A 72089-nucleotide genomic window follows, 5' to 3' on the forward strand; every position below is an offset into this window, starting at 1 on the left:
TTTAAAGAAAATCTAGTATATTCGAGTATATTTTTAATTAAAATTGTCCTTCATATATTTTAGGTATAAATAATCTAAAAATGAGTATAATTCCTATTAAATTCAACATTTTAAACTAGAATAGAGTATATTTTCTATTAAATTGAGTACGACTTTTTCCCTATTTAATATAATTCCTCCTAAATTCAGTATCATTTGAAAAAAAAAATCTATTATATTTTTCATCCAATTGAGTATCATTTAAAGAAAAATCTAATATATTTTACATCTAATTGAGTACCATTTAAAGAAAATCTAGTATATTTTTCATCCAATTGAGATGAAAAAGAATCATACTCAATTTGATAGAAAACATATTAGATTCTAGTTTAATGTATTGAATTTAAGAGAATTTATATTCATTTTTAGACTTTTTATACTTAAAATATCAGGGGTAATTATGTGAGTATATTAGATTAGGGAGTGAAAAGAAAGATTTTTTCTATTAGGGAGGGTATACAAAATTATATTTATCAATGAAGACTGCATGTAAATTTTCCCATGATATAACCATATTAACGGTCCAATTGAGAGAAAGTTTAGTAAAAACTTAAATTAATATATAAGTACATGGACAGAAGTTCAGAAGTGAGAAAATTGTCTGTCAAATTTTGACCTCGCAATCACAGTTATTATTAAATATACTTACTAATTAAACTGACCCTGATAAAGATTTGATGTATAACTACTTTGTTATCTCATGGAAGCCCATCCAAATCTGCTGCTTATTATTTTACTATGTGACATTAAATTATAATATCCTAAAAATAATATCCTACTCTGACTAAATACAATGCAAACAAATGACTGTAGCCAAATATGCTTGGCTTTATACTATGAAGGGTAAATATGATTTATTAGACATATTAGTCATTGTAGACACACATTATATGTATAATGTAATGTAGAAATATGAGTAAATTAGTATCTTAAACTTATAATTGGACTTGATATTAGTGCGTTAGGCTGATACAATAGTGTAACGGATGGGTAATGCTCGAGAACCTCAATAATAAGATATTATAACATACTCTCATCTATTAAAAATTAATTTAATTTTTATATTAAATATTAAACTAATAAGAACATATACTACACTTGATTTTAACCAAAGGATCGAGAAAGATATTCTTTTTAAGGTTACTGGTCCAATATATTTATACAAACTTTTTCGTCTATAAATACCAATTCTAATATTCAAGATTAAAGAAAATCATGATATTACAAATTTTTAATATAAAAATTATTAGAGAAAATTACTAATAAGTTTTAAATTTATTTTCAATGTGAATAAAATATTAAATAATTTAATTTTAAGTTTACTAAAAATAATTATTAAAGGATTTAGATTTTTAATTAAATAGTAAAATTTTATTATTTTAAAAATAAGTTAAATATTACCTCTAACCGGGATGTTCTTAGTTCCCATAGTTTGGGTTAGAGATTCAGGCATGATCCTGAGGATGCGTTTGGTTCAAGTTATAGTATATAACCTTAGTTATGTGATTACCAAGTAATCACATAACCAAGGTTATAGAGAATAAAACATAACCATTGGTTGTTTGGTTCAATTTAGATAATCTAGTAAAATCTCGTTTGTTTGGAGGTTTCAGTACATAATCTAATGTGATATATTACTATATTACCCCTTGATTTAATAATGATAATATTATATTATTAATAGTGATATATATATATATATATATATATATATATATATATATATATATATATATATATATATATATATATTCCTTTTGATGCGCTGTCATAATAAGTGGGCCCATTTTTAAAATATAAAAACTATCAGAATTTTAAATATCTCTTACTTTAAAATATTTATATATATATATTCCTTTTGATGTGCTGTCATAATAAGTGGGCCCATTTTTAAAATATAAAAACTATCAGAATTTTAAATATCTCTTACTTTAAAAAATAACAAAAAAATGCACCTTATTATAAAATACATTATTTTTTTAATCAATTTGATAAAAATATTATATATAAAAAATTACTTAATAACTGGGTCAAATGTTATTTAAATTTGATCAATATCATGTTAAAAAATTAAAATTGTGAAATTGTTATTGCAGCAATAGTTTTAAAATAATTTAATTCATTTTAATTTAATTAATAAATAAATACTGAATTGTTTTTTATTTTTTTTAAATAAAAGGTATTTTTAAAATAATTTTAATAATTGAAAATATCTTTTGATTTTAATTATAATTGCTTTACTCTATTTGGTTAAAGAAGAATAGAAAGAAAATAATTTACACCCAAGTAGCTGAGCTGTATTTAGAACTATTACAAATTCATGATGATACCAAAATGTGCAATGACGGCAAATATGACAACAGTACAATTCACTCTCTGCCTAAACTTTGATAGACGATTCTATTTAAATAGGGAACTGGAAATGCTTCCAGAATTGACATTACAAGTGTAACTTCAAAAGGCCACAAAATTAGCCAATCATCGAAACATCTATCTCAAATATCTGATTTCCTAGTTGTGCAATAACGTCTACAAGATACTGAAACAGTTTGAAAAACATGTTTCATCCAATGTTTCGCTTTCTTAATCTGCTCGCGATGCTGTCAATGACAGGATTTACATCTTCAAGCGATTTGTTTGCCTTCTTAACTGCAACATTCTTTGCACTGTGCTCATCTGAGCTAATTACCCCAGCTTCAATAGAAAAGTATTCCTGACATCAGTACAATTCTTTCATCAGTTACTTAAAGGAAATAAATAAACACATAGGCTTCAGAAAAGATGACAAATGCAATAATTTTCATCTGAATTGACTGGAGGATCAGCATGATGCTTGTGATTGCAAGAATTCATCATTATCATTATTTTTACATTGGAATATGAGAGTTTAGCTCCTTCCATACAAAAACAATAAGCAAATAATGTAGAAAATCGGAAGGCACAAAGCTATTGAAATACTAAAAACATAGCTATAACTAAGTCACTTGAGGTTTAGTAAAATGCCACATGACTTGTATATTTTAGTAAAATGCTCAATCTAGTGGAGAAGGTGATGGGTTCCATTGAAGCAACAATAGCAGAATCCTAATTTGTAAAATATGCATAGAAGTAAGAGCATATACAAACTTATATATGAAGTATGAGATCACCAACAACCATCAGCTTCTCCTTGAAGGCTTACTTCATGTCATCATTAAGTAGATTACGAAGAACCAGAACTAACTGCTGAGTATGCATTGTAACAATCCAATTGGGATTCTTGCTTGTTTCCAGAATATTTTCACCGTATCTAGAAAGGGCAGTGCAGCTTAGAACTGATTAGCATATGATATAAATGAGTAACTGTTAGGAACTATGGAGGTTAATAAAGAACCATAAAATTATTGGTTCAAAGTAACAAGTTAAATCATTCGAATGTCATAGCACCTACTGCAATAAATACCATATTTGCAGGATACAAACTTTAAAATGATGCCCAAGAAGATTATTCATACAAGATAAAAGAATGAATTGGATAACAGAAATAAATGTTTTGCAAGAAGACCAGATTATAATGTATAAGCACAATCTTATTGATTTCTCCTCCTATCTTTTTGTAGAAAAAATTACCTCGTAAACAAACAATTTCCACAGAATTTCCCCCGGAGGTACAAATAAATCCAAACAAGAACAAGAACCTAATTCATCCAAGTTCAATCCAAACAAAAAGATACATCCAAGTTCAATCCAAACAAAAAGATACATTCAAGTTCAATCCAAAGTATATCAAAACATAAGTACCAAGAACCTAATTCAAATATTTAATTCATTTTGGATGGATCTCATTGAGCTGCTTTATCACATAATTTCTCCTAAATAAATGCCTTTGGCAATGCAAAGAAATTGTCAATCTTGTGTTCATCCTTGAGAATATGCTCTCCGACATCCATAATTTCTTGCTCAGAGAATTTAGAAAGTTCTATTAGCTCATCATATATCTTCATTTTCCTATCACCACTGTCAGTTTGTTTCTTGAAGTATGTGGAAATTCCCTTCATCTCCTCATTATCCTTAGTAACAGCAATAACATACTTGTGAATCTCTCCCACCAAGTCATCTAAATCATCATCAGCCTTTCCTTTTCTCTTTTTAGTGGTTGGCTTCTTGTTTGATGGACAAATTGATGAATCCAGAGTCTCAGATTTCCTTATTGCTTGGTTGGCATCATTAGATTCTTCACCTTTGTAACATTCAGCAAATATTTCTGCATTAGACGTGTCGACCTCTTCATCGCATAAATTTATCTCTTCTACTGCATCAGCAGGGGTTTTTGCATTAGCTCCTGTGGCATGATCTTTCCCCCACACAAACATCAAGTCATCAAGGTGGGGAAACTCTTTGTTCCTTAACCCAATAGCAGCTGGATGACTCGAAATTAAAAACATATCATTAGCAAAAAAAAAAAAAACCCATAGTTATCAAAGAAATGGAAATACACAAAGTAGAAAAAGTTACCTTAACCCAATCATCAAAGACATCTTTTGTTGTAGTAATACACTTCTCAACATCATTCCACCCAAATCCACTATATGATTCAACATCTCGATGATAGCATAAAACTGTCTCTTTAGTAGCTTGTATCTTGACTCAATATGAGGAGTAGCCTTCAAACTACTTGATGACAACTTAGCAGCCATGAGTTTCTCCAAATGCACCAAGTACCCAGTTCGAAAACCATTCTTGCTCTTCCAAGCTGAATCTTTACTCAACTCAACAAGGCAATCAACCAATGCAGCATCCTCTTATTTTGTCCATAAGCGTTTGGTACTTTGAGTTTTTCTTTTGAACTTCGATGGCATTGAACTTTCTACGTTTTCAACTACATTTAGCATCTTTTGACTCTTTCCTTCCATTGAAAACTGAAATTAAACCATTCAAATAATAAATTGTTCTTGCACAAATCATAATCAAATTGTTCAAATGAATAATACATAAAATGCATAAACAATCATATTGTTCAAATGATTCAAATGGATAATAAACCCAAATACAACATAATTAAAAAGTTCAGTACATGGAAATGAAACCTAAATTTCAAGAAAGAATATTAAATTTAATTAATTGATGACTGCCAGCTCGTGAACATATCATCTGCAAGCTTGTCTCTTCATTTAGTCCAAGCAGAACTGGTCTCACAATGCCTAATCAGATCATCATCATCATCATCATCATCATCACCACCACCACCACCACCACCACCACCACCACTTTAATTTGAATCAAGGACATCAAGCTCAGTCTCTATCAGATCAATTGTCATTTCATATCTTATGAAATTATGGAGAATACAACAAGCAGAAATAATTCTACATTGAGTCTTAACAAAATAAAATGACTTATCTCTCAATATAGTCCATCTAGCTTTCAAAATGCCAAAACACCTCTCAATGCAATTTCTTGCTTGGGAATGCTTCATGTTAAAGTATTCTTTGGCTGTCGCTGGTTGGCAACCTTGCCTCCATTCAGTTAAGTGGTACATTTGACCTCTATATGGTGCCAAGAACCCTTCCCCATTTGTGTATCCAACATCACACAAATAATAACAACCTATATATATATTACGAGTGAACAAGTATATATATATATAAAAATTGGATATATAAACCAAATATTTGTTAAATATATTACAAGTGACTATTATTTTACAATAATTACAACTTAATTACCTTGAGGAATCTTCAGGCCATTCCTCCTACTATAGCATCCCTTAAGACTCTACCATCTGCCGCAGATTCTTCCCAACCCGGTAGGACATAGCTAAATTGCATGTTCGGTGTGCATACATCCAAAACATTAGTTGCAATTTCACCTTTTCTGGTTTGATCGATACCTAGGTTTATCATTTGCTGGCACATTGACATTAATATAAGTCCCATCTAATGCTCCCAAATAACCCTACACTCAAAGAAGTATTATAAAATCAATTTAATTTTATTATGTACATTAAATTGATTAATAAAAAAAATGTATAGAAATCATATACTTGTACCTTGAACCATTTTCACCTGTCATCAGTGCAATTTTCTGGGATTGGTTCTGGCTTCTTAAGTAAAATGTTGTGTAACCGCAGAATAGAGTTCAAAACTAAATGAAATTGCATACTAATTGTCTCGCCGGATCTAGCTGTTTGCCGTTTTAGGACCCTATTCTTCACATTATGTGCAATAATGTGAAGAAAAGATATTACAAGTTCATTAATTGACATATTTTTATTTCCTTTCAATTTTCCACGCGTCGTTAGCAAATAACAAAGTTTGCTTAAAGACCTTCTATCCATCCTACAGTTATCAATACATTGTCGATCACTATCAAAAGCCATCTCATTTATGTTTATAGACCTAATATTATATCTAGACAATGCATGATAAGCATATGATATGCTCCTCCTCAATCTAGCACTCCTCCTCTTAATAGCTAAGACCATTGCCAACGATAAGAGCATAAATAACTTGCTTTCCATCACCTTCATGTGCATAATAAGTACAGAAATCATTTTCATCTCCTGTCGTACTGCTAACTGAGCCATATCAACCTATCATGTAATTAGGACAATGAACTAAATAATAAATTAGCATGGTAGAAAATTTCAAATTGTAAACAGCAAGTTACAACAAAAACTAAATAGTTGAAAGAGAGTTTGTAGGTTCAACTTACAAGTTGCAAGAACCAAACAAAAACTAAACAAGAACTAAACAGCACAAAACAAGTACTAAACATCAACTAAACAAGAAATTTTAGTTGTTGTTTAAAAATCAGAGAAGTCTCAAGATAGTCTGCAGCTGACAAGTGGGGGTTACATATAACCAGAATAGACTTCAAACAACATCAGTAGGATAATTGATGCTAACTGGAATGAACATATGAAAACTTATGTTGAAGCAGGGTGCAAACAATGAACTTGATTGCCTAAAGGAAGATGCAATTGCTGTCACAGAAGCAGCAACCAAGAGTGCTACGGCTTTGGATGACTCTTTTTGTGAAGAAATGTGCTTACTACAATACCTAACCAAGACCTAACCGACAAGACCTAACTGACAAGATCTAAACAAGAGCTAAATAAAAACTAAACATCAACTAAATATCAAGAACAAACCAAAAACTAAACAGAACCTAAAACAAAAGGGTAACCCATAGATGACAAACTATGGGACGACAAATTGACCAAATCAAAGTTGATCAGTTCTAGCAATGTATAAGATCAGTTCAAATTGACCAAATCACGATGCAACAATTGCTAACAGTGTATAAGATCATACCTTTTCCAAGAAGCCGAGTCGGGATCGTCGCAGAGAAACGCCGCTAGAAGGCCTGAGCTTCGTGTGCGCGAGGGGGAGGATCGTCGCGGAGAACCGGTGCTAGGTCGTTGCGAGAGGGAAAAGCTCGTGCATGTTCGCGAGAGGAGGAGCGACGAAAGGCTAGGGTTTTGGTGCTGTTCACGAGAGGAGGAGCGGCGAAAGGCTAGGGTTTTGGTGTTGTTCGCGAGAGGAGCGACGAAAGGCTAGGGTTTCCATGCGTGTTTGCGAGAGGGAGGGGCGGCGGGTTTCTGTGCATGTTCGCGAGAGGAGAATCGGGAGGGTTTGATTATACTCGAGGGTAGATTGAAATTTGATAAATCTATAAGGTTATTTTTGTCACAAAGGGTAAATAGTGAAGGGTAATATTGTCTTAAATTTTTGGTTAATCAGGGAATCAAGGAAAACCCCAGGTTTATGGGGTTTTCTGATTCCGGACTATATGCCCAAATTGCTGATGTGTCAGGATTCTATCATAACTTAGGAATCATCAACTACCAAAATCAAATAAGGTTTTGGTTGATAACGTTGGATGGATAATCAAGATTATCAAAGATAACCCCGAACCAAATGCACCCTGAGATATATCATACCCATTGCAATGATTACTAAAGTCACCACCTTTCAAATCTTATGCTAATTTTCTGCCACTTATATTTATGATTATTTTCAAATGCTTAATTTAGTTTACTTCTTTATATTTCGTATCTTCATTTCCTCCCTTTATAACTATTATTCGTTTTAAACTATTATATTATTTTTTAATAAAAAATATATTTAAGAAAAATTGGAAATAAGTAATGCACATTTATTGTATGCATGTAAATGTTTTTCGCCTTCATTCTATTTATGTCTACTATTTATGTCATACAATTTAATTTCATATTTGCAGTAAGTATTCAATTTGTTTAAATACGAATTTGGAAAATGAAAATGGACCGTGGAGATATTTTTTTGTCAATATTTGATTTTTTCCTTCCTCTGGTCAAATGCGCGGCCGTTGCTCTTTCTCCCCACAATAAGCCGCCCACCCACAACGCACGCCCCTCTTATTTGACTCTTCCAAATCCTCCCTCCGTCCCTCGTCATTCCCGATCCGATGGATCACGATTCGTCCGCCCTACGACGCACCGCAGTTATCGCCGGCCACTTCTCCGCCCCCTTCTCCTCCTCTTCCGTTCTCGAGCCCTCTGCTTGTCTCCACTACACCCCTCCCGAGCTCTCGGAGAAACCGCCGGCCTTCAGCACCTCCGCGCTCCGCCTTCTCCTCGATGGCCACGACCTCGCTTCACGGGACTGGCTTTTCCAGATCATGGAGAAGAGCCCTCTCTTCTGCCCCCGGCCTCGCGGCGGCAGGACCTTCGTCGCGCCGGATTACAACCAGAGCAAAGAGCAGCAGCGCCTCGTCACCATGCGGCGGATCGAGTACTTGCTTCGCCGCGGCGTCTTCGACGGGTGGCTCACAGGGAGCGACCCGGAGACGGAGATGAGGAAGTTTGCCTTCCTCGAGTGCATTGGAATCTACGATCACTCACTCACCATCAAATTAGGGGTCCATTTCTTCCTCTGGTTAGCCTCTTCCTTTTTCTCTTCTTTCTTTCCTATTATTATTCATCATGTCCGACCGATGAATCACTGGTGAGCTGGCTAGATGGCCAACTTAATTGCCAATAGCTGAGTGACAAGGAGGATGTGATCTAAAACCTGCACAGGAGAAAAAAGACAACCCAAAAAAAAAGTTAGGGTGACGGCCAGGGAGTTCTCCAGCATAGACATTCCAATGCTCAAGTTAGAGGAGGAAGATGAAGATTAGAGTTTCGATATGTAGAGCCATGTATGCATATTCATACCTGGGAAGTTGTGAAGGATAGTCTTATAAAGAAACCATATATCTTTTTCTCTTTTTCTTTTTACACGTGTTTCTTATTTAATTCCCTAAATAATATAAGATTTAGTCCAGTCAATTAGATTAACATGTTCTCTCCTTTCGTTTTGATTTTTATGCTAGTTATTCCTTAAACAGTAAAAGAATTAGTCACGCGATCGTCTTTTTCCTAAAATAACAAGATCAATAGACTTTCTTCCCGTTTTGATTTTTCATCCCATATTACTGAGAAAACAAGAAGTTCGAGAGGCTAGTGAGCCTCGAGAGAGTTGGGAGCTAAGAGTCCGAAAAGTTCATGAGCCGTGAGTTCCTAGTGGGTCGGGAGCCAAGGTCCCGGGAGGGTCAAGAGCCAGGAGTTACGAGTGGGTCGGGAGCTAGGGATCCCGAGAGGGTCAGGAGACGGGAGTCCCGAGTAGGTCGGGAGCCAAGGATCTCGAGAAGGTAAGGAGTCGGGAGTCTCGAGTGGGTCGGGAGCCAGGGGTCCCGAGAAGGTCAAGAACCAGGGGTCTCGAGTGGGTCGGGAGCTAGAGATTCCAAGAAGGTAAGGAGCTGGGAGTCCCGAGTGTGTCAGGAGTCAAGGTCCCGAGAGGGTCGGGAGGTAGGGCTCCCGAGAGGGTCGGGAGCCAGGAGTCCCGAGTGGGTTGGGAGTCAGGAATCCCCAGTGAGCCGGGAGCCAGGAATCCTGAGAGGGTAAGGAGCCGGGTCCCGAATGGGTCGGGAGCCAGGTTCCCGAGAGGGTCAGGAGCTATGAGTCTCAAGTGGATTGGGAGCCAAGGATCCCAAGAAGGTCCGGAGCTAGGAGTCCTGAGTGGATCAGGAGCCAAAGATCCTGAGACAGCCAAGAGCCAGGAGTCCCGAGTGCCCAAGAGTAAGGAGTTAGGCCCTGGGCATGCGTTTGGAACCACTTTGACAGCTTCCTTATCCTTCCATCTATGTGGCGCCCTATTGATCCTTACTCGGATCACAAGTTTCCCCTTCAAGTCGGTTCAGCCGATAACCAAGATAACCGAACACATGGTCATCAAATTCATATGGCAGAATATCCTATGTCGGTTCGGCATCCCTCGTGGGCTCGTCTCGGATAACGGGAGGCAGTTCGCCGGACGGATACTCAAGGAGTGGTGCGAGGGCTATGACATTGTGCAGGCTTTCACCTCAGTGGCCTACCCTCAGACCAACGGCCAAGCGGAAGCCACCAACTGGGAGATCCTTCGAGGGTTACGGGCTCAGCTCGACCACGCTGGAGGAAGCTAGGTCAATGAGCTCCCGAGCGTCTTGTAGGCTCATCGTATCACACTAAGAGAAGCGATCGGTGTCACACCATTCCACCTGGTGTACGGCGGTGAGGCGGTGGTTCCAGTAGAAGTCAGAGTAGAGTCCGATCGGGTGCAACTCTACGACGATAGAAACGCCGAGCAGAGGCTCATGGAGCTCGACCCGGTGGATAAAGCGCGGGACAAGGTCGTTGTCCGGCTGATGGCGTACAGACAACGTGTGAAGCAGAACTACAATCGAAGGGTGATCCTAAGGTCATTTCAGGTCAGCGATCTGGTTTAGAAAAGAGTGAAGTCGGTCGGCGACGTCACCAAATTGGAGGCTCTATGGGAGGACCTTTTAAAATCATTCAGAAGTTTCGCTCGGGAGCCTACTGCCTACAGGGTGAGGATGGGAGAAAGCTCGAGCGACCTTGGAGTGTGAACCATCTCCAGCAAGATAGGGTTGGGTGAGAGGTGTGTGGTTAAATCCAAATAATATTATATCAGAGTATACCCTGTAAACGCAGGTGAGCGATGAATAAAATTCACAAGTATCCAAGACTCTTGTGTCATTTGGCCAAGTTAAAAGTCGAACGACGACTATAAACCCTAATCTTCATCAACAGTCGAGTGGCGACTATAAACCTTAGTCCTCACCAGCAATTTAGCGGTGACTATAAACTCTTGTCTTCGTCAACAGTCGAACGACGACTATAAACCCAGTCTACGTCAACAGTCGAGCGGCGACTATAAATCCTTGTCTTTGTCAACAGTCGAGTGATGACTATAAACCCTAGTTTACGTCAACAGTCGAGCGGCGACTATAAACCCTAGTCTACTTCAACATTCGAGCGGAAACTTTAGACCCTAGTCTACATTAGCCGAGCGGCAACTATAAATCCGAGTCTATGACGAATATCGGCCGAGCGGTAGCTCTAAAACTAAGTCTACGACAAATAAATCCAATAACGAGTATATAAGCTGAGAATAAGCCTGACAAGGAAACATGTTGCTCCTAGAAGCAACAGTTCTCCACTAAAATGAGGTCGTTCGACAAGACTAGAGTGATTACTCCGACAATATAGCGGCCAGTACATCAACGATCGAGAGGGCAGGGAACCATACTTAGAAACTTTTCTAAAAACGATAAATGGTTCATGGTCCTACTCAAGCTGAGCGGCAATGCATTCATTAAAAAGTGCAAAACACAACAAATGGAAGAAACGTCGAACGACGATGCATGAGGGAACACTGTAGAAAGCAACTAAACAAAGATTCGTCGAACGAGCGATCATGTATTAACACTTTGAAAATGTTATATAAGGTAGCAAGAGACGGTACAAAAGGAGGCAAGCTTCGTAGTGGGCGGGGATCACTCAAGGTAATCCATTTCATCATTGGGCAGCGACTCAGTTAACTTATCTCGATTGATGACCTTATTGGTCACCGAGGTTGGGATATAGCCGCCACCCTTCAGCTAGTCGAGCATCCCATTAATGGCGAGGTTAAAGAGGCGGAGTGCCCGGTAGTTGAGCTGGTCATTGAAGGGGTCCGATCGGAGGTAATCCTGCTTCAGAATCTCAAACCGGCTAGACTCTATGCCTTGATAAACTTTCAAGGTCGTTCGGGAGGCCTCCTGCGCGACCTTCATAGAAGCCAGCTCGGCATCCTTAGCGGTCAGCTGCTCTTACGCCACTGCTTGCTCAGCCGATAGGGTATCCCGCTCGACATTCAGAGCTGCCTCCGCCTCCTTCAGGTTTTGAGCCAGGATCCGAGTCTTTTTGTTCTTGATCTCCAAGTCCTCAATGACTCAAAGCTTCCTGGCGTTGGCCAAATTGACCTTCGCCTCAAAGGAGCTGGCCAGGCTTGCTAGTTGCGAAGCCTACTCGGCGCTCTTGCTCCTCTCTGCTTGCAACAGCTCGGAGCTCTTACTCAGTTCAGCCTTCAATTGGACCGTCTCAGCAGTCAGCTGCTCAATGCGTGCCTGAGCGGCCTCTGATCGACCGCTCGAAGTGCACAACTGTTGGACTTCATGCTCCAGAAAGACCAGCTTTTGGCATATGACCATACTCTCGACCCAATACTACAGCAACAATAATGTTGTAAGTATCGAACAAATGAAAGCAAGTAAATATAAAGGTAACATACGTACCCCAGTGGCCATTTGGGTATGGTTGTTCGCGAGCTCCTCTAGTGAGATGACCACCGCACGGACTCGGGCATCAACCCATACTTGTGCTAGCGGCACTTGAATTTGAAGCTGGTGCTAGGGGTGCGGGATGCGATGTCGCCCGAACTGCGCCATTCATCGGTAGGCAGGTGGATGATGACCGTTATTTGTCTATGGTTGCTTGGGCCAGAGGGCTCCGAAGTCGCCTTGCCCGTGGACTTGGGCGTCGGGGATGGTCGGATGGTGGACACTTGTGCGGCCGGCGAGGATGGAGGTGGCATGTAGGCGATCGGTGGCGCACATATGTCCCCCGGCGGCAGCTCGGATAGCGACGACGTCCGGTCGAATGATAGGGAAGTATGAAGCACTGCGGCTCCTTGCTCGAGAAGAGCGGACGTTGATGTCTCACCCCGCTCGAAAGTAGGGTGTGAGCCAACTCGGGCGAGTGTTTACTGGGCAGATATAGCGGAGCGAGAGGAAGCTTTCCCATGACGCCTCTTGTGTTGTTACAGGGGTTCACCGGAAGTGGTCGACTCTGAAGCCACCGCGATCGGTAGCATCGAAGGTCGTTCTGGAGGAAGGTTAGTTGTAGCGGCCGCTGCCCCACTAGTCGCCGTCTGACTCGCTCCACCCTCGCTAACCAGCACAGGAGTCTCGCTCGCCCTGTTATCGCCGACAGGCTGTAGTTCACGACTCTCCAATTCGGCCACCCCTGTGGCGTTGATCTCGGTGTCTGCAAGTCTACTCTTGCCGGCAAGACATGCCCTCAACATGATGCGGGCTGCAAAAAGAAAGCAAAATTAGTTAGATTCAAAGATGAAAGACAAGAAAGAGCATACCTAGACTGAACGGAAGTCGCGTTCGGATCGAGCTCAAGCTGAACACGTAAAGGACGCCCTCCAATAGCAGCCGGTGAATGTGATAATTCTGACCGACCAAGCCTGAGACTGCTTGGAGATAATTCGATCGACTTCGGTATCTGTCGAGCGACGGTTGCTTCATCACTTCCTGTTGGTTAGTCCTAGGAAAACGTACCGGTTCCACTGTACAAAAATTTTTGTACAAGTGTCGAACCTTTCCTTAAATAACCTATTGTGTTCTTTAGAAGTTAAATTAGGAATCGCAGATGGAACTTAACATCATTGATTCCAAATTTAACTTATCTGTTCTTAATGGTTTAGATTTGAATCGCAAGCGGAACTTAACACTATTGATTCAAATTCACCTATGTTATTAATTCCATTAAATATTAATTTCCAAAATTGACTTCCAGGACTGTATGGCAAGGCACATGGCCTTCTTGTATATGGGAGCAACCACCACCGCCTAGACAAAGTCTTTTAAGGAAAGCTAATATTTAATTTCCTTAAATAACTCTAGGTTAACCAAAAAGAACAATCGAATCACAAATTCGAAAACAAAGAAAACACAAATTCGAAAAACTAATTCGAAAAACTAGATCTAATGCCTCTTGTGTTTGGAATTCTTACAAAAAGAAATAACTAGCATGATGCGGAAAACAATTGGTAATTATACCTTCTCTTTGTATGCTAATGACCTCGAGATCTTCTGCCGTATTCCTCGCCTCGCCTTGGATGTCGTGTGGGTGACGATCCTCCAAGATGAACACCACCCAAAGAGCTTTCTTCTTCCTCCTCTAAAATCCGGCTACCACCACCAATTTAGGAACCAAAGAGAGCAAGGGAAAGGGAAGGGGAGAGATCCGGCCATCATGAGAGAGCACAAGCAAGAGACTAGAATTAGATGCCTCCTCCTCCTCTTTCTTCTTCTTCTTCTTCTCCTTCTCCTCCTTCTTGTATCCGGCCACTTAAAAGAACCACAAGCAACATGTGGCCGACCCTAGCATGATAAAGAGCTAGGGGCCGGCTCTAAGGAGGAGACTAGAGAGAAGAGAGAAAAAGAATTCATTAACCCATGAAGCCTCTCCTCCCCTTCTTTTATAATACTTGCCCAAGGCAAATAAGGAAAAAAAATTTATAAAAAATTAAAATCTTCCTCATGTTTTTTCTTTTCCCTTTTTATTTTTCCTTTTCTTTTCTCTTGATTGAATCAATCACCAATCATAGATTAGTTTTAATTTGATTGGATGATGATTTAATCCTATTGGCCGACCCCTTGCTTGGGCACTAAGCAAGGGTGGCCGACCCCTACAAGGAAGGAAATATAATTTTTTTTTATAAAATTTTACAAGAAGAAATCTTCTTATAAAATTTTACAAGCTCTTTTTCAATTTCCTAAAGTAGGAGTTAAAAAAGGAAAGTTTTAAAAATTAAAACCATGTTTTAAAATTTAAAACTTCTCTTATAATATTTCCTTTTTTAACACGGTGATAGAAAATTTAAATTTTAAAACTTCTCTTTCTTTTTTCCTAAACCATGAGGATGGTTAAAAAAGGAAAATTTTAAAACTTTTAAACTTTCTTTTAAAACATGTGGCCTAATTCAAATAAGGAAAGTTTTTAAATTTAAAATCTCTCTTTTAAAACTTGTAGTTTTCTACAAAGAGAAGATTTTAAAAATTCAAAACACCCCTCCTTATTTGAATTAATGTGGCCGACCCCCTCTTGCTTGGGCACCAAGCAAGGGGTCGGCCCCTTAAGAGGATAATGTGGCCGACCCTTGCTTGGTCACCAAGCATTGGATCGGCCCCCTTCTTGGACACCAAGATGGGTCTTTATTTGGATGGACTTGAGACTTTAATGAGGCTAGGACAGGGACCTAGAGGAGAAATTGATTTTGGCCTTCCGATGAGCTTGAGTATCCCATGTTCGCCCCGAACACACAACTCAAGTTCATCGATAATAACTCATTCCACTATAGAGTTATTATCGCACTACCGCACCAATCCCAAATTACATTATGGGCTCCTTCTTATCATGAGTGTGTTAGTCTCCCTGTGTTTAAGATAACGAATGTTCACTAATTAAGTAAGTTACTGACAACTCACTTAATTAATATCTAGCTCCAAGAGTAGTACCATTCAACTTCATTATCATGTCGGACTAAGTCTACCTGCAGGGTTTAACATGACAATCCTTATGAGCTCCTCTTGGGGACATTCTCAACCTAGATAACTAGGACACAGTTTCCTTGTATAATCAACAACACACACTATAAGTAATATCATTTTCCAACTTATCGGGCTTATTGACTTATCGAGTTAAATCTCACCCATTGATAAGTCAAAGAAATAAATACTAAATATATGTGTTTGTTATTATATTAGGATTAAGAGCGCACACTTCCATAATAACTAAGGTCTAGTTCTTTTATAAAGTCAGTACAAAAGAACTTACCTAAAATGATTCTACTCAATACACTTGGAGTGTCAGTGTAATTTATTAGTTAAAATAAACTAATACTTAATTACACTACGACTACTTCAACGATTTGTTCCTTTCCATCTTAGTCGCGAGCAACTGTTTATAATTTATAAAGAACCGACAACATGATCTTCTGTGTGTGACACCACACACCATGTTGCCTACTATATAAATTAATTGAACAAATTACATTTAACAAATAAATGTAGATATCGACCACTGTGATTCTTTATTTCTAAATAAATTTTTATATAAAAGCTAGACTTTTAGTATACACTCTAACACTTCCATCTGTCAGTCGGTTGGGAAGTCGGGCCGCTCGGAAAAACCAACGAATATATTCATTTTTAATGAATATTTAAATTTATAGTTTATATTTATTAAGTTCGTTTAGGCTCGATTAAAGCTCGAATAAGCTCGTGAGCCATGAATATATTCATTAAGTAAAGCTCGAGCTCGGCTCGATTATAAACGAGTCAAACTCAAACATTTAAGAGTTCGGCTCAGCTTAGCTTGATTACACCCTAGATGAAAGTTACATTTATTCTAACTTTGAAGAAGAGATACAAAAAGATGCTGGACCACCTGATGACCATTTATTCTCACTCAAAACAAGTCACTTTCTTTAATTACCAATTAAATGGATGTTTATCACACTTACTCTCTTTTGGCTTCTGTGCATGCTGTATTAGTTGTCATCCTGCTACCTTTAGATATGGTATTTGGGGCAGTTGTTTTTTTGATGGGACGTATGGCTAATTTTGTTGCTCTCATCTCATCTGCACTTTTGAAGAAGTAGTTTATTTTCCTTGTTACCCATTTTCCATATATTGCAGGGGAGGGGCAATCAAATTTTCTGGCACTAAGCGCCATCATGACAAATGGCTCAAGGCTACTGAGAAATATGAAGTTAAGGGTTGTTTTGCAATGACTGAGTTGGGGCATGGAAGTAATGTATGAGATATCTAAAACTCAGTCAGTTTGTTAAAAATAGTATATGCTCATAATAGTTTGTTGTCTGTTAAACCTGAGTTATTTAACTTTCAAGGTTAGAGGGATTGAGACAATTGCTACTTATGACACAAATACTTGTGAATTTATAATCAACACTCCATGCGAGTCAGCTCAGAAATATTGGATTGGAGGAGCTGCTAATGTAAGAAAAGAATAAGTGACATTTTTTATGGTGGATAATAACTCTTTTTGTTTGCTTGAAAAAAAATTATACATAGTTTCATCACCGTGTTGACATTTTAACCATTCATGCACAGGATGCAACACACACAATAATATTCTCTCAGCTCCTTATAAATGGAATCAACCAAGGGGTTCATGCTTTTGTAGCACAAATTCGAGATGCAGATGGGAATGTTTGCCCCAATGTTCGTATAGCTGATTGTGGACACAAGATAGGCTTGAATGGTGTTGATAATGGCAGGATCTGGTGAGGACAGAAATTTAATTGATAGTGTGTTGATCAGCTTTAGAATTGCTAGTTAATGTCTTTTTCTTGAAGGTTTGATAATCTTAGAGTACCTCGGGAAAACTTGTTAAACTCTGTGGGTGATGTATTGCCTGATGGGCAATATGTTAGCTCTATAGAGGACCCAGATCAGGTTAGAAAAACAGCTTTGACAATCATATTTTCTTCATATTTTGAACGTTGTGAAGTACCTTTCTTTAGTTTATTTCTCGAATAGATGATGATATTGGTATAAAATAGTTGACATTGATATTGCAGCGATTTGCAGCTTTTCTATCTCCGTTGACTTCTGGGCGTGTGAATATTGCAGTTAATTCAGTTTACATATCAAAGGTGTCTTTGAGATGCTATTGACGTTTATCATCGTCTAAGTATTATTATTTTTCCTCGATACAAGGCTGAGCAATTTTTGCCTTTCAATGTTACTAGGTTGGTTTAGCAATTGCCATAAGATATGCTTTGACAAGGAGAGCTTTTTCTATCACTGCGACTGGCCCTGAAGTTCTGTTGCTGGACTATCCTACTCATCAATGGCGTCTCCTACCTTTAATTGCAAAGACGTAATTGCTTTAACTATTTTGGTTGTCAAAATTTTGAAAAGATCAGCCATATATAATTATTGTGGAAATTGAGTTAAACAGATTGAATACTTGGTCGTGTGTTTTCCTCTACTTTCAGTTGTGCCATGAGCTCTGCAGCCAATTATTTGAAATTATTATACATTAAAAGAACGCCAGAGAAAAACAAAAGTATCCATATATACTCCAGTGCCCTCAAAGCTACACTTACATGGCACAATATGAGAGTGCTTCAGGTTAATGCTCCTGATCTGTAGTTCCATTTCTTCTGTCATGCACTTTGCTAATTTAGATGTTATTGCTCGTGTCAGGAGTGCCGCGAAGCCTGTGGTGGGCAAGGACTGAAAACAGAGAATCGTATTGGTATTTTAAAAGGTGAATTTGATGTGCAATCTACCTTTGAGGGAGATAACTATGTACTGATGCAACAGGTACCATGCATTTATATTATTGACACCATCTAATTTTGGGCAAGTGCATTCTAGTAAGATTGGGATATTGAACCAGGTTAGCAAAGCACTTCTTTCAGAATACATTGCAGCTCACAAGAGGAAGAGTCCATTTAAAGGTTTGGGGTTGGAACACATGAATGACCCTCACCCAGTCATTCCAGCTAATCTAACTAGTTGCACGCTTAGATCCATCAAGTTCCAGGTAACAAGTTAGCTACTTTTTCTATCCTTCTCTGTTAAATCAAGATGATCTCAATGCCCATTTCAAATTTTCAGCTGGACCTGTTCCGCCTGAGAGAGAGAGACTTGTTGAGTCGTTATGCTAGTGAAGTTTCACAACATCAAGCTCAGGGTGAAAGTACAGAGAATGCAATGCTCCTGGTGCGTTTTCAGCACTAGTTTTTTTCTCTAATCCTTTTTTTTAGAAAAAATGTGCTAGTTGGCTCTCTCATGTTCATGTGTCATTCTAACCATACTGAGCTTTTCCTGAATGCACCAGAGCTATCAACTTGCTGGCGAATTGGCAAAGGCCTTTGTTGAACGCACTATATTGCAAATATTTGTGGATGACGAGATGGTTCAATCTGACGGCCCCCTAAAGGTATATTTGTCATAGATTTATTAGCAAAATTTCTGATTTAATCATGATCAAAGCAATAAAAACGACAGTAATTATGTTTCATAAACTCTTTAGTCAGTGGCTGGCTGGTATTCTATAAAAAAATTTCTTTTGCAGGATGTAGTGGGGCTACTCAGGTCCATGTATGCCTTGATCAGCGTGGAAGAAGACGCAGCCTTCCTCCGCCATGGCTACCTATCACTTGACAATGCCGCTGCTGCACGGAAAGAAGCTGTCAAACTGTGTAGTGAATTAAGGCCTCACGCCCTTTCCGTGGTGAGTTCCTTTGGTATCCCCGATGCTTTCCTCGGTCCAATTGCTTTTGATTGGGTTAAAGCCAATTCATGGTCTACCCTTAGCAACGAATAAATTCACAAGGGGGCTGAAACCAATCATAAGACGGTCGATGGACCCTCCTTTTTTCCCCCTTTTTTTAAAAAATAAAGAATAATGCGGCAGGTGTCTTATGATGTTTTATAATAATTAAATTATGGACGATTTTAGGGCATGCCCGAAATCTAATGTAATAAAGATTTTCGTAATTTTAATTTAGTATATTTTTATAACATTATTTTCTGAAGTGAAGGGAATGATTTAATTTTAAAGTGAACAAGCGACCCTGGGTCCTACTGAATCGGACATTATAGAATATCTTAGGGTAACTAAACATTATAGATTCTAAGTAGCAACAAATAATTATGCATAAATGGAGCAAATACCTAAGCTAGATTAACTAATTAAAACGATTGTTAATAAATAATTTTTTTAAAACAAATTGACTTGATTAGTATACAATCATTGAAAGTCTACTCGGTAAATGCAGAATATGAGCAAGGAAATAAGAAAGACGAAGATATTTGAAAAATAAAAGCCAGAACAACGAATTCTAATATCTACTTTACAATTATCTTGTGAAAAAAATATGGCATTTTACCATTTTGCATACTCAAAGTTGGTATTACTCAAAATGTGCATCATATTTTGGTATTTACTAAAGCGTGCAATTTCTCAAAGTGAAATGATAAAAATGGACTTTTGTATGTTTACCTGAAATTGTGTGAAAATTTATTGGTGCAATTGATTGAAGTGACTGGGAGGTCCGTCGCATAATTCCGATATAAAAGGAAGAGTGAAGGAATTCAAAAAGGAGATATGGTTTTGTGAAGTAGAGAACCTTCTTGTGATTTTGGAAGTTCAGAATGGAAAAGTGAATTGAAAAGAGATCTTTTTGATGTAGGTGGGAAGAATGAAAGACCTTGTTACGAGAATAAGGATGAAGTAGGATGGTGGATTAATGAGTTAGTCTTAAATTTAAATATAGTCTAATATAAAAAAAAAAGATTATTGGTACAATTAATCTCTAGTCAAAATTCTGTGCAATTGATCTCTGGTTAAAGCTGACTAAGTGGATTAAACTTGATTGACCAACCTCAAGCTAACTCAGTATGAGTTTCGATGTTTGAGCGATATGGTGAGCAATATGGGATTAAGTAAGATGTCAAGTAGGTCAAGTAAGATGTCAAGTAGGTCAATAGTGACTAGATACTTAATGGTGGATAAGTTCAACTAGATACTTCGTCTGTTGGTTAGATATTTGGAGGTCCTAAATATAATAAGGAGTTGACATTAGATGAGATGTCCAAGTGTGGTATAGTTGATCAGATACTTAACATGTAATGATAAGTCCAAGGAAGTTATGATTGACCAGATACTTAGCATGCTAAGGAATTGACTTGAGATGAGAAGTCCAAGTGGGTTATGGTTGATTGAACACTAACATGGAATGAGAATTCCAAGTAGATCATGATTGATCAAACACTTAATATGTGAAGGAAAGTCCTAATAGATCATGAAGGATTAGACACTTGACATGAGAAGTGAAGTCAAGTGAGTTATAAATGATCAGACACTTGACATAAAAAACGAAGTTTAAGTCGGTCAAAGTTGATCGGACATCTGACATAGGATGGATGGTCCAAATAGATCATAAATAATAATACCCTTGACATGTGGATGAAAGCTCTAATCGATCAGGGAGAATTGGATATTAGGCTAGTATAGAAAGTCCTAATAAATTATGAAGGATAAAAAGATCAAGCAAGATCGAATGTGTAGAATATGAGAAGTCTTGGCATGTTAAGAGTTATCGAATGTTAACCGTGTAAAGTCCCGATATAATAATAATAACTTTTAGCTAGTTGTAAAATTTAAAAATTAAAACTTTATATACTAATTTTAAAAAATTTATGATTGAAATTTATATCACTTATTTTTCTGACTAATATGTATATATATATATATATATATATAGCATAAGGGCATAGGAGAAATAAGGAGGAGTGGGGGCATTTTAGTCATTGCACCTTTTGAGGGTTTTTGTATGAAAGGGGGGCACTTTCATGAGGAAAAGCGAGAGGATTTGGTTCGTGCAGGGTTCCACCGTCAAGGAGGGCCTTTCTTCCTCTCATGCGCCGATGTCAATGTCGACGCCAACCGTCGGTCGCTCCCCTCGTCTCCTCTACCTCCTTTCCTCCGGCCTCTTCACGCTAGCACCGTCACTAGGAAGAGGAGGTGGGGTTTTCTGCCGCCGCCCTCGCAACAACGAAGGTTGGGGCCACCTCGCCGCCTCCGCCAGAGATCGCCAACACACCGGCAGTTCATATCCCTCCAAGTCGCTCCTGGACGACACCGCCGCTGCCATCATCTTACGCCAGCGACACTACCTCCTCTTCACGTCACAGTCGTCGCCGCTCCTCCCCTCGCCAACGCTGACGCTAGTGAGGAGGATCGTTGCTGCCTCCAGCGGGCGCCGTCGCCTCCTGCCGCGACTGTTGCCACCGCCTCCAACAGCTGCCGCTGAGTCCAGCAGTCATCGCGGGCACCTCTAGTGGCCGCTGCCGCCCTCCAATGCCACCTCCAGTGACAACCACCACCCGACCCATGGCCATCGTCGGTAGCACAGCGCCATCGTCGTTGTTGGCACTCCTATTGCCAAATCCGACCATCTAGCGTCGTTGTCACGTTTGCGGCACCTGTCCAGCCCTCGAGCTACGCTTTCATACACATTGGACGGCGATTTGATATTCGATCTATGTCGGTGTACGGTTTCGGCGATAATTCGGCTCTCGAGCCACCACTGATCCGGCCTTCGGGTTATTGCTGTTGCACTCTGCCTGTGTGATCTGTGTTCTGCCCTGTGTGCTGTGTTCAAGCCATCGAGCTGCTGTATTTCGTATCTCTATTACGATTGTGAGCTACTGGTATTATTCGGCTTATGTGTCATGTCCCGGCCTGCGAGCCACTATAGTATTTTGGCTTTGGAGCCGTCGTCATATTTCGGCCGACATGCCGCCTCTTGGATCCATGCTGCATTGGATTCCATGTCGTCGCCCCCAAATCTGGCTCCACAGCTGCCTCACATTCGTTTACTCTTCAGGGTCACGACGACTAGATCAGTATCGCGACCAGCTCACCGATCCATCCAAGGACGCCCCCCGGGTCAGGGTACGCCACTGTACTTATCTTGTATTTATTTTATTGTTCTACTATTATTTGGATGCTTACATATTCATGGGACCCGCCTCGAGCATCGAGGTACCGGGGACCGGGGCAACCTGGTCGCTGGTTGCAGGTACTGTTGACCAGAGGGTCTCTGACGACTTGGTCAAAACAGAAGACAGCTCACCATCCAGGTCATGGGGATGCGGTCAACATTCCAGCCACGTCACACCGGCAGTTTCGTCTTCTTAGATTCCAGACAGGATCATTTTGGCGTCGTCTGTGGGAACTTCGCCTGATCTGGAACGTGAAGATGGACGATGCCGAAAAATTCTATCATACTCATGACCTTGGTGGGTTTCAACGAGCATATCATATTCTCCTTATTCCATGGGTATTCAGGAGTCGAGGAATTGAGTCAGATCTTCTGCTGGTCGGTAGGTCAGTTTTTTCGTTATATTTTATCTTTCAGTCATATGATCTGCCATAGTTTCTCGATTGAAGACTCCCGTGCCGATCGACTGGGTTTATGTTATATTTGAGTCATAGGCTCAACGTCGAAGACTCCTGTGCCGATCGGTCGGGTGTATATTATATTTGAGCCAAAGTCTCAATGTCGAAGACTCCCGTGCTGATCGACCGGGTGTATATTTTATTTGAGCCACAAGCTCAACGTCAAAAACTCTCGTGTTGATCGCCCGAGTGTATATTATATTTGAGCCGCAGGCTCTATGCCGAAGACTCCCGTGCCGATCGGTCAAGTCTATGCTATACTTGAGTCACAGGCTCAAGTCGAAGACTCCCGGGGCGATCGGCCGGGTGTATATTATATTTGAGCCACATGCTTAATGTCAAAGCTTCCCCATGTCGAGCGACTGGGTGTATATTATATTTAAGCCACAGGCTCAACGTCGAAGACTCCCATGTCGATCAGCCGGGTGTATATTATATTCAAGTCACAGGCTCTATGTCGAAGACTCCCGTGCCGATTGACCGAGTTTATATTATATTTGAGCTACATGCTCTATGTCGAAGACTCCCGTGCCGATCAACCGGGTGTATATTACATTCGAGCCACAGACTCTATGTGAAGACTCTCGTACCGATCAGCCAGGTTTATATTATATTCGAGTCACAGACTCTATATCAAAGACTCCTGTGCCGATTGACCAGGTCTATGCTATACTTGAGCCACAGGCTCAACATTGAAGACTCCCGGTCCGATTAGCCAGGTGTATATTATATTTGAGTCGCAGGCTCAACGTAGAAAACTCCCGTGCCGATCGGCCGGTGTATATTATATTTGAGTCACAGGCTCAACGTCGAAGACTCCCGTGTCGATCGGTCGGGTGTATATTATATTTAAGCCACAGGCTCTATGTCGAAGACTCCCGTGCCGATCAGTCGGGTCTATGCTATACTTGAGCCACAGACTCAACGTCGAAGATTTCCGATCCTATCGACCGGATGTATATTATATTTGAGCCACATGCTTAATATCGAAGGCTCCCCGTGCCAAGCGGCCGGGTGTATATTATATTTGAGCCACAGGCTCAATGTCGAAGACTCCCGTGTCGATTAACGAGGTGATATTATATTTGAGCCACAGGCTCAACGTCGAAAACTCCTGTGTTGATCAGCCAGGTGTATATTATATTTAAGCCACAGACTCAACGTCGAAGACTACCGTGCGGGTGTATATTATATTTGAGCTACAGGCTCAACGTTGAAGACTCTCGTGTCGATCGGCCGAGTGTATATTATATTTGAGCAACAGGCTCCACGTCGAAGACTCCCGTGTCGATCGCCCGGATGTATATTATATTTAAGCCACATGCTTTATGTCGAAGACTCTCATGCCGATCGGCGGGGTCTATGCTATACTTGAGCCACAGGCTCAACGTCGAAGACTCCCGGGCCGATCGGCCGAGTGTATATTATATTAGAGTCACAGGCTCAATGCCAAAGGCTCCCCATGCCAATCAGCCGGGTGTATATTATATTTGAGCCACAGGCTCAACGTTGAAGACTCCTGTACCGATCGGCGGGGTTTATATTATATTTGAGCCACAGGCTCAACATCGAAGACTCCCGTGTCAATCGGTCGGGTGTTTATATTTGAGCCACAGGCTTTATGTCGAAGACTCCTGTGTCGATCGACCGGTTTATATTATATTAGAGTCACAGGCTCAATGTCGAAGACTCCTGAATCGATCGACCGAGTTTGAGTTATATTAGAGCCATGGGCTTTAGAAGTCGAGCGACGATTATAAACTTTAGAAGTCGAGCGGCGACTATAAATCCTTGAGTCAGAGACTCCCGAGCTGATCGTTCGGGTTTGAGTTATATTAGAGCAACAACCTCTAGAAGTCGAGCGATGACTATAAACCCTAGAAGTCGAGCAGCGACTATAAACTCTAGAAGTCGAGCAACGACTATAAACCCTAGAAGTGGAGCGATGACTATAAACCACTGGTTGCGGGCCAGCTTATCGGATCCCGTATCTCCCCCATTCGGGGTCGAGTGGTCTTCATTGGTTACGGAGTATATCAGAGTAGCTTATCTCCCCCGTTCAGGGTCGAGCTATCTCCAATGGTCGCGAACAAGAATATTTCCACTAGTTGCGGGCTAGAATATCTCATAGGTTCTGCGCTCGCTCAGCTCACGACTTTCGCTTCCATGCGTCTTCGATTCCCGGGATACACTTCCGTTCAACTCGTGGGTGATGCACTCGCTCAACTAACGACTTTGTTTTCGTGCGCTTTCGATTCATGGGCTATACTCCCGTTCAGTTTTCGGGCTCCACTTCTGCTCGGCACTGCCTCATTGCTCGTTCGGTATTAGCCCGGGCGCTCACTTGGCATTCGCCTGATAGCTTGCATGGCATCCGCTCGACACTATTTTTTGCCGCTCAGTCGACACGTTTTTCTCGCCACTCTGCCAAGGACGCGTCGTTCTGTCAGCACTTGCCTCGCTCGTTGCTTCGTCGATCGCTTGGCATCACTACCATCTCTCATGCAACACCATTACGATAGCGGCCGCTCGTGTGATATTATACGACGGGTTCAACGATTTGACTCGGTTATTGAGAGTGATTCAGTCTTTGTGATAGACAGTCCAGTCAGTTGGACTCGCACCTCCTCCGATTAGATTTGAGGGGAGACTTGTGATGCGGATATAGCATAAGGGCATAGGAGAAATAAGGAGGAGTGGGGACATTTTAGTCATTGCACCTTTTGAGGGTTTTTGTATGAAAGGGGGCATTGTTCATGAGGAAAAGGGAGAGGATTTGGTTCGTGCAGCGTTCCGCTGCCAAGGAGAAGCTTTCTTCCTCTCATGCGCCTCGTCGCCGCCGACGCCGATGCCAGTCGCCGGCCGCTCCCCTCCTCCTCTCGTCTACCTCCTTTCCTCCGGCCTCTTCACGCCCGCGCCGTCATAGGAAGAGGAGGTGGGGTTTCCTGCCGCCACCCTCGCAACAACGAAGGCTAGGGTCACCTCGCCGCCTCCACCAGAGATCGCCGATACACTGGCAATTCATATCCCTCCAGGTCGCTCTTGGACGACACCGCCGCTGCCATTATCTTACACCAATGACACTACCTCCTCTTCACGTCACAGTCGTCGTCGCTCCTCCCCTCACCGACGCTGACGCCACTGAAGAGGATTGCCGCTGTCGCCTCCTCCCGCGACCGTCGGCGCCACCTCCAGCAGTTGCTGCAGAGTCTAGCAATCACCGCAGGCACCTCTAGTGGTCGCTGCCGCCCTCCGACGCCACCTCCAGCGACAACCACCGGCCGACCCATGGACATCGTCGGTGGCACAGCGCCATCGTCGTTGTTGGCACTCTTATCGCCAAATCCGACCATCCAGCGCCGCTGCCACGTTCGCGACGCCTGTCCAGCTCTCGAGTTGCGCTTTCATACACTTTGGATGCCGATTCGATATTCGATCTATGCCAGTGTACGATTTCGGAGATGATCTGGCTCTCGAGCCACCGCTGATCCAACCTTTGGGTTACTGCTATTGCACTCTACCTGTGTGATATGTGTTTTGCCCTATGTACTGTGTTCCGGCCACATTGCCATTGTGTTTCGTATCTCTATTATGATTGTGAGTTATTAGTATTATCCGACCTGCGTGTCGTGTCCCGGCCTGCGAGCCGCTATAGTATTCCGGCTCAGGAGTCGTCGTCATATTTTGGCCGACATGCTGCCTCTTGGATCCATGCTGCACCGGATTCCATGTCGTCACCCCCAGATCCGGCTCCTCAGCGGTCTCACATTCATCTACTCTTCAGGGTCGCAACGACTCGATGAGCATCGCGACCAGCTCATCGATCCATCGAGGGCGCCCCGAGACTAGGGTACGCCACTGTACTCATCCTGTGTTTATTTCATTGGTCTACTATTATTCGACTGCTCACATATTCATGGGACCCGCCTCGAGCATCGAGGTACCGGGGATCGGGGCAACCCGATCGTTGGTTGCAGGTATTGTTAACCGGAAGGCCTCTGATGACTTGATCAACACAGAAGACAGTTCACCATCCAAGTCATGGGGATGCGGTCAACATTCTAGCCACGTCACACCGACAGTTCCATTTTCAAAAGCATGGTTCTATTCAAAAGCAATCTAACTTTAACCAAGGATAAATGATACGAAGTACAACTGAAAATAATAAAAAGAAGAAGAACCACTACTCGCTTAGGTAGGAGGGGACTCGAGGCGGCGGCAGGAGAGGGGAGAGAGCAGCGCTCGGCGATGGAGAGAGTTGAGCTTCGTGAGGGAGAGAGCAGCAGATCTCAGATCTCGACGAGGAAGAGAGCAGCAGATCTCAGATCTCGGCGAGGGCAAGAGCTGGCAAGGGAGAGACCAGTAGATCTCATATCTCGGCGAGGGCGAGAGCTGGCGAGGGAGAGACCAGCAGATCTCATATCTCGGCGAGGGCGAGGGAGAGAGCAGCAGATCTCAGATGTCGGCGAGGGAGAGAGCGGCGAGAGCAACGATCAGCGAGGGAGAGAGTAGATCTCGGGGACGGGAGAGAGAAGCGCTAGGGTTGAGGAGGTGGCTTGCGTTTTTTTGTTTTTTTTCCTCCTGCGCTGTTTTTTCTTTTTTTCTCAGGCACTGCTTTCTTTCGTTCATTTTCATTTCACCGCAGCTGATGTGGACGGCACCGCACGACGCCGCAACATAAGCATCGAAGCACAAAAATTCTTTCTCTCTCTCTCTCTATATATATATATATTTATTTATTTATAACCGTTTTAAATTAAAAGTTATATGAATTTAAAAGGTAAATTTTATAAAAATATCCCATGTAACTTCCGTTTATTGCTAATAAAAAAAAAGAATATTTCTTTGATAATATTTTCTTATAAAAAAATACGGTTTTAATTGTTGCCTATAATAATTTTATGTAAAAAAACGGTTGACAGCCCAGCAATCATAATTTCCTCCTTCGTTAGGAATAATTACTTAGTCTAATAACAGAGGAAGCAAGAGATGATGTTTATTGATAATTTAGCATAAGAATTAGTGAATTATTGTAACGGCGTTACAAAATTTTGTAATGGCTGTTCTCCATCAGCGTAACCAGTTTTATTATGCGACTGCGCTGCTCGTCGATTTCTGGAAGCTCGAGTGGTAGTGGAAGACCAGCCAAAGGAAAACCCTAACCAACGATTTCCATATCGATCGAATCGAGAAGCTCAAATCTCCACAGATTCTACTTGGGGAAGCGATGGAGCGATCGCGCTCCAAGCGGAGCTACCACCACGACCTCGACGCCCACTCCCCGAGCCCTCCCCCTCGATCCAAGTCCCGCTACGACGGCGGCAGCGGAGGACACCACCGGCGCGGAAACCACTACCGGCGGAGCGGTGATCGCCGCGGCCCGCCCCCACCTCCGCCTCTACCACCGCCGCCGCCGCCCCCGCCAACACTCCCCTCCTCTTCCACCCTCTCCCCCTCCCCCAAGCTCCAGGACGGCCCCCACAGCGCGGCCACTGTCACCACCTTCTTCCGCATCCTGTGCCCTGATACCAAGGCCGGCGGCGTCATCGGCAAGTACGGCAGCATTATCAAGGCCTTCCGGCAGGAGACCGGCGCGTGGATCAACGTTCACCAGCTGGTCCCCGGTGACGACGAGAGGATAATTGAGACGTTGGACGATCGGAGGAAGGAGCTGGATGGTCGCCCACCCCAGTACTCGCCAGCGGAGGACGCTCTGCGGATGATCCATGAGCGGATCGTGGACGCCGAGTTTGAATTCGGAGACGGCAATGAGGATGAAGCGTATGGCAGCGGTGGGGCAGGGTGGGGAGGTGGGGATAGGGATCGAGGAAGGATTACAACGAGGCTGGTTGTGCCGAGAACTCATGTGGGTTGCTTGTTGGGGAGGGGAGGGAAGATAATTGAGCAGATGAGGATGGAAACCAATACCCACATCCGAATTTTGCCACGGGATCAGTACACTCCTCGATGTGTCACAGTTGCAGAGGAGGTAGTTCAGGTGACATTACCAACGTTGATACTCATGTTTTTATCATGCTGATCTGTAGCTGCAGAGTTTTGATACCTATTCTTGAGTCAGCAATGTTCCTAAATGTGATATGTCCATATAATATAACTTTTCTCCAAAATGTACTTGGAAAACATAGCCAGATACCTTGACTGCGCTACTCTCATGAGCTTTCATTGAACAATAATGGTTTAAGTTCCTGAGTTGAGTATATGTAGTGACATGCTTGGGATGAAATGGTTGAAGTTAAAATGAGGTTCTGAACTGTTTTTTAAAAAGCTTTCCTGTTTAATGCCTTTGTACGTAATGTACAAGACAGTTCACACTATTTCTAGTTGGTGTTCTTATTGGAGATTTTGAAAACTAATAAATGTTTCTATATCCCTTTTACGCGAGATGTAATGCTCAACTAAATAATTTATATTGTGATTTAGTTTGAGTGACTGATTTTTTACTTATTTTATGATGTTGCATTGCCATTTGCATTCATTTTTTATTTTTGTTCTGTACTATTTTTCAATATTCCATTGTAAGAAAACAGTGGCAAGACTCCATTATATGGATGATCCAAGATGTCTTATCCTGCTTTACTATTTGCGGCAACCAATTCTTATTTCTTCTTTAGTTGAAATTCATAGTTTAACAGTATTTTTAATTTTTATCATCTCCGTTTTTTTTTTTTGCAGATTGTTGGAGAGGGAAATTGTGTGAAAAAAGCTGTAGCCATCGTATTATCTCGTTTAAAGGAGAGCTTACATCGTGATCGTGGTCCTTCCCGTGGACGAACATATTCACCAGAGCGCTATGATGAGTTTGTAAGTAATACACCACATCTATCAGGCGCTGAAGAATCTCTTTTGGCTTCACGATCCTCAGCTGGATTAGATCGATCAAGAAATAACTCATACGCTTTGGACCATCATGGATACTCATTTGATTCAGATGCTAATCATGTGAATGACCAATCACAAACATTATCCTTTGAGGAGCTTGTATTCCGTATTCTTTGTCCCAATGATAAAGTTGAAAGGATCATTGGACTTTCAAGTGGAATTATTGAAATGTTGCAAGCTGATGTGGGTGTGGATGTGCAAGTTTCTGATCCTGTGCCAGGTTCAGATGAATGCATTATAACTATTACTTCTGATGAGGTAGAAATGAACTGTTTATGCTATTCATGCACAAATTCCAATATCTCCTTTTTTTTTCTTAGTGGAAACTAGCCTCATTTATGAGTGTAAATTGATTTTAGAGTAAAAGAACTGTTTATGATATTCATGCACAAATTATGCTGCTTGAGAGATGTATCTTTTTAATTCACATGTGACATGCCATTTTAAGAAGTTCATGTGTTCAATGATTATACATAATCGCTAGAGATAGCCACGCTGAAGTATGCCAAATTAGCCATGTTTTGCAGTCCTGTTGCATGTCTTATGCTTAATACCTTTTGCTTACATGTGAATTTATCAGCACCAAGGTAATATTTTATTGTATGAAACTTTTTAGTATGATGTTTTACTAAGGAGTTTATCATCATTGGATCATTGATTTATTCATGCATATGCAAACTAATTATATCAGGGTATAGAAGTATACAATTTTTCTTTCCTTCCTAGATCAATGATTCTTAATTTCTCATATATGATCAAGAGATAGCATGAACAAGTATTAGCATGTTTTCACCAACAATCTAAAGGGACTCAACTTGTTATTTGGATAAGTTTGATTTCATGGATTTCATTCAATCGATGATCTCACAAGAGAATATCTCTTAGAAAATGTTTTGTCCAATTAATTAAATGATCAAATGCTTTGCAACCTTCTAGAAGACCAAGAAAAGCAGGTCTAAACGTATGACCGTATGCATTCTAATCTCTCCATACCATTTGAGCTTAATTGTGATGCATTGGGAATAGGGATATAGGGCACCTTAAATTAGGGTCGTTGCATTCTTTAGCGACTTACTCAATGAGACTAATAAATGCTATCAACTTATGATAATGAGTTTTCCGCTACCATTTAAACTATTTTACTTACTACCATGATTTAAAATCTCACACCATATTAGGTGGTACTGTTGAAATGTATGGTTCCGATACATTACCAAAATTCGATACTACTTGACAAAGGAAAATGCATTATTTTGTTAATCATGTCAATGAGTATTGTGTCATATTAAGATTTGACACCCCTCGACAATGACATGTTATAAAATGTGTCAAGATGAATTTAAAAAATGTTCATTATTCATTTTTGTAGTTTTTTCTTGGGTAATATATTGTCAAAATTGTACCATTTTGGATGGGACAAAATCCAAAATTATTTATATAGTTGTGTCTTCTTCTTCTTTTTCATCTCCTTCTTCCTTTCCCAGCCAATTCTCTACCTATATCTATACTAACATCAAAAAACAATATCATTTTAATTAAAATTCGAAACTTCGGCATAGTTTGAGATTTTGAACTTTGCTTACTACTAAATGAGTTCATTGCACACTCTGATTACTATGTGTTAAGATTTATTGAATGACAAAAAAGTTAAAAGTTTTTCTTCAAAACATGCTAGGTGGGTAAAGTCAATCCAAGAATGAACTTTTTTTGTTGAAGTATCACCATCGATAGGATAATAAATCCACTGATGTTAGTTCTAGGATTGTTGCTACATAGGGAACACACAATCACAAGAGTTGAACATCTGAATAATGACTACCTTGTCTTTACATTGGTATGATCTTCAGTGAGACACAAGGACCTGCCACGAAGATTACATCAACAATGATAGTTATTTTTGTTAGGATGTTTGTATATTCTCTGGGCATGCTTAGGAGATTTCTTGATGTGGAACTTTATGTAGGTGACCTTGTAGGCTACTTTTGGAATGACAAGACAATAACTCTATTAGCTGGTAGTTCATTTTATCTATCCTTCTGGAGTAATTTTGCAAAAATTGTCAATATTATGTTAGATAACTAATACAATCAAACAAAACAATGTTGTTTACAAACAGTTACATTTTCTACGATCCGCAGGCCTTGGAATGACCTTAATAAGGAATTTGTTTCAGGATGCTCAAACCTTTCCAATTCTATTAAGATAATTGTGGATAAAGTTTTAACATGTCACACTTTATTCCATTTGAAAAAAATCCAATGATTAGGGTTGTAAATGATGCTTGTTTATGTTCGTTCAATATCCACAAGATCAATTAAATAAACAAGTTTGAACAACTTATTAAGCTAAACAAACAAGCTTGAACGCATATGTGTTCAACTCGTTAATGTCCGTGAACAACGTTTGTGAACAATATTTACAAACCATGTTCATTAATAAAACTCTTATCAATATGCTAAATAAATAAAAATAAAAAAAATAAAAAAAATAAATAAGTTTGAATTATCAAGTTCAATAACTAATTAAAAAAAGTAAAAGTTTCGAACAATCAAACGAGCTTGAATTGATAACCCGATAATATCTAAACAAACCAAGTTCGAATCAACTTCAAGCCAAGCTTGAAATGAGAGCTCGATATCCATCTAAACGAACTAAGTTCAAGCCAAGCTTCAAACAAGCTCAAGTTCATAAAAAAATAAACCAAGCCAAACTTGAACAATCATTTCAAAGGCTTGGTTTATTTTAAGCTTGGCTTGGTTTGGCTCAGTTACCTTATCAAATAAGCTTGAACACCCCAAAGCTCGCCTCGGCTCGGCTCGGCTCGGCTCAGCTTGTTTACAGCCCTACCAATGATGCATCACAAATAGTCAAATTATTCTTTCAAGATATTGTTAGTTTTAGCCTATTGACCTAATTTACCTTCTCATTTCTCCAATGAATCTAAGTTTGTACTGAGTGCACCTGAGATTCATCTTTATGTTAGGAGGAAAACTGCACTGGACGCATAATATAGGGAGATTATGTTCTTGTATTCATATGCCCAAAACATTTTCCGAAAATCTCTGTTAAGAAACTTCATGACCATGCCACAAGTCCTTTCTTATTGAGCAAAGCACTAAGGTTTTATAATTTAATCTGCCAGCAAAATTAAATGTTAGCTCAATTTTCAACATGAAGGATTTGCCTCCAGTGTAGTATTTATGAGAGGATAAAACATGTAGAGCTTAATTGCTCCCTTGTCACCGTTTCATTTATTGGTTCTAGTGTTCAATTAACATATTTGCTGATTAAATCTTTAAAAGGTCTCAAAATTTAATATATTCATTGTCACACAAACTAAGGTTTTATAATATTTTGAACCATTTTTTTGTGAGTTTCAAGTACTTGTAAATAGTCAGGGACTTCCTTTTATATAATGCAAATACAAAAGGTAGTAGATGAAAAGTTATAATAACATAATATACACACAGGTAGAGGGGACTGCCAAGGAAAAGTAACCCTAGTAATTGCCCACAAATTAACACTAAAACTAGAAGTCCATGGATCAATGACAAAATCTTACATGTAAAATAGTGATTGATTCAACAAAAATAAGGCCATAATCTAAATTGGTTTCTTTTTTGTTGCATATTGATTTGATCAAAATATCCGACCTACTTAGTGGGAAGACTTGGTTGTTATAGTGATTTGATCAAAATTAGGTAATTTCTTTTTTAGATTCTTTGCCAACCCAATTAATTTATTGAATATTAAGGAACATGTCTATGATTTTGCATCAGGGATCAGATGCGGATCTTTTTCCAGCTCAGGAGGCTTTGTTGCATATACAGACTAAAATAGTAGACCTTGGTCCTGATAAGGATAATGTCATTACAACAAGGCTTCTTGTTCCAACCTGTGAAATTATTTCGCTGGAGGGATTCGATGGATTATTGTCAGATATTCAAAGATTGACCAGTGCAAACATACAGATATTACCTAAAGAAGACCTTCCTACTTGTGCAATGGAGGCTGATGAGCTTGTTCAGGTGGGTTCCCTTAAGCACTTAAGATATTGCTACTTATATGATTAATCTCATCATGCAGATTTTGCTTAAGGTTTGTTACCTTTTCTGTTATGATGATCATGTGCTACCTGAAAATTTCCAATTGATCTCAGATTGTAGGGGAGATTAGAGAAGCTAGAAATGCTCTTATTCAGGTGACTGCAAAGCTACGTGATTACCTTTACCAGGATAATTCTGCTCCGAAAAGTACACTTCCACTGTCCTTTGCTGCCCCGAGCCATGCTGGTATTATTGCTGGAAAGGAATGTAACTCTCCTGCTAAAGCATCACCACATGAATCTTATCAAGGAAGTGATCCACAGACAGAAATTCAAAATATGCATGTAGTAATTGGCACACGACATTCAAAGGTAGCAGTTCATTTAGATCTCTATGGTTTAGCGTGTACATTCTCCTCTCTTGTATAGTTTTAAAACATTTACCATCTCTGATGATTTAAGTGGCATTTTTATGCATCTTTAAAAAGCTTCTGCACGTGCGCTTGTTGCTAAAATTTCTAGTGATTTAGGAACCATTTAAGGACAATACCTGAAGAACAATAAAATGTGATGCCATTAGAAAGATCAACCTGTCTATATTCTCAAATTAGTTTTATACAAGAAAGTACTTTTGGGCTACACGGTTTGAACAATGAGCTTGCAATTTTTTACTTGTTTCAGGAGATCTTCATTCTCATGAGTTTTTGGCAATGTCTTAAAACTGCAAAGGCTTGTGTTCCAATGCTAGGTTGTAGGTTTCCGCAACTCTCCATAATGTGCCCATGTTGTAGGAAGAAAATAAGTAGGCAATCATTACAATACAATCTAAATAGGAAAGTTACGGTAAAATATCACATATATGGGGAAGATAATGTATAACCTTTGGGAAGTTTGAGACAAAAACACTTGGAAAAAGTAAAAATATTTCATTTCATTTTCTCTACTCTTTTGCTCTTATTTTTAATAAGCTTGAAAGTTGAATGCTATTCAATGATGATTAACTGTCACATCTTTTAGTTTATGCCACAATATAATTTTAATTCTATGATATTTGTTCATAATTTGCGTTTAACAGTTTAGATCTAGCCTGTTAATCGATAGCCGAATTGAACCCATGCTAGTTGACTATATAGTTTATCTTTTATTGATGAATCAACTTATGACTTGTCATGCTAATGGATTTTGGAAGTGCAACATGGTATTGCCTGCTTGCATTACTACCAATGTTGGACTAAACTCTCACCATCTAGTATCTAATAACTCTAATACTTTTAACACTATTTTTAAGCTAAACAGTAAATACTATCTAGGTCCAAGGTCCAGATTTACATCAAATAGAAAATCTCCTGTAATCAAAACACAAAATAGGCATGAAAATAATGGAACAAGAAGTATAAAGGGAGTACACACACATCACTTCTTTTGGTCTTGGATTAGCACATAGATAAAGAGATAGGATAAGGGAGAGAAGATTAAGTGAGAAAGAACAAATCTCTTGATCAGTCTTCTTCATGAAGCTACACATACAACAGCATGTAATAGACTAAAGAAAAAAGGAAAAGGAAAGCACTCTAGGGTCTTGAAGGAAACATAGATTGCATACTTTGACCTTCTGTTGGAAGTACCAAACTGAGGACATAACATTTTCTCCTTAAGAGAACAGGAAGATAACACACCATTTAGGCCTTTACTAGTTTAAGAAGCGCAAATGCAAAAAGTAAAGTTTATTTTTGAAAAGGAAAGGAGGAAAGATGTTAAGTTGCTGTGGAGGGCAGCTCGTGGAGAGGAGAGATGCAAGAGAGTGCAGATTTGCTATCTAGATACCAGATCTGAGTGAAGAGGTAGACAATTGATCTGAGAAGAAATGTCAATTGGTGCTAGATACCAAGGGAAGAAGACACTAACAAAGGATGAATTACATTGCTAGAGAAGGCCAACTGAGTCTATGGAGGAAAAGATGGTCCACCAGATGTGCTTGCATGTATAAAAGAGGAAAGCATTGACAAATTGAAAGAGATGAGGCTGGATTTGAGCTGCTTGGTCGGATTACATAGAGCCAGAGATCGTTATGGGAGAGTGGTCAGACTCAATCGCCAATTGCCGAAGAACCTACGAAGTGAAGCAATCTGCAGAGCGAAATATGCTGACGAAGAGGTGCTGGAGGATGACAGTGACACATTGTTGGAACTCTAGGTGTTGTAGGATTTGGAGCAGTGCGATAGTTGAAGACTCGGGCAGGACTGCTGGAAGATGGCATTGAGGAGGTCCAATTGGAGACTAAAGCACAACCAGGGAGACAATATGAAGATTGGGAAGAAGAAGATGCAGATGGGATTTGGAACACAGGTGATGATAAGGGGAAGAGCCAAATGCCTACTCAATCAGGATAACTCTTGTTTTGATCAAGTGCCGATCTTGTTGACAGGATGTACCTCTGGGTTGTCAAGAGTTGAACTGAAGGTAGAGAAGGTAGAAGGGACAGAATTCGCTCATGAGCAAGGACATGCAGAGAGAAGATTGTTAATTGCCGAGAGATTAAGGAGATGATGCAAGTACGAGACTTCAAATAGGAAAGGGAAACAACCATCTAAACTACAACCTAGGGTTTGAAATGGCGTTTCGTGCCGCCCGACACGGATAGTTTTTATCATTCCGTCGGACGGTCGAAACTGGCACGGGAGGTGTCCCCGTCTCGACAGCGCCGGAGGAGACGTAGGACGCCTCCGTCGGCGCCGGAGGAGACGAGGGACGCCTCCGGTGGCGTCTCGTGACGCCTTCGGTGGCGTCCCATGACGCCTTTGGCACCAAAGGCGTCGTGCGCGACGCTATCTGTGGCGCCGAAAGTGTCCGGCAGGGTCACCGGACGCTTCCGGCGACCCCTCCGGTGTCGCCGGAGGCGTCCAGTGACGCTTCCAACGCCGCCGGATGCCCCTGCGGGATCACCCGCGATCATCGCGGGCGATCTCGCTTACGCAGGTACGCATCTCGCTTACGCAGGTACGCGATTTTTTTTTATTTTTTAATAATTATTTATTTTATTTAATTAATTTAAATAATTCTTAAAGAGGATGTGTGATATTTCGAAGAGATTTTTATAAACCCTAATTAAATTATCCTAATAAAATATATAAAAAATATATTTAAAATTAAAATAAATTAAATAAATTTTATTAATTAATATTCTGAAAAAAATAATTTTTAAATTTCATTTAAAATTTTTAAAAAATATATAATAATTCTTATTTATATTCTAATATATTTTTTTATTATTTTAAATTTCATTTAAATTTAAAAAAAAAATTCTAATAAATTATATTTATATTATGATATTTTTTTAAATTTTTTACTTGATATTTTTTACTATTTAAAATATATATTATTTAATTAATAATTAATTAAATGAATAAATAGTTAATTTATATAATTATTATTAATATAAAGTAATATCTTGTATTAATTTATATATTATTATTATTATTATTATAGATACCTCAATTTTAATTTGAATTATTGATATATCAATTCTATTTAAATAAAACTATTTTTAATTATTTTTTCTAACAATATTAAATTATTCAATAATTAAGAACTTATAATAAATCAATATACAACTTATTTTTATATACACAATAAACATATTTATCTTATAATTACTATAGATAAATAAAAAATACCGGAACTGTATCGGCACGATACGATACCGAAATTGTATCGTTCCGGTATGAGACCGAAACCTTGGCACGGGTTGAAATTTTAAACCTTGCTACAACCCCCTCGAACCAGTCTGAAGAGAAGAAACCTAAAACCTAATCAGGAGGCTTTGATATCAAGTAGAAGTTAGGGAAATTATGCTGATCTTATTCTTGTGGAAGTATATCCATTTCATGGTATGTTTAAAAACTCTGAATTTAAAATACCAATCTCGGACTAAATGCTACAACACCTAGTACCTAATAATTTTTACATCAATTAGTTATGTGCAAATATAAACTTTTGGTTCTAACCTCTCCTAGTGAAATAATACAAACCCTATTGCATATAGAGTAGAAGTTAAGGGAATTATGTGGATCTTATTGTTGTATGGAATGTATCCATTGGATGGTATGTATATTGAGAAAACCCCCAACCTCTCCATTATTCCAATGGCCTTCCAGTTCCTTTTTCAAGCAGGCCTTCCTTCCCTCCTCCATGCTTTCCAGTAGCCATCAGCCCTAACTTTCTAGAAAGTCCTTGTCTAGTTGCCCTTCCTTTCTCCCCTGTTCTGGACTCCCTATTTTTTTCGTCATGCCTCCCCAACTTGCAAAGTCCAGCATCATTGGTGCAAGATTGGTTGTTGCATAAACATCCAGCAATTCACGTAATTCCTCTCCATAACATCCTACAATTAATTATGTAAACTTCTAGTTTGAAAAAGGAAATCAAACAAATTTCTTGTTCATTTTCTTCTCTTTATAGGGCTACCGATGCACATCTAAATCTTCAAACATTGATATCCTTTTTTTCACCTTTTTATCCATTATGACCCCTCTATCAATGACCTTACTAATAGTGCTATTGAAACTAGTATTACTTGCACTGAATGAAGTGATGGGGGTGGACATTGTGGTTGCACCAATCTCCATCAGAGCATGTGGAATGAGTTTGGACAGCTATCTCTAATTCCTCCCATGAAGCTTTACCTCTTTTTGTTGGAACCCAATTCAACTTGTTAAACCCAATTAAACCTAATTTAGTTCCAATTTCAAGTAATTACTGTTTTTTTACACAGATAACAAGAGCTACATAAGTATGACATAAAAATATTATATTCAGTGAAAGTGAAATACGGTGGTAGCTAAAAGTTGCATTTGTACATTATGAATTATGGGCATCTTTTAGAATTTCATTATGCATTCATGCACCCACTTTTCTTCCTCTACCCAGTGTGCAGTATAATTTTGCAGAAGCAATCTAACCTTGCATTTTCACATTTTCCTCCATTTTTGCCACTGATTGTGCTTCTTGGTTCTCGATTGTATGTTGCTTGTCAATCTATATAGATGATCTATCCACATGGTTTTCCTCCATGATTCTCGTTCTGTATTCTTTTCCTGATATGATAACTCTTCTTGATCTTTTTAATGGTCTTTGACATCTAATATTAACATGTTGCGGACAGTATGACACCGGATTTCCTAGTGTGTCAGACCAGAAAGAGAGCAATGCCAGTGATGAGGGAAGGCAAAGTGGTGTACGAAGGTAGAATGATTTATCTTTTTTTATTGACCTTTGAAAATATATACTGTATCCATAGGTGATGGATGCGTATGCACACTTTTTGTGGATAACTTATACTATCCTTTATCAGATTTAATGTTCCCTTGGTTACTAAGAGCACATTGGAAGTTACCATTCCAGACCAGGCAGTCCCGAGTTTAATTATGAGATCTGGAAACAAGCTTGCTCAAATCAGTGAGGTGATCTTAATTAACGAAATAGCTGGCATTGCTGTCATAGATTAGAAAAAGGATCAACTTTGTTATTTTTTGATGTTTCAATTGTACAGATGTCTGGAGCATCTATTACCGTCATTGAAGACAGACCAGAGCAGTCTGGAAAAATTGTTCAAATATCTGGAAGCCCAGAGCAGGCTGAGAAAGCCCAGAGCCTTCTTATGGGCTTTATATTGAGCAGTAAGTATCCTTGAATTCATTTTTGAGGCACACCTTTTCAATGTTATGATCAATAATGGTGACTTCAAGTCCATACTTAAAATGCAGCTCAAGATGATATTCCTTCAAACCAGTCTAAGCAATGATGAAGCAAGGCACCAGTTTAATTTTGGATTTTGCCTCCCAATTTATATCTAACCATCTTAGGACCATCTATTAAGAAAGATTTTAAGTGTCCAAATAAAAGTGATTAAGCTTTGTTAGCAATATTATGATACGTATAGTATGGATGATCTGTTGCCTACTTCAGGGGGGGGAAAATGGTAGTTGTCTAGTTTAGATAACTTCCAAATTTGATTGTATCATATCTGTAGCTCTTTATTACTTACATTGAAGATAGTGGTTTGGTAAAATTCTCTATCTTTTGATTATTCTCATTTTGTGCACTTCACTCTTTAATTATACAAAGGTGCCTGTACCCACTTGAAATTTCTATTTTACCTCTTTATTTTTTATAGTACAAGGTCAATGAATAATTTTGAGCCTTATATTTGTAAAGTTTTACAAAAAATTTGATATGGACACCTAGCACTTTTTGGAAGTTCAGATTAGGTTTTAGTTGCAAAGTTTGACAAGCAGAGGTCATCAAATGTTTTGATAAATTTACACGGTCACACTCTCAAGTCTATCAGGAAGTGACAGAGTCAAGAAGTAATGCCCGTCCAAAAAAACCTTCTCGGTGTTCTTTCTCAGCAACTGATCTCTAGGCTTGCCTTCTCATGATATGAGCTTGGGTCATGATTTGAGGAACTGTCTCACTCCACTTTAGGATGGTAGTTTTTGCATTTGACATTGCCCTTGGTTCATGTATCAAAAAATATTCTCATCTTGCTGTCATCCTTTTTGTTTTCATTGTCTCTGTTGAGATCCCCTTGTATTGTAGCACTGCCTCTCTGGTACCTTCAACGTTGGCTATGCAGCTTTGCTTTGCCTTCTTGTGGATGCTCACCGCAAATGTGCAGATGCTCACGGCAAGTCAGCATTGAATTGGTTGAACTGTTCTGTTCTGCAACAAAATTCCCATGCGCTTTTCATGGGTGACAGGTACAAGGGGAACCCAAGGCACTTGGAGATGGCGCACACATGCACGGAAGCATCCCAGATTTGGGAGGTGTTTAAGGTGATAGATGGCGTGCTGCTTTACATTGGTGTTTTTCTGGTATTTTACTAATTGTGGATTTTCAATGATAAGATATGCTCTTTTTATTAAAAAAAAAAGAAAAAAAAAGATCTGAGATAGTGAAAGTGAGGATGAATGTGAGTTTGAATATTGATTCTGATGGTGATTATATTAAAAGCCACCCTCAAGTCTAGTTTTTAATTATTGAATGATTCATTTGTTACTTTCCATTCTCATAATTAACAGTAATACTAATAGCTTTTCATTCTTTCTCATGGTTAACAGAAATACTTGCTTGTTTTCCCTCTTTCTTTTCTTTATAGTTTTCTTGTTTGTTAAAATGGGCCCAGATAGCCAAAGTGCTATCCCTACTTATTCAGTTGTCACAGTAGACAAAGTGCCTTACTACCATCCATTTTCTAGCTGATGCAACCATGTGGCTTCTGGGTCCCATTACCTGAGTATAATACCCCATTAGGTGATGGGCACCATGCTACCTTGGTTTGTACCCACTACTAAATTATGCCTTGCTATATCTTTTGGGATCGAAGCTGGTAACTATCTTCCAAAAGTATCTTTATCTCCATGTTCCATGTGGTGCATTAGACTTGTTCCAGAAGCTCTTTCATCTTACCTAGTATGTTTACTATGTCAACTTCATCGAGATTTATGCCCCATTTCCATCAATAATTCTCCCAAAACCGAGTGCTGCGTTTGTCACTGACCATGAATTGAAGGTCCTTTGCCACTGTTCTTCCTTTCTAACAATAATTGTCTCCAAGCTATTACAAGACTCATTGAACTAGAGTTTCTGTATATACAAAAGGTTGTCCGGACAGGACACATGGTAGAAACTTTACCCATAACTAGAGTTTATATATGAAATATATATTTAAAAAATGTAGGAATGTGATGGTCCAACTAGAAGGTGAATAATCTTTGTTATGTTTGTGTTTTTCTCTACAAGACAATTTAATCACAACTAAACATAAATAAAATACAAGAAAAGAAGATAAGGAAACAAACCACAACACGAGGTTTTAACATATTACAAAAATGATCAGGATAGTCTTGTGCATTCAAATTAATCTTTTCCACAGAGCATTTAACTAGTGACTTGTTGAGTCATCCAAAGTTCACTTGACACACTAATGGTCAATATTAGCCGACTATTGACTTCATTTTATGGCAATCACATTAAGTTATCAATGGTAAACTTAATGTTACCATCGGGATCATCAATCGATTGTCACCGATCTGGTCCCATGAAAATTTTCTATCAGCCATCAGGATAAATGAAAAAATGTACACGATAGTCAGTTTAGAAGTCCAGAATCCTTTAATTGCGCGCCTCATTTGGAGGAAAAATTTCTACAAATACGTCATATCTGGAGATCGAATCGTTGTTACTTGGGTGACAACTTAAATATCCTATCGTGACACCATAACTCCAGGAACAATTAGTCTCCAATATTAAATCAACCAATTGATTGTTTGCCAAACTAAAATATTTTGATATTTCTATTTGATCCCAAGTCCACTCAACAATATTAACCAATTGACTAAGTCCTGATAGGGGTGGAGCCTGTCTAGGCCCAGTGTGGGCAGGGCCCAAATAAAAATTTTCATTAATATAGTTTTTAAGCTTATGGTACGGTCAAAAGAAAAAAATGCATCTGTTGTTACTTGGGTGACAATCTAGATATCCTACCGTGGCACTATAACTCCAAGGACAATTAGTCTCCAACATTAAATCAACCAATTGATTGTTGGCCAAACTAAAATGTTTTGATATTTCTATTTGATCCCAAGTCCACTCAACAATATTAACCAATTGACTAAGTCCTGATAGGGGTGGAGCCTGTATAGGCCTAGTGTGGGCAGAGCCCAAATAAAAATTTTCATTAATATAGTTTTTAAGCTTATGGTGTGGTCAAAAGAAAAAAAATGCACCTTTTGCCTCCCTCTCACCTCTCCGCACTCACTGTCACTCCGCAGGACTCTCCGCACAACACTTCGCAAGACTGCAACAAGAGCAAGCAAGCCCTCCGCTAACCGCTCTGCACTCCGCAGTAATCCAAAAACTCAAAGCCAAAGTTAATCCCAAGTCCATAAACTTATTTTTTTTTCTTGTTCAAATGGCGACGCCGCTCAATGCTAGCGAAGCGATCGCTACCCCGTTAAGCAATGACGTTGCTGCTAGTGAGGCGACCCAGTTGCACAACCGTGTCACCGGTGGGGTAGCGACTATTGCCTTGTGCGAATGTGTTGTTGTTGGGGCAGCAATTGCTGCCTTGTGCGACCGTATTACTATTGGGGAAGCGACTGCTGACTGCTAGTGACAACGTATCTTCTCTAGGTTTCCAATCTTCCACCGCTCTTTATTTTTGCAATTACAATTTACATATATTATTATCATTGTTGGATATTGGGGCCTTAATGGACCAATACGATTTTGTGGAAAAATCGGAATGCCATCAATAGATAAAAGTTGTAATTGACTTCAAAATTGAAATCTACGTTTCGCGTAGATAAATTTAGACTATTAATTTGCTCAAAACCGATTAAAGGTGAATGAGAAATTAATTGTTTAAAGTCGGCCCAAATAAACACTAATTATTCATTAATGATATATATAAGGAAATGCATGGGAGAATAGTCCCACATCGGAAATTTTCGATGTGCATTCTTTGCTTATTAATGATGCTGTGTTAATGGAGTTAACTCAGAAACAAAAGACCAGGTGCTCTCTTCTTAGGGGTGAGCAGGTGCTCGCACCTGTGAGCCTGCCACTCGCCACGTGCGCAATGGGCGTTTTGTAGGCGCACTTCGCACGTACATTGAGGAGCTTAAATTTATGCTCCACATGGCATTGCCTATGTGGCATCCACGTGGGCAAGAAGAGATGACTGGACTGTTGATTGGGCAAACGAATGGCAACCGTTGATCAAAGAGGTGTGATGGATCGCTTGTGATGCGATTTAGAGCGTTGGATCGCGAAGAGTCATGATCTAACCGCTTGGGATGAAACTTGATCTGAAGCGTCAGATCGAATGGATCAGTAGATCCAGATCCGATGGCTGATGACAAAAGGCGAGATCTGAGGGTCACAACTCTTCAGATCTGATGGATGAGATTAAAGTGGGATATGTGAAGGGTTATAACTCTTCAGAATGGATGATCCAGATCGATTCAGCCCAAAGAACACATCCTCTCACCCAAAAGGGCATTCAACCTCTTCATTTGGTATAAATAGAACCCTCCATATGCTGGAAAAATCAATCGAATCATCAAATTCATCTATTCTACTCTCTCTTGAGCATTCATCTCATCTTGTGCATTTAAGAGTCCAAAAAGCCTACAAGAAGGTTCGCTGGTCTCGGAATTCGGAGTGCTACGATTTCGAGACGTTCGTCGTTGTATCTTGAGAACGAATTGTTGCTATCCGTTAGCACCGTAGCAGAGCAATATCGTTTACGGAGATAGTGTTGAACACTAGCCTCGACGATCAGTATCAGTTTGCGTACTCCGGGAGATACCGGATCCAACAATCATTAGTTCTTATGTTTGACTCATCGTGTTCTTAATTAATCTAGTTTATGTTTCATGATTTTTTTTTTATTTCCATTAGGAAATCATTTAATCTATAATACATAGATTTTTTAAAAGAAAATATTCAAAACTAGAAGAATAAAATATTGAAGAGGTTAGAGTTGAAGAATTTGATTTTTTTTTTTAACTATTACCGGCAAATCCTGGACTAAGAACTCTAATTTGTGATTATGATGCTAACATTAGGTATTAAGTTTGAAAGTCATATTTGCCAAAGAGTCCATGTCAACTTTCAAGATATGAATTCCCAAAATAAAAATTTGGATTAAGTCAATTTAGAGAGTTTTATTCCTTCCTGGTTTAAGGAATTTAGTGATTAGTTGGAATATAATATAGAAAAAGATGTTGTGTATTATTTATATTGCTATCTCTTCAAGACAATAAAAGAAAAATAAACAGGAGAAGAAACTTTTGTTAGTAAAGGCATTACAAATTGTTAAAGTAAAGATAAGTTAAATAATCATGTTGGCCAGCATGATAGTGAATATCATAAGGCTAGAATGAAATTGTGAAGCTTTGGTAAATCAAGATGAGCACAATCAATCAATTTTGCACAAACAGTCAATGCAAATGTGGAATGATTATCGTATCTGTCTCAATGTTTTAATTGATTGTATCAAAGTTTTATTGTTATGAGGGAATTCACTTCGGGGTTATGACTATAAGTCCTGGTAAGACCGGCTAGAGGAGGGTGAATAGCTTTCAATTAAAATTAGAACAATTCTCTTGATATTTGAAATTAGAAAGGATAAAATACACATTAATTAAAATAAAAGAAATGCATAAAATAATGTAAGAGACAAAGAGTTTACTTGGTTACAAGCAGGGTGGTTGTTAATCTAAGGCAGTTGAAAAGCTTCACTAAAAGATCTCCTTTGATGAAGGTAGAGTAGCCTTTTATAATCATTGTAGACTTAAAAATGGAAAAGAATTCAAGTACAAAGTGTGTTTTTAAACTTCGAGGACCAGGCCTCTATTTATAGTCCACTGGTCGAAGTTAGTCATTAGCTGACGTGCCACTTCCTAGGTGCTTGGGCCTAGTCCAGGTGCCTGGACTGGGTTGATCCGATCTATTCCGTGACAACTTCTTTTCCAGAGGTATCACTTTCCGGGCACCTAGACCCGATACGGGAGCTTGGAGTCTGCTGACGTGGACTCCAGTGTTAATTCTCACTACAACGACTTGTTGATATGGCCAAGACTGATCCAGGCCCCAAGACTTGGTCTGGGCACTTGGACTCGGTTAACTTCCAGGTTGATCGATTTTCTGTCTGGTCGCTTGGATGATACTCCGATTGTCTAGAGTTGAGTTCACCCGAATCCAACTTCGGCCTTCTCCACGAGCAATCTTCCTTCATGACTTCTTGTCCCTCTGAAGTGTCGCGCACATCCTTCTCATTCGTCGGTGTACTCTTCTGTTGCTCTTCTTCCCTTGGATGCATCGAGTCCATCAACTCGCTTCCTGTGTCATCCTTTTTGCTAACTATATCTTCCGCTTGACTTCTTATGTTCCTAAGTTCATTCATACTTATACACAAGGGGTCAAACCATAGAATCTAATTTAACTCGGTTGATCACATCAAAACTCACATGGAGTACTTATAATCTCTCTCTTTTTATTAATTTATAAAAGTCTTCGCATGAAAATTTTTATAATTCAAGTTTCAAGTTTATTTATGAAATTAATAAAAGGAGTTAATAAAAGGTGATGCAGGCCATGCTCACCGGTTTCAAGTTGATTCATGAGCTTCGCATGAAATGCTTTAAAAATTTATAAATTATCTTGAGTAAATTTATAAATTTACAAGTTTCTAAGTCTCGAGCATGCATTTCATTTTTAATTTGCTCAAGATTGTGACTCGATTTGAGAGATAATAAAAGTGCCCAATTGCTTAAGATTCCTAGAACAGGCACGACAAACATCAAGGTCGAGCTGCAACATACAAGACCTCACCTTTACCGAGCGGCTTGTTTGCCTTGCTGATTACATCATTGACCATCTCTTTCGAGATTCTCATCTTCTGCATCCTCAATTCATAATTGAGAAGCTTTCAGTTTATAAGGACCTACGGATAAACCTTTTTGTCAGAATAATCATGGGATATAAAGGCTCTAATTGTTGCTCAACCCACAACCTGTACTAGCTGACTTGACAACCTATACTAGCTGACCTGATAATCAATATGCTCAGATATTTCGTTTTGAGTTTCTCTCTTTTTTCTCTTTACGCGTGTTTTTCTTTCTTTCATGATAATTTGGATCAAATTTATAAATAAAAAATATTTAAAATTGTTATAATATTTTTGGATTTAAAATTATATTATTAAAGTTTTTTTTTAAATTACAACGTGAGATGTATCCTCTCTTTTTTTAGCCAAAACAAACTAAAAGTATAAAAAGTTGAAAAAAAAATTATGAACAAGTATGCTATTTATTATTTTATTAAAAAAAATAATTTAATTAGGTATTTTAGATTTTGTTCAAAGATAAATATCGCGTGAGATCATGACCACCTATGCTTTTCCAAGATTAAATACACCCCTCTTAACCCTACACGTCTCTCTCTTTTCTACTCTCACAAGACGAGACATTCCTTTCTCTCTAGAAAACTATACAATTGAGGGTTCTCACCGTTAGAATTTTTCTTTCCCGTAAATCCACAAGTTTTCATGAAGTTTACAAATGTCTGTAAAAGTCGTACAAAAAAGTCTATAGAACTCCATAGAATTTTTTTCACAACTATGTAAGATTCTATGAAAGTTAATAAAAAACTATCAACTTCACAAAATTCTATTATTAAAAAAAAAATAATGAAAGTCATTCAATCTCTTGATTGAATTTTATACCTCCTTCTTTAGTTAATCCCTAATTTCTCTCCCTTTTATCACATCAAAAATATGTTAGGGAAAATACAAAAAAAAAAGTTAAAAAAATATTAAATTTTTTACTAGGGAGTTTAAACAAACTTTTCAGTTATATGTCTTTTTACAAAAATTAATTTTCAAAATATTTATCAATTAATTCACAATATTGGAAAAAATAATTTTAAAATTATTTTAATGTTTCAAAAAATCCTGAAAATTTTTATTAAAAGCAATCATAAGCATTCGAAATATGAAAAAAAAAATTATGCATAGAATATTTTTATTTTAACTATAATAAATATTTTTAATAGATAAAGTTATTTTTTAACTAAATATTTAAAAACAATTTTCAAGTCCTAAAAATCTGGCTTATTTTTCTACACATTCAAAATACTGGTAATTTTTTAAAAATCAAGTTCTTCAAAATTAATCTATAAAAAATTTTAAACTCTCTTTTTTATATTAAATATTCATAAAAATTATATAATTGTCAAAAAATCTAAAAAAAATTTAATCTAACAAAAAAACATAATTCATTATCACAGAAAAATTAAGTTTTTCAAAAATAAAATTTTAAAATATTTGTAATTGTTAAAATTTATTTTTTAAAAAATAATATAATAGTCAAAAAAAAAAAATTCTATTAGCAGATAATATCTTCACTTTTCATAGAAAAAAATTATTACAAAACATGAATAGAAGGTATACAAAATAATTAATTTTACTAAACATGTTAATAATAAAGAACATTAAATCTAAGCATATGAAGTTAATTTAATAGGCTAAATATGATCTAGAACCCCTAAATAAATTTCTCAAGTAATTTCTAGGAATATAATTCTAGCTACTTTTGTCATTTGACCTCTATGATTTTTTAAATACCAATTTAGCCCTTAATAATCTCTACAATTTGACCCATAAGCAAAATTTATTTCACATGTAGAATTCTTTTTTAATAATTCTATTTCTTCTTTTAGTTTTCTATTTTTCGTTTAAATTTTATTAACATGTCCTAACGGATAATTTGGTACTAATTTAATTTTTAGATCAAGATATCCTTTTTTAATTTAACATACTTGGACCTTAATTTGAACAATGATCTAGACATAACTTTAATATCATCATATAATGTTTCAAAAGGTAGAAAACGTACGTCACTTATACTATGGTGTCAGATTCGTAGTTTGATTCTCCTCTTTCATGGTTGCTTTCTTCAGGAGTGGGTCCCCCTTCATCGATTCTCTCTTCTTGATGACTTGCCATCAGTGTTATTCTGACATACTCCTCACACTCGGACTCTTCTGAGGATGAGTTATCCCATGTTGTTTTGAGGTTCTTGTGTTTAGAATTTCTTACTCCTTTGTCCCTCAATCTGGGACAGTTATCTTTGATATGTTCTTCTTCATTACAGTTGTAGCATCATACTTTTATTTTTCCCAGAATTAACTTCTTGGCCTAAGTCTTATTAAATTTGTTAGTTTTAAAAAAATTATTCAATTTTATTACCACATAAGCTATTTCATCTTCGTCAGACGATGAGTTTGAATCTGGTTCTGGTTCATTCTACTTGTTGGCTTTCAGTGTTAGATTCTGACTTAGCACCTTTTTCTTTCTTGGTCTTGTACATCGAGACTCATGTAATTCTAATATTGAAAAATAAATTTTCTAAAGTACTTACCTCCAGATGCTTTGAAATGTAGTATACATCTATATTGATGCCACTCTTGGGTTCTCGGAAAGGCGTTGAGTGCATATTGTATTGAGTTTCGATTAGTTATCGATTCTTCGAGGTTGATGAATCCAGTGATCAGCTCCTTGATCTTTGTATGTAGTTGAGCCACCGTCTCTCATTTTTCCATTCGGAGGTTTGTTAACTGACTTCAAAGGATACCCTACCTTTCTAGCTTCACCTCTGATATTCCTTTGTGAAGCTCCAGAAACTTCTCCCTTAGTTCTTTGGTCGAGTTGTAGCTTCTGATTTATTTCTTAAGGTGGTAATATAGTTAGTAGATGGAATTCTTCTTTTCCATTGGCCACGAAGTCGCTCTACTTTTTCTTGTTATAGAGGTGTTCTTCTTTTTCCTCTTCGTGTTGATATCTGGGTGCTACAAAGTCATATTTAATAGTTAACATAATTTCAAAATTAGTCTTAAAAAATACTTCCATTTTTTTTTCATATTGCGAAATCTCCCTCGAACTTTGGTGGATGAATGCTCACTCCGGCTATCTTATTGCTTCAGTTGGCGGTTAGTCCTTCTAAAACAAACCTAGCTCTGATGTCAATTGTAGGTCTCAGTAAGGCCTGCTAGAGGAGGGATGAATAACCTACAATTAAAATTAGAACAATTCTCTTGTTATTTGAACTTAGCAAGGACAAAACACACATTAATTAAAATAAAAGAAATGCATAAAATAAAGTAAGAGACAAAGAATTTACTTGGTTAGAACCAGGGTAGTTGTTAATCTAAGGTAGTTAAAAAGGTCCACTAAAAAATCTTTTTTAACAAAGGCGGACTAGCCTTTTATAATCATTGTAGACATACAAATGAAAAAGAATTCGAGTATAAAGTGTGTTTTTAAATTTTGAGAATCAGAGCTCTATTTATAGCCCACTGGTTGAAGTTAGTCATTAGTTGTGGTGGCACTTCCCGAGCCTTGGACCCGGTCTGGGTGCTTGGATTGGGTCGATCCGATCCACTCCACGATGACTTCTTTTCCAGAGGTATCACTTTTCGGGTGCCTAGACCGGATCCGAGTGCTTGGAGTTTGCTGACATGGACTCCAGTGTTGATTCTTGCAGCAACAACTCGCTAATCCGGAGAAGATTGATCTGGGTGCCAGGACATGGTCTGGGCACCTAGACTCGGTCAACTTCTAGGTTGACCGATTTTCAGTCTGGTCGCTTGGGTGATACTTCGGTTGTCCAGAGATGAGCTCTCTCGAATCCAACTCCAGCCTTCTCCTTGAGCAAATTTCATCCTCGACTTCTCATCCCTTAGAAGTGTTGTGCGTGTCCTTCTCGTTCGTCAGTGTACTATTCCGTATATCCTTGTCTATCGGATGCACCAACACATCGACTCACTTCCCATACCATCATTCTCACTAACCGTGTCTGTCACTTGACTTCTTGTGTTCCTAAGTCCATTCACACTTAGACATAAGGGATCAAACCACAGAGTCTAACATAACTCGATTGATCACATCAAAACTCATCTGGATTACTTATAATCTCCCTCTTTTTGATATGCATCAACCCAAGTTAAGTTAGAGTTAAAATGAAACAATAAAACAATTTAATCAAACTAAATTTGCAAGTATTTATAAAAAAATTTACAATCAATTAAAAAAAATTAAATTTTATACCTCCTTAAGTTAATCCTTAATTTCTTCCCTTTTTGATCACATCATAAACATGTCAGGAAAAATATTAAAAAAGTTAGAAAAATATTAAATTTTTTACTAGGGATTTTAAACATAATTTTCAATTATATGTCTTTTTACTAAAATTAATTTTCAAAAGAAATAATATTTATCAATTAATTCACAGTTTTGGAATAATTTAAAAATTATTTTAATATCTTGAAAAATCTTGAAAATTTTTTTCAATAACAATCATAAGCATTTGAAACATGATAAAAATTTTCATACACAAAATATTTTTATTTTAACTATAATAAATATTTTGAACATATAAAGTTATTTTTGAAACTAAATAATTAAAAATAGTTTTGAAGCCTTAAAAAAACGACTGATTTTTGTACATATTCAAAATACAATAGTAATTTTCTAAAAATTAGGTTCTTTAAAATTAATCTATGAAAAAATTTAAATTTTAAAATTCTTTTTTATTAAAAATTCATAAAAAAATTATATAATTATCAAAAAATATTTAAAAAATTTAATCTAACAGAAAACATAATTCATTATCACAAAAAAAATAAGTTTTTCAAAATTTAATTTTCAAAACATTTTTAATAGTAAAATTAAATTTTTTAAAGAATATATATATATATATATATATATTTCAAAAAAAAATATGTTAGCAACTAATATCTTCATTTTTCACAAAAGAAAATTCAATACAAAACATGAATAAAAGGTATATGAAATAATTAATTTTACCAAACATATTAATAATTAAAGCAAATTAAATCTAAGCATATGAAATTAATATAACAAGCTAAAAGTATTTTCTAGAATATAATTTCTAGCTACTTTTATAATTTGACCTCTATGATTTTTCAAATACCAATTTAGTTCTTGATAATTTTTACAATTTGACCTATAAGCAAAATTTGAATTTGCACATGTAGAATTCTTTTTCAATAATTGTATTTTTTTTCTTTCAGTTTTCCATTTTTTTGTTTGAATTTTATCAATATGTTCTAACAAACAAGCTGTTGCTAATTTAATTTTTAGATCAATGTTATTCTTTTTTAATTTAACATACTTGGATCTTAATTTGAACAATGATCTAGACATAAGTTTAATAACATCATATAATTGTTCAAGAGGTAGAAAACGTACCTCACTTATACCGTGGTGTCAAATTCGTAGTTTGATTATCCTCCTTCATGGTTGCTTTCTTCAGAAGTGGGCCCCCTTTCATCGATGCTCTCTTCTTGATGACTTGTCATCAGTGTTATTCTGACATACTTCTCACACTCGGACTCTTCTGAGGATGACTCGTCTCATGTTGCTTTGAGGTTCTTGTGTTTAGGATTTCTTGCTTCTTTGTCCTTCAATCTGGGGTAGTTATCTTCGATGTGTCCTTCTTCATTACAGTTGTAACATCATACTTTTCTTTTTTTTGGAATTAACTTTTTAGCCTACATCTTATTAAATTTGTTAGCTTTAAAAAATTTATTCAATTTTCTTACCACATAAGCTCTTTCATCTTCGTCAGCCGATGAGTTTGAATTTGGTTATGGTTCATTCTTCTTATTGGCTTTCAATGCTAGATTCTGACTTAGCTCCTTTTCCTTTCTTGGTCTTGTACATCCAAACTTGTGTAATTCTAATATTAAAAATAAATCTTCTAAAGTACTTACCTCTAGGTATTTTGAAATATAGTAGGCATCTATATTGATGTCCACTCCTAGTTTCTCGGAAAGACGTTGAGTGCATATTGGATTGAGTCTCGATTAGTTATTGATTCTTCGAGGTTGATGAGTCCGGCCATCAACTCCTTGATCTTCATGGTTGTTGAGCCATTGTCTCTCCTTTTTCCATTTAGAGGTTTGTTAACTGACTTCAAAGGATGTCCTGTCTTGCTAGCTTCACTTTCGATGTTCCTTCTTGAAGTTCCAGGAATGTCTCCAAGAGTTCTTTGGTCGAGTTATAGTTTTCGATGTGATTAACTTCTTGAGATGGTAATATGGTTAGCAGGTGAAATTGCACTTTTTTTTGTTGGCCACGAGTCACTCTGCTCTTTCTTGTTCCATAGGTGTTATTCTTTTTCTTCTCTATGCTAATCTTTGGGTGCTACAAAGTCATATTTAATAGTTAACAGAATTTCAAAAATCAGTTTTAAAAAATACCTGTATTTTCTTTTTTCATATTGTGAAATCTCCCTTAAACTTCGATGGATGAATGCCCGCTCTAGTCATCTTGTTACTTCAGTTGGAGGTTAGTCTTTCTAAAGTGAACCTAGCTCTGATACCAATTGTAGGTCCTGGTAAGGTCGGCTAGAGGGATAGTGAAAAACCTACAATTAAAATTAGAATAATTCTTTTGCTATTTGAACTTAGCAAGGATAAAATACACGTTAATTAAAATAAAAGAAATGCATAAAATAAAGTAAGCGATAAGAAGTTTACTTGGTTACAACTGGGGTGATTGTTGATCCAAGGTAGTTGAAAAGCTCCACTAAAAGATCTCCTCTAATGAAGGTGGAGAAGCATCTTACAATCGTTGTAGACTTAAAAATAGAAAAGAATTCGAGTACATAGTGTGTTTTAAAACTTTGAGGACTAGGGCTCTATTTATAGTCCACCGGTCAAAGTTAGTCATTTGTTGACGTGGTACTTCCCAGGCTCCTGGACTAGGTCCAAGTGCCTAGACTGGGTCCATCCAATCCACTCCACAATGACTTATTTTCCAGAGGCTATCACTTCCCAACGCCTGGACCCAATCCTAGTGCTTGGAGTTTGCTACCATGGACTCTAGTGCAGATCCTCACTACAACAGCTCGCTGATCTGGCCAAGACTAATTCGAGCACCTGGACCTAGTTCGGGATCTTAGACTTGGTCAAATTCTAGGTTGACTAATTTTCCATTTGGTCACTTGGTGATACTCCAGCTGTTTAGAGTTGAGCTCACCCAAAATCAACTTCTACCTTCTCATCTCTCAGAAGTGTCACACACGTCCTTCTTGTCAGCTAGTATACTCTTTTGTAACTCCTCATCCATCGGATGCATTGAACAAGTCAACTCACTTCCTGTGTCATTCTTCTTGCTAGCTGCGTCTTCTGCTCAACTTCTTGTGTTTCTAAGTGCTTTCACACTTAAACAGAAGGGATCAAACTGCAGAGCCTAACTTAATTCAGTTGATCACATCAAAACTCAATCGAGGTATTTACAATGATGAAACTGAAGGTTCTCTTACTCCAAGAAACTTTCTTATTCAACTGGAGTTTTTAGGTGCTCATAATAAAGAGATTAATGATGTGATATTGAAAAATTCTTCTAAAAATTGTAAGTTAACATCACTTGATATTCAGAATGATATAGTGAGTGTTTGTGTAACTGAAACAATTAATATTATTGTGAAAGATATTGGTGATTGATTGTTCTCTATTTTAGTTAATTAATCTCATGATGTGTTAGCAAATGAGCAAATGTAAGTTGTTTTATGTTATGTGGATAGTAGTTGGGATGTAAATGAGCGTTTTAACATAACTGAGCATGTTACCACTACATCACTCTCACTTAAAGTTGTCATTGATAAGATATTCTCTAAATATAATTTGAGCATGTCTAAGTTGATATACAGGGTAAATTTAATGGTCTAAACGTATTTATTTTAAAGGAGAACCCATGCGTATTTTACATACATTGTTTTTCCCATCACAACTAGCTCTTATAGCCACGTCTAAGAAAAATCTTTCAATTTTTAATTTCTTTCGCGTTGTTAGTGATGTGGTAAATTTTGTTTGATCATCTTATAAATGCTCTGATCTTCTGAGAAACATTCAGATTTTACTATTAAGCCATTAGAGAGGAATGAAATTTTAAGTGGTCAGGGACTTAATAAAAAAAACTACTCTTCAACCTGCTAAGGATAAACGTTGGGGGTCACATTATAATTCTTTGATCAACTTGATTTCTATGTTTTTTGCTATCAGTGATGTGCTTGAAATTATTTCAAAATCTAATTCCAGTCCTCTTGATAAAAAACTGAGGCATTTAATTTATTGGAGTCAATACTTTCATTTGATTTTGCATTCAATCTATACTTGATGAAACATATCTTAGGGATTTCGAGTTAATTGTTGACGACATTACAAAAAAAAAAAATCAGGATATTATGAATGCAATGGATTTGGTACAAGTATGCAAACACCGACTCTAAATCTTGAGAGATGATTGTTGAGATTTATTTTTAGAAAAAGTTTATTGTTTTGTCAGCAACATTATATTAATGTTCTCAAAATGGATAATGTATTCATAAGTTGGGCACCACATGGTCGTCCCCATCATAATCCACCAGAAGTAACAAATTTGCATCACTATTATGTTGTTTTATTCTATGGTGTTATTGATATGCAACTTCAAGAGTTAAATGCTCGTTTCTTAGAAGCGGGTATAGAGTTGCTTTTTTGTGTAGCTTACTTGTGTCCACAAAATTCATTTTAAGCTTTTGACAAGAAAAAATTGATGCAATTAGCTGAGTTTTATCCATAAGATTTCTCAAGATTTGATCTCTTTGTACTTGATGATCAACTTGAAACTTATATATGTGATATGTGTTCTAACAAAATATTTGAAGGATTGGAAGACCTTGATGATCTTTCAAAGAAGTTAGTTATGTCAAAGAAAAATTTGGTGCACCCGTTGGTTTATAAGCTTTTGACATTAACATTAATTCAACCGGTTGCAATAACGGTAGAGAAAGTGTTTTCTGCTATAAGAATTGTGAAAGACAGATTATGCAATTGAATGAGTAATGATTGAATGAATGATAGTTTTATTGTTTATGTAGAGAAAGATATATTTCTAATAATTGATAATGAAGTTATTGTACAAAGATTTTAAAATATAAAGACTTGAAAAAAATAATTATAAGGTAATTATTTTATGGTGTTTTATGATTATATATATATATATATATATATATATTCAATATTTTAGCTCCGTCCTTAAGTCCTGATACTTTAATTGTAGTAATTTCTAACGTTGAGTTCGTTCTTAATGTGAGTTTATCCTCATCCATGCTTATAGATTTTCTAACTCTCATCTCACATAAGGTTATTCATGTTTTACCTAAACCATTAAAATCATGATCGATCATATCCCAAGGGCATGATTGCACTAATAAAAAATTGACTTTGTCTTTCAAAATTGAATTTGTTATTAGCAAAGAGATTAGATGAACACATGTCGATGCAAGATGCATTCTCTCTAGTTAGTATACATCTAAAAATTCCAACTCACATATGGTAGTCAATAATTTTAGTGATCAACTTGAAATCAAAAGAACAATTGGATGAATAAACAACCAACTTTTATACTTTATGAATTGTATTGATTCATTTTTATGAATTAATTATGAACATTGATGTGTAATTTGTTAGTATATGTTAAATTATTATTATTATATAATGATAGATTAGTCTTTTGTTATTATTTTTATTGTCTATTTATATCTCCTTTTCCTTTATAAATCTCAAGTTTTTTAAAACAATTATCTAGCCTCGGCTGGTTCTCTTTTTTTTTTCCTCTAATTTCTTTGTCATTCTTTTTTGTATTTTATTTGCATTGTTCACATGGTATCGGAGTACGGTCCTACCGAGCTAAAAAGTTTGTATTTGGAAGAACTTCAAGGTCATTGCCAAGATTGGAGATTTCAAGGTGTTTAAAGGCTGATCATTGTGAGGTTTCTTTGGCGATTCCTATATCATGGTTTGTTTGCTAGGAAAATTGACCCACTGCAGCTGTGGAAGAATTGCATTTTCTTGAGTTTTAATCATTCGATTGCCTTGAAACTTTGAGGGAGAGTTTCTCGTATCCAGTATATTTTAAATGGTGGAGATCAAATTTTGATTTCTTTAAGTCCACCTGACAACTGAAAATCATGACTGTTAATTTTGTCTTCTCCTTAGAAATTGGATAATCAACCATAACAACGATTCTTAAACCTAGAGCACCCAACATGGCAACAGTTTCTCGTACAGACTCTAGAATTACTTAATCATCTAATACCACAATTACTGCTCTTACCGAACAATTTCACATGTTCTTTGCATCTCAGCCACAAGTCATGTCTACCTTTTCTCACATAGGTTTGCCCTCTAGTAGTATCTCAGGTATACATTCTCCTATCTAGATTCTTAATTCTGGAGCTTCGTATCATATGTCACCTAATATCAATCCTTTTGTATCTATGAATTCATCTTCTTCTGTGTCGGTAATGATTGCTAATGGTTCTCTCATACCATAGTTGATGTTAGCTCTATTTATATGTCTAATTTGTCTCTGTCTAATGTATATCATATTCCTAATCTTACTTTGAATATTGTCTTGGTCAACCAATCATGTGATTCTAATTTCACAGTTTCTTCTATTTCATCTTTTTGTTATGTGCAAGATCCGCATCCCAGAAGCAAATTGGGATATGTCGTAGGCAGGGGGAACCATATGTATTAGAAGAGCTAAAAGTTCCAGATGTTATAGTTTATAGTGTTGATTTGTTATCTTTTCGGTTAAGCTCTACTTTTTTAATTTTTATTTGTGGCATTCTCATCTTGGGCATATTTCTTCTTCTCGTTTGAAATACTTAACTTCTAAAAAAAATTTGGGAAAATTACAAACTCATGATATTTTAGATTGTTGTGGTTATAAATTAGCGAAATTCTCTACTTTATCTTTTTATAGAAGTATCTTTATTTCTCTTGCATCGTTTGAGTTGGTTCATTCTGATGTGTAGGGTTCATCTCCTATTTGTACACTTGGTGTCTCCGTTACTATATTTTCTTTATTGATAATTGTACTCATTACATTTGGATTTATCTTATAAAATATCTTTTTAAATTTTCTTGGTATCTATCATATGTTTTGTATCATGATAAAAACTTAACATAATACTATTATTAAATACTTTCGATGTGATTTGGGTGATGAATATACATCTAATCTTATTTCTAAACTACTTACCTTAGATGATACACTTCATCAAAGTTCTTGTACTAACACTCTTAAATAAAATGGTGTTGCTGAAAGAAAATATAGACATATTGTTGAAACTATATGTTCTCTCCTGTTATCTACACATGTTCCTAGCGAGTTCTGGGGAAAAACTATTCTTACTACAGTCCATTCTATCAATAAAATTCCATCTTCTATTATATTTGGGTTTTCTTTAAAAAAACTATATGGTTCTATTCTTGATTATTTTTGTCTTGAGATTTTTTGGATCCACATATTTTGTTCTCCATCCTCATGTTGAATGTAGTAAACTAAGTTCTGAGTCCTCTCTGTGTTTTTCTTAGGTATGATGAGGATCAAAAGAGATATAAATGTTATGATCTAATCAGTCAAAAATTCTATGTCTCGCGTTATGTTATTTTTCTTGAACATATCCCATTCTATTCCATTCCCTCTGACACTCCTAATCTTCGAAAATCTGATCTCACTCTTGTTGATCCTTTTTGCACTAACTCAGATGATATAACATCTCATGTTTCCTCACAATTAGACTACCTTAGCACCTCTTCTTCTAATGATGCTACTTGCATGATTGCCACTCATACAAATTCTAGTCATTTACTTCCTAATGATCCCTCTACTCCTATTGCATCCCATGATGCTCTTGTGATAGTGGATCCTTCTCCTCGTTACCCTCAACAATCTTGAAGTCCACCTAATTACTTGATTTTGTGTATTCTACTTATTCTTACTCTTTTTCTTCTTTTTTGGCTTCTATTCACCAATTGTCTGAGTCCTCCTCTTATAGAGAGACTGCTCTTGATCCTCTTTGGCAATAAGCTATGACGGAAGAACTTTTTGCTTTGTATCAAATAAGTACTTGGGATCTTGTTTCTCTTCCTTTAGGGAAGCATGTAATTGGCTCTCAATGGATGTAGAAGATCAAAACTAAATTTGATGAGTCAATTGAGTAGTATAAAGTTCATTTGATTGCTAAAGGATTTTCCCAACAGTATGATATGGATAATGAGAAAATTTTTGCTCTAATTTTCAAGCTTGTTCCTATCTATACTCTCATTACAATTGCATTAGTTTGTCAGTTGTCTAACTCCAGATGAATGTTAAAAATATATTTTTTTAAATGGAAACCTAAAAGAAGTTTACATGGCACCTCCACCAGGTGTCACTCACAATCTTGGTGAAGTTTGTAGACTAAAGAAGGCTCTTTACGACCTTAAACAAGCTCCTCGAGCTTGGTTTGACAAGTTCTCCATTGCGATGAATCTATTGGCTTTCTTCATAGCCAGCATGACTTTGCTCTGTTTGTTCATTGTACTTCGTTAGGTCACATGTTACTCTCTCTTTATATTGATGACATGATTATTACAGAGGATGATACAAGTGGAATAAAAGAGTTAAATTTGCATTTGGCTCATGAGTTTGATATAAAAGATTTCGGTCCTTTGTGTTATTTTTTGGGACTTGAAGTAACTTATTTTCCTTGTGACTATCTTCTCTCACAATCCAAATATATTGGTGACATTTTGGAACAAACTCATATATTTGCCACTCACATTGTTGATACTCCACCTAAGGTTTATGCTTGGTATTCTTCTACTGATAGTGTTCCTTTGTTGGATCCTTCTTTATATCACATTCTAATTGGCAGTCTAATGTATCTCACTATCACTATACTTGACATTGCTTATAATGTACACATTGTCAGCCAATTTGTTATTTGCCCCACTTTAGTACATTGGGGAGTTGTGCTTTGCATCCTTCGATATCTTTGAGGTACTCGATTTTATAGTCTTCTTTATCCTTCCACTTCTACCTTAGAGCTACACACTTATTTAGATACAGATTGAGATGGTGACTTTACATATCATAAGTCTACTATAGGATTTTATATTTTATTGTGAGATTCCCTTATCTCTTGGAAGAGTAAAAAGTAAAATATTATCTTTTATTTTCTATAGAAGTAGAATATCGTGTTATGACCTCCACTACTACTGAAATTGTTTGGTTATGTTGGCTACTTGTTAATATAGGTGTTTTTCTCTCAAACCTTACTCCTATATATTGTGACAATTACAGTGTCATTCAAATTACTCACAATTCTATCTTTCATAAGTGCACCAAGTATATTGAGATTGATTGTCATCTTACTCGTCATCACTATCAGAATGACACTATCACTTTGCAATTTGTCTCAATTTTCATCACTTTGCCATTTGTCTCAATTTTCATACAAATTACAGACTTGCTTACAAAGGCGCATTCCACTGCATGTTTTTAATTTCTTGTTAACAAACTCTCGATGCTTTTTATTAGTACATCATGAGTTTAAGGGGACAATAGTATATGTTAAATTATTATTATATAGGATAGATTAATCTTTTGTTACTTTTGTTGTCTATTTATATCTCATTTTTTTTTTGTAAACCCTAAATTTTTTAATACAATTTTGTAGCCTCTGTTGGTTTTTTTTTTCTCTTTCTCTTTTTATTTGATCTTTGTATTCTATTTACATTGTTCTCATAATTATGAAGAATATTAACTAAGATGAGCACTGATGTTTTTTTTTTTAAAACAAGTTATTAAATTGCGTAGTTAACTTTTCCTAATATCTAAATTATGTATTTAAGTTTTATATTTACCAAAACATATATTTATTTTATATTACACTTCGTTATCAGTTGTCGATTGTTATCGATCATTATGTATCTATCAATTGTCCCAATCAATTCTTAAACTTTTTTGCTTTCTTTATGGATTTTAGTCAATTATGCTAGTTGACTATTTCGATCGGACTATTATAAACCTAGATTAATAATCAATGATGTATTAGCCGACTTTAACAAATTTAATACTCAATCTTAATACTCTAATTCATTTATTAGAGTATGGTTTCTCTCCGGATGTCGCAAGGAGTATAATAAATTTGATTTGAAGTGTTTGTAAGATGCCTAATAATTGACAAGTGTATGATTGTTTTATATCTTAGTGGGCATGACCTTGTCAATGCATTCAGATGTGGATGATTTCTCTAATCGAGCCAACTTAACAAAAATTAAATTCAGTTACCAAAGATTTTCTTGATTTAATGAAAATTGTATATAATGGGCGGTATACTTAGGATGTTCTTAAAATTTTGATAAACTATAAGTTTTTACTTGTAATTCAATATAAGAAAATAAATTAACAATTTAGTGTGCTACGTATCTAACTTTGAAAAATATCTAAAATACTTGACAGACTTTCATGTTCATTGAGTCCGCCTCACTCGTTAGTATGAATACTTACAGATTTTATAGTAATTTTTTTTCTTAAAATAGGACATGCAATTAAATGATGCTGGACTCCTAAGCTACCTATTGTGAGTACTTCTTGATTTATCCTGGTGACCGATGAAAAATTTTCATGGGATTAAATCAGTCACCTAACCTGATTAATCATATTTATTTAATTATCTCCCTTGAATTTAGTATGATAGGAAGAGATATAGTGCATTTCTTAAATAATGAGAATTAAATTTTTAAACAGGATATTTACAACAGATAAGACATCAAGTCATGAGTTATAATATTTTTAAATTTATTTAGTAGACGGAATATGAGATTGCATTGTCTATCCAAATATAAGGATATATATAAAAGTATTCATACTAGATTTTTTTATTTAAAATAAAAAATTATTTTATTAAATTTAAATATTTATTTTTTACTTATATTATATATCAATTTTTTCTCTTTATTTTAAAAAGTATAATCCGTTTTCTAATTTTAAATTTGAAGTACTATTTATGAATATTAAATTTAAAAAATAAATAAAATAACTATATAAATATTTTTTAATTATCTATTTAAAATTTAAAATAAAATCTTTAATGAATAACTGAGTAATGCTTCCGGTTTCAAAATCGACTACTCTTTGTTTTTCTATAAATTTATTTTTTTTATAAAAAATATTTAAAAAACTAAATACGCCTTCCAATAAATTAGAAAGTTATGAGCTTACTTTAGATATATTTTAATGTTGGGTAATATGGTAAAATGACCAGTGGGGAATGGGATGAGAGTCGTGCGACACAGGGAGAAAAACCCTTCCTTTCACCTTTTTCTAATTCTTCCTCAACCCGTTAACCTAGCCTCCTTCCTTGTTGGCGGAGATCTCCAGGGGAGAAAACGCCACTCTCCTCTTTCTCCTAGTTTGAAGGTTGACGGCTTTAAGGGTGGATCTAAGGTTTTCGTCGTCTGATTTTGGTAAGATCCTATATCTTACTCTTCTGTTCATAAAGATTGTATTGAACTCTAGGATGAATTCATGTATTCAAAAAGGGTGTACATTGGCCTGCTACGTCAGAAATCTAATGGCGCACAATGTGTTTTGTGAGTAGAATTGTCAAAGAGAGGAAGAACAGTGGAAAGGAGCTGTAATAGCTTGGAAACAACGAGATGCTTATCTTCCACAAGGGAAATCTCACAGGTTGCTTGAGTGTATTGACTTAGGAGGAATCAAGTATATGATCTGTAGAGACTCTTGAAACATATCGACTATGCGATTAATTTCAACTTTGATGGTGAGGAGGCAAGTCGTTTCATTTACTATATTTGTATATAATGCATTTTCTTGGTTGCTGGCATTACTTCAGTTGGCCACCAACAAAGCTCCAACGATCAGTGACAGTGCTCCAGCGACCTTTGGCCACAATGGAATATTCATAGAATATGTCAAGAGTATTTTGGGAATTAGGAAATTTAGGAGGACAATAATGAAAGAGGAGGCCTTAGTAGGGCAATAGTGAAAAAGGACATTTTTAAGGCAATCACCCAAAATTAAAATAGTGTCCCCTTTTTCATTTTTTTTAATCAGAAGAGCCAAACTGTATAATAGGTTATTGGCTAGTCTGATTCAGCAAAAGAAAATTTCTCAATCTAGTCTAATTAGTAAGGGAAAAAAAACTAATTTATAAAATAATAAATAATCAAGTTCATAAAATGTAAGCTTAAATTAAAATTCAGTCAAAAAATTTATCATTTTATACAATATTCAACAATATAAAAAAGAAAAATGATATGCTCAAGGAAAAAATCTCAATGAAAAGCTCAAGGATAGACATATAAATTCATGGGGCCCACAAAAAGTGAAATGATGGGCCATGAATTTATGTGTCTATCCTTGAGCTTTTCTTTGAGATTTTTTCCTTGAGCATATCATTGCTCTATAAAAAACTAATGATGTTCACAACAAAATCTAAATTTAAATTTATAGAGAACTAATTTATAATATCATCAAATAGTTAACACAATAAAAAAATAAATGCAATCATATGATAAAAAAAGTTAAATTTAAGTCTACAGAAAAATAATTCTACAAACTATACTAACCATTCGATCAGTGAGTAAAATTTTAATTTTGTATAAAATATTCATATGGTATAAGTACCAGTTTATAGTTATTTTTTTTAAAAAAGTACTTAACAAAAATAAGAAAGGGAAGCTTAAATTCTATTGTTGACATGTAGCACAATTTAAACTTTTATATATGCAAAAACATTGAATGATAAGAATGAAACGAATTTATGTATAGGGGTATCGAAAGCCTGAAAATCACAACACACTCGACTACTCTTGTATAAATTACAAAGCTTGAAGAATATTAGAGTTATGCAAACAAAAATATAAATTCAATTCTAACACATAACAGAAGGATATGCACTAGTTGAGCTTATTTTTGCAATGTCTCTAGTGCACTCTGTCCCACCTCCGCTCCCGTTCACCATTTGAAACCCTCATCTGCATCCTTCTGCAGAACTGCTCAGCCTTACCTGCCTCTTGTGCATTGTGTACCTGCTCAAGGCTCCCAGTTCTTGCTTACTTGCTACTCCCTATGCTACTCCCTATTGCGTCCTTCTGAAATTGTCCCTCCCTAGCCCTAACCCTATCCTTGCTGCCACAGCTCACTGCCTCTACTATATGCACTAGTTGAGCTTATTTTTGCAATGTCTCTAGTGCACTCCGCTCCCGTTCACCATTTGAAACCCTCATCTGCATCCTTCTGTAGAACTGCTCAGCCTTACCTGCCTCTTGTGCATTGTGTACCTGCTCAAGGCTCTCAGTTCTTGCTTACTTGCTACTCCCTATTGCTTCCTTCTGCAATTGTCCCTCCCTAACCCTATCCTTGCTGCCACAGCTCACTGCCTCTACTACATGCTGTCTCCAGTGGTTGTCGCTGAGCGTCTGAATGTTTGATCTTTAAAGCATGTGTTGCCCACCCTTTTCTTTTGTCTGTAATGATATTTGTATCTAATGTATGATTGTTTAAATCTAATTCTTAATTTGTGGGCAGATTTTGCTTGATTTGTTCGTAACTTGAAATTATTGAACGAGATTCTATATTTTTGAATTTGCAATTTTCTTTGGCATTGTTTTGTTATACTATTTTGGATTTTAAATTTTATTTATTTTTATCTTTTTGAAGATTTGTTGCCTCTTTTTGGTTATCAGATGCTTTCTCAACCAGTAATTTTGTGCACAACATTTTCTTGCAGGAAATGGAGAGAGATGGAGATAGAAGCTGCCAGAAATGGATTTGAAGGCAGTGCTTGTAGTGATGCTTCTAGCTTAAGGAACTCAAATGATAGATTTTTTGCTACCTTAAATGCCATGAGAAACCAATTTGAATAGTCTTGTGAGCTTGAAATGATTAATTTTCCTGCAGGTGTCTGACATCCAATAGCTAAGTACAGACTATGCCATTATGGGGGTTTTATCTGCCCTGTCGGATTGCAGCTTCTGTAACTCCCTTTGTGCAACCATCGCTAAAATCAATCTGGACAACTAGTGTGAGCTTGGTGTCTACTACCATGGATGCAGTGGACAAAGAGAACAGAGATAGAGAGTTGGGCAGCTTGGTGCCTGTTAGTGTAGAGGAATGGCAGCAATGGGGCACCTCCTCTCCAATTCCTGCCATGGTCGCAGAGGTGATTGAAGACATTAAAGCCCTCACACAAGAGTCTGAAGTTCATGTGAACTTTGGGGGTTCTGGTGGGAAACTTCCGGTGAGCCAGTTGGAATTGTAGGTCTAAAATTGAGGACAAATTTTCTATCTCACTCAAGCTATGAACCAATGATTAGTTTTGGATAATGACCCAATTATTCATTCTCAACTCCAACAATCCTTTCTTACTTTGAGAAGCTCAGAAAAGGATTTGCCTACCTTTGATAGATTTTTCTCTCTTTTCACTCATAATACTGCTTTTGTATAATTTTTTTGTGTATGGTGATATTCTGAACATGAGAGGTCTTAGACAAATTATATGAGATCTTGTAAATTGTGAATGGATATGATCAATCCCTTTTTTAGTTAGTTCTTTCAAATTATGATTAGTGCAATTTGGCTCTATTTAATGGACTATGATCGTCATTTTGAGTTACTTGTTGAGTGGATATTTGTAGGGCTCTTTCAAGGATCTGGAGGATAAAAAACTTAAGGAAGTTTATAAATCTCTATGTGATTCCGAAAAGAAGCTGCAGTACTTTTCTGCAAGGCAAATAGCATGTCGTTTACTAGGAAGTCGACAACATCTATGCCAGAAGGTATTTATAATAGAGGCTGAGACATTTTTTGTTGTTTGGTTGTTCAGGTTCTCTTTTTTGATTCTAACCTCTTAATCCTTTAATCTTTTTGTTGTCTAACCTTTGTGTTACTTCTTTTAGCTTGGATCATGAAAAAATGGACTCGTGTACTTATGAAAATAAACAATTGCATGGATTAAAATGGGACCAAATAGTAATAGTTGATTATAAAATTTCAGAATTAGTCTGCTCATTCTCATCATGCTGATGTAGGTATAATTACCCACTAATATGGTTAACATAGGATTATAACAGATGGTACAAAAACTATTGGTTGGGACTGATACCTTGTTAATTCATTTGGAAAATGCTGGGGCAATTCTAACTTTACATGCAACAAAACAGGCAGTTAAAAAATCAGGGCGTGTGCTTAGCTATGTCTAGGCCTCACATTTGCTAATCACTGCCTTTTAGGCCTATAAAAGGGAAACCTAGGGACACAGAGGATGTCCTACATCACCATAGGAAAGCATAGCAAAAATCAAGGACAATTTGAAGGTGAATACTTGTCTCCCCTTTACACTTCCCACACTCACACTAGCCTTCATAGACCACTTAGCTGACCTGAATCCTCTTTAGCTCAATTGGACCTTTGACTGAGCTGCACTCACTTTGGGCAAGCTAACTCTCACTTTGACAGTACTAGAAGACTTAATACTCCTTTAGCACCAAACTTGCATTTAAGCATGCATACATTAAGTACACAGACCTACATTAAGTACACAGACCCTATATTTAAGTGACATTTAATAACATTAGATTGGTGCCATCTATGCCAAGGTGCTGACCATGGAGGCATGAAGGAAAGAATTATAGTATCAACATCAAAAGATGTTGGTCTAACCAATGAGGGGATCTCGATGCTTCAGTAGAATAGCTGGGACAAGGAGGCACAACATTCTCCTTGTTGCTAAGGAAGCAGTTATTTGCATTTGACATATTGGCATCTAGGCTGATCTTAGAGCAGATTTTCATGGATAAAGATACACGGGAGGGTATGAATTAGTAGCTACAGGTAATGTCAAGGATGTAGCAATTATGCTCCTTCAATTTTATAAAGTTCAGAGAAGGAAAAAGAGAACTTTATGAAGTAACTAATATGGTAGGAGAGAGACAAGATAGGGTAGAGCTGGGAAGTGGAGACAGATCTTACGGAAGAAGCTTTGAGAGAAGTAGCAGTGAAGAAGAGTAAATTTTTTAAAAAAAGCTGAGCAAAGGAAGGTAATATAGAGGTGGTCTACGGTCCAACTAGTTATGTTACAATTGTTGGGGCAACAATGCTCTAAAGTATTCAGGTTCAAATAGATTGTTTTGATACATTTGAAAAAAAGGTTAAGTTAGCATGGTATTGATGTGTGTATCATATGTGTAAGGTCTTGTTAGAGTGCATATGGAGCTTGCAGAGCTTGTGAGTTGTGGCTTGACGTGGTTGAGTTGCTGTGATGGTTGACTTGAGCAGTCAAGTTCAATAGTTTTTGCTTGATGATTCAAACGTTTGTAATGAGGTGGACTTGAATGTAATGAAGTGGGCTTGAAAGTGATTGTAGAAGGATGACTTAGAGCATCCAACAAACTAATAATTCTAGGTGAGGTGGATTCTAGGAGAAGGAGCATGGAGAGATTGTTGGTTTGATGCCTTGACGACCTATAATGAGGTGTAATTGGAGGTGATTAGTGAAGCATAAGGATGATTAGAGCATTTGAGGGACCTGAAATTTATTTCAAGGTGAACTTTAGGGCAGCCTGATAGGAGGTGGATTTCATAGGTGGTAATTAATGATGACACGTGGAGTAAGCTTAAAAGGTTGGGTGCAATTGATGGATTGAGGGCCCAACGTGAGGTGAACTTTAGAGTACCCTCGATCATGTAGTTTTGTGAAGGCTTACAAGGGTGTAAGTCAAGTGAAGTTGCCATCTCCAAGCAGATCCAATCAATTAGAGATAAGCCTCACTTGTTTAGAAATGAGCCTCAATCGATTGGAGTGTTTAGTTGACTCATGAGTTAACTGAATGCAGGGGTTTAGATGTTTATGTTTTTGTTTGGGTTCCAGTTCAGGAATTTGATCCAGTTGATTGGAACTCTAGAAGTGGATCCAGTCAACAAGAACTAGATCCAATTGAGTGGTTTCAGTCGACTAGAAGTTTGAGCAATCAATTTGATGGGATTTTTACTAGAATACCTAACTCACCGTTGGCTATAGAATAGCTACTTTTGCCCGATCAATTGATTGGAGGCGATCAATTGACTACAGGCTGATCCAGTTAGTTAGAGGTGGACAAAATAGAGTCGTTGGGTTGGTTCTATATAAGTTTTTTGAGAGATTTGAGTTGGTATGGTTCCATAGGCTAGATCTTGTAACTTCTTACAAGTGGAGACATTGTTTAAAGGTCTCCAACTCCTTGGACAAGTTTAAAGGTATGAAATGAAATGCTTGGCAATTTTTTTCTTAGTTTGCATATCATCGTTTATATTTGAGAGGAGAAGAGATCAATTATAAAGATTTTGGTCCCGAAATAGATTGCTAGAGGTTTGTTCCATTACCTCTTGTGAAAGGATGATTATTATTAGAATCTTTACAGGAATTTTAAGGGGATGACTCATTGGATGAGTCATAAGTCATGGAGTAGGAATGGGTCTTTGAACCATGTTAAACCAATTTTGTAGCATTGTTCTTGTTGATCTTATTTACATTTCTTTGCCTTTATACTTGATATGAACAATAGAACACTCACAAGCACCCCATGCAACTAGTAATGTTTAATTGTCCTTATCTTGAAAGAAATTTTTATTTATAGGTTTTGGCTATTGTGCTCTCCCCTCTAGCCAGTTTTGATTCATATCTGAATTGTCATTATCGTCCTTAACAAGAATGCACAAGACAAATATTGAGGTCAAAAACCCATTTAATTTAGTAGTAGCTTGAGAGGAGTAGATTCTAGAGAATTTAAAAATTCTCGTTATGTATGCTTATGATGAGAGTAAAATGATTACTGAGGTTAAAATCCCATTTAGTCTAGCAATTTAAGAGGATTAGATTCCAAAGAATTTTAAAATTCTTATTATGTATGCTTATGATGAGAGTAGAAATCCCATGGCACATGTAATAGTTCCAAGGTATGAACGTCTTTGTAAGGAATCATAATTGTGTTGATGTCCCAATATTTGTTTCCAAAGTAGTTTGCTCAGGAACATTGAGAAGTTTGAAGAACTTACATAAGGAATCTTTTTAATATCTACACTTGTAACAACACTATTATAAATGATATTTGTTATATTAATATTATGGCTAGATATATATTCTTTTCTTCTTAAGATGCCATATAGGGACATTATCATGTGTTTATTTTCTAAACCAATAAAAATCATATGCAAATCTTGTTTCTTTTTGCTATATTTTTTTATTATTCATATTAAATAAATAAGATCTTCTAGATATGCAATCAATTTTTATAGAAATATTGTCTGATCTCTTATTCTCCTCTCAATAACTCTCTCACAATTAGTAACATTCATCAATTTAGTTGTATTGTAAATAGGTACTAAAATATTTTTTCTTATCTTTTAGATATCTTATTAATTCTTAAAATTTTATTGGATTAATTAGTCAAATAAATTATTCCTTGATCTCTTAAACTCTTGCCACTTAGTTGGACTTTATTATTATCATTCAGTTTGCTTATCTTCATTTTCATTAAAACTTATTTATCCTAATTTCTAAGTTATTTGTTATTATTAGCTTGCTTCATGATTTCTTGTAGTTTTTTTTTGTGACTAAACTGCTAATTTTGCTAGCTGATGAATTTCCTTGTGGAAAAGGTTGTGATATCTGTTCACCATTTCTGCTGGTTTGGCTGATAATGCATTCATGCTTATTTTTTCATTCTTTGAAAATCTTAATTTTTCAGTGTTGGCTAGCTGTGGAAGATTGCATGTGCTCTAAGCTTATTAAATGCTCATTATGGCAGGGCATTAAATTTTGGATCTATATGCATCCAAAGGTCTTTACTTCAATATTAAATTCATTGCTTTCCTTCTATTGTGCTATTTTCATTCTCTTGAGATTTTGTCATTAAGTCTCATCCGTACAGGATTTCTTGCGCCAAAATAATACTGGAAAATTGTTATGGCAAATGTTTGGAATTCATTCGGCAGCTTTGTGTCTTTTTGGTATCCATGAACATGAAGACATCATGTGGAATGCTTTTAGAGATTCAGGTTAGATTTTCAGTTTGTCCTATGAAAAATAATTGGCTGAAAAATTATATTATCTCAAGAACAAGACAATTACTAACTATTTTTTCTTGTTGAATTATTTTTGCATGGTTGTTTCAAAAACTAATTGATGGATATTGGTGCCCTTGGAGGTCCACAAGCTTTCCGTATTGATAATTTTGTTTTGAAGATTTTATCTATTTGCTTTTGACATCATTCTAATTTATGATCATGTTTAGCATCACCTACTATGCTCTTGCTTTCATTTATGATTTTCCAGTGTTCTAAATGGCGGTTGAGGCGGCCGCCTAGGCAGCGCCAAGGCGGGAGGCGAACCTCAATCGCACTACTTTGTCTTTAGGCGACGGTAAAGCGTTTTCGATTCAAACTTGGGTGACACGTCCGGATGTGTCGCGGGTTCCCATGCGTTCGGGTACACTCCAGACTCATCTTTGGGCCCAGGTGACAGGTCTGGACTCATCGTCGGGCCCAGGCGACGGGTTCAGACTCGTTGTCGGCTAGGCGACGTGTTGGATCCGACAATGCATCCAACGCAGAAACACCGAAGTTGATCGCGGAATAGAATTGTTTTTTTTTTTAACTTAGGATTTAATCGAAACTTTAGATTAATAATTTTAATCATGATTGAGATAATTTAAATAAGCTTAATTAAAACTCAATAAAATTATCCTATTAATTTAATATATATATATATATATTTTAAAAATTATTATTATTATTATTTTAAAAAATATTTAGATTAATTTTTTTATTTTTAGTTAATATATTTTATAGTATATATTTTTTAATTTTTGATCTTTTATTTAATTTTTTTATCCTTTAGTTAATATATTATTTAATTATGTATAAAAATAGTAAAAAAAATTCAATTGCCTAGGCGGCCGAGGTAGTAGGCGGTCACTTACCACACCGCTACCGCCATCGCCTATCGCCATTTACAACACTATAATTCTCAAAATATAAGTAAAATGACTACATAGCCATCTACAATGTCCTTATGCTTATGCAAGCACATACTATAGCATAGTCTAAACTATAATATGCTTAAATATTAATTACATTGATAGAAGAATACAACAATGTGCACAAGAAAATATTGAAAGTTACGTGCTAGATAATCTATTAAAATTGTAAACTTAAAATAAAATTTTAAACCAAAATTTTATAACAAGCATATATAATACTTTTTGTTGTCTATAACATATAGCATGTTAATCAACCAAGTGATCCATATAGAAGAAAATTATATGATTATCACATAATATATAAACAAAATTATATAAAGATTAAAGTGTTTATCACAACAAAATTATATAAACAAATCATGCACGAAGTGATTGGGTTTCACTTTGGGTTTTGATGTTTATGAAAAAGGTTTAAGTTAGGCCTTATATTTGTATTTGATGTGTGTGTGTTAAAGTTGTGCAGTAACTTGGACACCAATGGAGATCAAGGAGCTTGTGATTTGACATGAGTTCGAGTGTAGACGAGAACACATTCAGTGGGATTGCAGCTTGGATGGTGTTCGGAGAATTTTACATGAGGCATTCGTGGGACTACAAGATAAGCAGTGAGATGGTGTTGGAGCAGTTTGTGGAGCATTGGTGTGACTAAGTTGGCTGGCTTAGCGACTCAAGGTCCGATGTAGATTTGAGAAGTATGATGCGACTGTGGGATGAGGAGTATGATGGCACAACATTGATAGTAGTTGGAAGAAGACGAATTGTATAGGGGAAGAGTAAAAGATGACACGCGGAGAGAGCTATGGGCTCAATGCATTCTAAGGACTTGGGGACCCAACGAGAAATGACCTTGGTGGCCAAGTTAAGTTGTGCAAGGCAAGTTATTGTGTGAGTTGTGAAAGTTGAGAGGATTATATTCTTGGTAGAGCATTTTCTTCAACTTAGGTGAAAACTTGAATATTAGGATAATAGTACTCGAGGTTCCAATCAATTGGTATTGTTCGTAAATGAGTCGTTTGGGCAGTCGATTGATGGTAAATTCTAGTAAATTCTAGTCAATTGATGCTACAACAAGAAAGCCAATACTAGCTTTTCAACATGTTGGCATTGCAATGATTGGATGACCTAAGGACTATAGTGGATCAGTCGACTTATGATGGATTCTGGATAACTCACGTAGCCATTAGCATACTGCAAGAGAAAGTGATTGGGAAAATAGTTGACTTAACTAATAGTGGATTTAGTCGACTTATTGACAATAGATGACCAAAATAATAGGTGAAGTTGGAAGAGTTTGGAGGCTATAAAAAGAAGACCAAGGGGACATTTTAAGGTTGGCAAAATATTGATTGTAATCATTTGAGCTTTATTCTCTTGTAATCCTTGTAGCTTCCCTCTAGTTCTCATTGTAAACATCATGTTGTAAGAGAGGTTTCTCCACCGAGGATATTTGTGGAAGAGCAAAATAA

The 72089-nt window shown here is 36.9% G+C and overlaps 3 protein-coding genes and 1 pseudogene across 14 annotated transcripts in view; 3 read left to right on the forward strand and 1 right to left on the reverse strand.

Annotated features, from left to right (window-relative positions):
- Positions 1–990: 990 nt before the first annotated feature.
- On the reverse strand, positions 991–1168 carry LOC122013053 (annotated as a pseudogene).
- A 7205-nt stretch (positions 1169–8373) lies between these two features.
- LOC122009172 (acyl-coenzyme A oxidase 3, peroxisomal-like) lies at positions 8374–19724 on the forward strand. Its single transcript, XM_042565210.1, has 13 exons — positions 8374–8939; positions 16861–16978; positions 17073–17180; positions 17296–17468; positions 17541–17640; positions 17766–17840; positions 17937–18067; positions 18186–18321; positions 18397–18516; positions 18593–18739; positions 18814–18918; positions 19037–19138; positions 19274–19724. Exons 1-13 carry the CDS (start codon positions 8470–8472, stop codon positions 19523–19525), a joined length of 2037 nt encoding a protein of 678 aa, XP_042421144.1. The 5' UTR covers positions 8374–8469; the 3' UTR covers positions 19526–19724.
- An 8459-nt stretch (positions 19725–28183) lies between these two features.
- On the forward strand, positions 28184–41085 carry LOC122009173 (RNA-binding KH domain-containing protein RCF3-like). 2 transcript variants are annotated; one of them, XM_042565211.1, is made up of 9 exons: positions 28184–29165; positions 29861–30325; positions 33847–34095; positions 34227–34484; positions 39271–39350; positions 39460–39568; positions 39658–39784; positions 40707–40794; positions 40868–41085. In XM_042565211.1, exons 1-9 carry the CDS (start codon positions 28395–28397, stop codon positions 40992–40994), a joined length of 2274 nt encoding a protein of 757 aa, XP_042421145.1. In that variant the 5' UTR covers positions 28184–28394; the 3' UTR covers positions 40995–41085. The 2 variants fall into 2 exon arrangements, with proteins under 2 accessions (XP_042421145.1, XP_042421146.1); XM_042565212.1 differs by lacking the exons at positions 40707–40794; positions 40868–41085 and adding an exon at positions 39872–40176 and having other exon boundaries at positions 28189–29165.
- A 20754-nt stretch (positions 41086–61839) lies between these two features.
- Positions 61840–72089, forward strand: part of LOC122009174 — a 14454-nt gene continuing 4204 nt past the window's right edge. Inside the window, exons 1-7 of one of the 11 annotated variants that reach the window (XM_042565216.1) lie at positions 61840–62049; positions 62184–62374; positions 64338–64415; positions 64508–64847; positions 65245–65385; positions 69331–69423; positions 69514–69640. In XM_042565216.1, the coding sequence (XP_042421150.1) occupies positions 64539–64847; positions 65245–65385; positions 69331–69423; positions 69514–69640 (670 nt within the window). In that variant the 5' untranslated portion in view covers positions 61840–62049; positions 62184–62374; positions 64338–64415; positions 64508–64538. The remainder of the gene's footprint in view (positions 62050–62183; positions 62375–64337; positions 64416–64507; positions 64848–65244; positions 65386–69330; positions 69424–69513; positions 69641–72089) is intronic. The other 10 variants (XM_042565215.1, XM_042565214.1, XM_042565219.1 and 7 more) reach the window with 10 other exon arrangements.

The sequence above is a fragment of the Zingiber officinale genome, chromosome 8A (assembly GCF_018446385.1).
Source record: "Zingiber officinale cultivar Zhangliang chromosome 8A, Zo_v1.1, whole genome shotgun sequence".
Taxonomy (NCBI): Eukaryota; Viridiplantae; Streptophyta; class Magnoliopsida; order Zingiberales; family Zingiberaceae; genus Zingiber; species Zingiber officinale.

What these genes read in the sequence shown, in the direction of transcription:
- LOC122009172 (XM_042565210.1), top strand. Translation starts at nt 8,470, where the DNA reads ATGGATCACGATTCGTCCGCCCTACGACGCACCGCAGTTATCGCCGGC. An exon ending in AGTTGGGGCATGGAAGTAAT is followed by an intron (nt 16,979 to 17,072) that starts GTATGAGATATC and finishes TTAACTTTCAAG; the next exon opens with GTTAGAGGGATTGAGACAAT. An exon ending in CTACCTTTAATTGCAAAGAC is followed by an intron (nt 18,068 to 18,185) that starts GTAATTGCTTTA and finishes CTCTACTTTCAG; the next exon opens with TTGTGCCATGAGCTCTGCAG.
- LOC122009173 (XM_042565211.1), top strand. Translation starts at nt 28,395, where the DNA reads ATGGAGCGATCGCGCTCCAAGCGGAGCTACCACCACGACCTCGACGCC. An exon ending in AGGCTGATGAGCTTGTTCAG is followed by an intron (nt 34,096 to 34,226) that starts GTGGGTTCCCTT and finishes AATTGATCTCAG; the next exon opens with ATTGTAGGGGAGATTAGAGA. An exon ending in TTGGCACACGACATTCAAAG is followed by an intron (nt 34,485 to 39,270) that starts GTAGCAGTTCAT and finishes TGTTGCGGACAG; the next exon opens with TATGACACCGGATTTCCTAG.